This window comes from Lolium rigidum, chromosome 2 (genome assembly GCF_022539505.1).
Source record: "Lolium rigidum isolate FL_2022 chromosome 2, APGP_CSIRO_Lrig_0.1, whole genome shotgun sequence".
In the NCBI taxonomy this organism is placed as follows: domain Eukaryota; kingdom Viridiplantae; phylum Streptophyta; class Magnoliopsida; order Poales; family Poaceae; genus Lolium; species Lolium rigidum.
Window position 1 is genome coordinate 108,389,592 of NC_061509.1, and position 72,089 is coordinate 108,461,680.

General features: G+C 42.2%; 2 protein-coding genes and 1 long non-coding RNA gene across 5 annotated transcripts in view; 2 read left to right on the forward strand and 1 right to left on the reverse strand.

The window, feature by feature from the left end:
• Positions 1-7,974: 7,974 nt before the first annotated feature.
• LOC124690017 (phytepsin-like) lies at positions 7,975-34,764 on the forward strand. The gene is made up of 12 exons (XM_047223461.1): positions 7,975-8,347; positions 8,445-8,483; positions 31,341-31,435; positions 31,531-31,643; positions 31,848-32,016; positions 32,105-32,144; positions 32,248-32,312; positions 32,835-32,948; positions 33,856-33,906; positions 33,991-34,110; positions 34,358-34,446; positions 34,680-34,764. The coding sequence occupies exons 1-12, from the start codon at positions 7,975-7,977 to the stop codon at positions 34,762-34,764; spliced, it is 1,353 nt and encodes a 450-aa protein (XP_047079417.1).
• LOC124692216 (probable LRR receptor-like serine/threonine-protein kinase At2g24230) lies at positions 9,678-18,417 on the forward strand. Of its 3 annotated transcripts, none has more exons than XR_006999410.1 (2): positions 9,678-10,258; positions 12,598-18,417. XR_006999410.1 is itself a non-coding variant. In XM_047225533.1 (2 exons), exon 2 carries the CDS (start codon positions 11,278-11,280, stop codon positions 11,749-11,751), a length of 474 nt encoding a protein of 157 aa, XP_047081489.1. In that variant the 5' UTR covers positions 9,678-10,258; positions 11,044-11,277; the 3' UTR covers positions 11,752-12,025. The 3 variants fall into 3 exon arrangements, 1 of the variants encoding a protein (XP_047081489.1); XR_006999409.1 differs by lacking the exon at positions 12,598-18,417 and adding an exon at positions 11,044-12,025 and having other exon boundaries at positions 9,678-10,953; XM_047225533.1 differs by lacking the exon at positions 12,598-18,417 and adding an exon at positions 11,044-12,025.
• Positions 34,765-71,104: 36,340 nt separating the features above from the next.
• The window catches only part of LOC124687076, a 2,804-nt gene continuing 1,819 nt past the window's right edge, over positions 71,105-72,089 (reverse strand). The window contains exon 4 of the long non-coding RNA XR_006998074.1: positions 71,105-71,162. This is a non-coding gene — a long non-coding RNA (uncharacterized LOC124687076). The remainder of the gene's footprint in view (positions 71,163-72,089) is intronic.

The window sequence follows — 72,089 nt, forward strand, 5'->3', positions numbered from 1 at the left end:
TGAGTAAATGAGTAATTGATTAGTTGATGATATCTTCGAATTAGAGCGAGATGAAGATGCCAATACGAAATTGATTGAAACTACCTCCGGAGGATGGCAGCCATGTCCGCCCATTCCGCATATTCTTTACGTTTCGAGTCCATGACGTTTACGACTCCAAGTTGAAGATCAATGATTAGGAGAATAAAGTGGAAACCGCACAACCATAGCTCAATGATTACGAGAATAAAGTGGAAGGTGCACAAGCATAATGTATGTTATATATAACACTCACTTGAAGTTGTAGGGAAAGAATATATCCTCTTTGTCTCGCTTGCTTCTCTAAAAACATTACGATGTTGTCCTCTGTGTCCTTGGGGTACTCGTCGAACCGTAACTTCATGAACTCGTGTTTGGGTCTATGAACCCCAGCGGTAGGAGCTTGCCTCTTTTGTATTCCAGCTTCTTCATTCTGCATAATTAAATGTATAGCGTACACAAAGGATAATTGTTAGTGCAAATGAATGAGCTACAAACTTAATTACACAAATAAATCACTTACAGGCAGTAGCAACCGATAACAGACTTTGTCGAGGGCGTCTTGATTGAATAACCGAAACAGTTCTTCTATCTCAAGGTGTATCTCGTCTTCCCCTGGAAGTAATGCTCATCTCTAAGATACACCGTGAGGTAGCTTTCACTTCTTCGACAGGCTTTCAGGTACCATTCATGCAACCTTCGCATCTGAGTCCCTAGACGCGCGAGCTCGCCAGGTTTGACGAGATCTTTTCCGTATCTATACGTGTTTACCACTTGAGCCGTTGGATAGTAATCTTCGTACTCATAAACCTGCTAGGGACCACAGCTGTAGAAGTTCTTCGACTAATGGCTTCAGGTACACATCAATGTCGTTCCCGGGTTGCTTCGGGCCTTGTATGAGCACTGGCATCATAATGAACTTCCGCTTCATGCACAACCAAGGAGGAAGGTTATATATACAAAGAGTCACGAAGCCAGGTGCTATGGCTGCAGCTCTGCTCTCCAAAAGGATTCATGCCATCCGTACTTAGACCAAACCTTAAGTTCCTTGCATCCTGTGCAAAGTTTGGGAACTCTCTATCGATTTTTCTCCATTGGGATCCATCAGCAGGTGCCTCAACATCACGTCTTTCTTACGGTCTTCTTTGTGCCATCGCAACAACCTAGCGTGCTCTTTATTCCTGAACAAGCGTTTCAGCCGTGGTATTATAGGAGCATACCACATAACCTTGGCAGGAACCCTCTTCTTGGGGCGCTCGCCCTCAACATCACCAGGGTCATCTCGTCTGATCTTATACCGCAATGCAGTGCACACCGGACATGCATCCAAATTCTCGTACTCACCGTGGTAGAGGATGCAGTCATTAATGCATGCATGTATCTTTTGCACATCTAATCCTAGAGGGCAGACAATCTTCTTCGCTTCGTACGTACTGGCGGGCAATTCGTTACCCCTTGGAAGCTTCCTCTTAATTATTGTCAGCAACTTTCCAAATCCTGAGTCAGTGACACCGTTCTCTGCCTTCCATTGCAACAATTCCAGAGTGCTGCCTAGCTTTTTATGGCCATCTTCGCAAGTTGGGTATAACAATTTGTTGTGATCTTCTATCATCTTGTCGAAGGCCAACCTTTCCTTTTCAGTTTCACATTCTCTCCTTGCATCAGCAATGGCCCGGCCAAGATCATCATCAGCGGGCTCATCTGGTGCCTCTTGATCTTCTACTTCATTGTCTTCATTGCCTTCTGCAGTATCATCGTATTCAGGGAAATTGGGATAACCGTCATCATCCTCTTCCTCTTCTTCATTGTCTTCCATCATAACCCCTCTTTCTCCGTGCTTGGTCCAACAATAGTAACTCGGGCATGAAACCGGATCGCAGAAGGTGGCTGTGAATGAGACTCGAGTGAGCGTAATTTACGATATTCTTGCAGTCCACACATGGACAATACATGAAGCCACCATGTTTGTTTGCCTCCGCCACGGCCATAAAATTATCCAGGCCCGCGAGTGAACTCGTCAAACCGTCGGTCAATGTACATCCATTGCCGATTCATCCGCATGATATAATTAGGCTGATCAAAACCATTACGGAACATCACGATGTATATATACACATGCATTTTATCAATTGCAGATGAAAAGGATAAAGTCGTTAACCTCGATGAAGAAGAAAAAAGCAAGTTAAGTGTGGCTTGATTTGTGTAAACTCAAGTGGCAAATCCTCTTAAGCATTTCATCGAACACCTCTTGTGCATGTGAAGAAGAGATGAAAGCAATACACCCCTCTTGTGAAGATAGTGAAAAAATGGCTAAGTGTGGCTCACACTTGGGCAGGGGCAAGGTTATATAGCCGAGAGGGGGCCTTTGGACCCGGTTTGTCATACAAACCGGGACTAAAGGGTTCCCCGGGCCGACACGGCCTGCCGCGCCCTGCGGGTGGACCCTTTGGACCCGGTTTGTATGACAAACCGGGTCCAAAGGCCGCTACGAGACAGGCGCCAGCGGGTGGGGTCGTCCTGGGCAGAAACGAACCGGGTCCAATGGGGGCATTGGACCCGGTTTGGTTCAGCAGTGGGACATTTGCTTGGGACCAAAGGCCTCTTCTCCACTAGTGGCTTGCGCATTTCCTGAATTTCGGGAAACATGAAAATGATTTTCAAAGAAGAGCAGTAACTAGGAGTTCTTCTCAGCTCAGATTTGTGCGGATGACGTTTCAGACTGGACTGGACTTCACAGCCTCAACCATGTACATTCCTACAGAGCTGCGACTAAACTAAACTGACATACGACTAGAGCTAAACTGACAAACTGGAACCAAGATGACCATGTACAGACCAAGGCTAGAACAGCTCTAAAGTTCAAACTATGTATTACTGTATTTTTAGACATTCATACTCAAATCAAAACTTATCTAAACCTCACTCAAATATATGGCACTAGCAAATCGTATTGACATGAACAACTGCTCACAGCAAACGAGTGTGTAGCTAGCATGAATTTCTACAAAACCTATACTAGATGTCATGACCACTTTTAACCTGATACGCATTTGCATAACAGGATCTTTTTCTACCTCTAACCAAACCAACAAACTGGAGCACGTGTGCTTCCAAACTGAAGGTTGTATGCATCTAGGCTTAAACACAAGCAGTAATGAACCTATTTGTTTCTGAACTGAGATAAGTATCAGTACAGCGGCAGATAAGCAACGAAACTCTTCCATACAAAAATGGATTGAAACATGGTTTAGTCACCACCAGTTTCACCTCAGCGAGGAAGTGCCTTGCTCAGGTCTTTGATGGGGTTTCGCCTCCTAAACTCTCCAGGTACACTGATCGATTCGAGCGACCGGACGCGGACACCGGCAACTGCTCCGACGAGACTGCACGATCTTCTCCTCCACGGATCCTCTTCCCCCGCCAACTTCTCAGGTCTCTCACCTAATTCCTCTCTAACTCTAGGTCACAGCAAAGGGGCAGCCGCGCATGTGCTTAGGTTTTCAAGCAGCGGCAACACTCTGATGGATATGGGCTGGAGTTTTTGTATGCCACGATGGGGAGTAGTAGTACTAGTTGCTCACGTCTCAACAGGTCAAAAGTGGTTCTGTCCCAGGATATTTTAGATGGGGTCTGTAGCTAGTAGATAACACCAATACAAAGACAGCTAGCTGTTTAAAATTTATACTGCAGCTTGTCTCTTTGATACGACTAAAGGATGAGTTCAAATATTTACCTCTTTGCAGATAAAATCTTGGCAAATAGAGGCAAGTAGTTAATTAAAAAAAGTAAAGTTAATATTTGTATCAGTTATCTCTCTTGTCTACAAATACAACATTTCTGTTTGAAGACTTATTGAGGCCAACTCATGAAAGGAGTGTTGAAAAACAGCTCTTGAGCTAACAAACATGAAACACATTAAGGTAACGGAGGAGACGAAAGAAGTTTCAATTTTTTTAGTATGCAATTTCTCCACGCTTAGCAGGAATACAAAGGAGAAGGTAGCGAAGAGTTAAATTGCCTTTGATACCATAAGGAGGAACTCTAAGAGAGGGTGACTCGTAGAAACACAAAAGATTACCAACCAGAGCAACTTTGGAATTTAAAATCATAGTCACTCTTCGGGTAAGAATACATGAAACGATTGTTGTCTACTCAAAAGGTTGGGGCCTAGATGACTGACGAATTCACACAACGTGTAAATTGATTGGAACTTCATGTACAAACAACAGGAAGGGGAGGAGCACTAGCTAGTGAAGTGACAAGGATCAGTGGGGAGTGAAATTTCTCCGAACGAAGTTGTTGTCACCAGAGAAGTGATTTCGCGAGATTAACCAAGAGATATTTAGCAACTCTACTTATAATGTTCTCCTTGATGTTATATACACCAATTTTTATGCTATTGACGAGCCTTCAAGAGGTCATCGAGTCAAGGTCGGACTTCGGAATTGAAAATCATTATAAGGGCAACTCCTAGAATGAGTCACATAAGATCCTTATATAGAGTGGTTCTTCTTGATGATTCAAGAGATTATGACATTAGACCTTCCGACTAATTGTGTTAACCAGGACATCAATCTTGCCGGATGTACAAAGAGACCTATGTCAAAAATCCTTGAGAAACACTAACCATCATTGCCGCTTGAGATTCAGCTTAGGTTAGGTGTAAAGGTATTTCAGACTCCGCATGTCCAATTAGAAAATTTTCAATAGTTACCACCAAGGTAAAGTCGATAGATTCTCAAGATATGGGCCACAATGTCAAGCTCAAAAGATTGAGCTAGATTGCGTAATCCATGTGGTTGCGACTACCAAAGGCAATTGCGTGCATATGAATTTGCAATGTAACACAAGTGAGTCCTGATAAGGACATCAAAGAAGATTTTGAAGTTCTTAAGCTTCTTCTATTTCTTGAACAAACCAATCAGTGGCTTAGGGTGCATAAAGAAACATTTCAAGGAATGGAGGTAACAACCTTCCATTTCAAGAATACTTTGCACATGCCTGACCGACTTGCGATGATTCCCGAGGAAAACAAAAGGAAACTCGACTCAGATCCGTGGTGACATCTTTCAGCAAATGCACGTGAACCAGAGGAGGTCACTTCCAACATCCAGAACACATACTTCATGATAACACAAATATGGTTCTCAAAAGTTTCCAATATTAGTGCCAACTGTTCAATATGATTCTCTTTAAACATGGAGGAAATAAGAATGTCATAGATGGGCTCAATAACAAAATTATCAAAATACTCCAATGAGGAACTCATATTCTACATGAACGAGGAAAACGTATTGGTCAGATCAATGGACATGAAGGTATACTCAGACGAGACACCATTTGTATAAACATCATCAATATAGTCCTTGGGACAGACTTTGATTTGGCGATAGCCCACACTCAAATCAAATATGGGGAAAATATCATATCCAGAGGGAAGATACTAAGATACTATCTGACTTCAGCACGAACAAAACTAGATATCCCTTTATGAAGGAACAAATTCGGATAGAGCTTTTGTCTTTCAACTCTCCAAGTTGTTGATTAAGCTCAACCAACTAGTCCAGGGTTATACAACACAGTTCTTGGAGAAGGAGTAGTTCAACGAACCAACGTACTCATGAACTTGATACACGGTCATGTGGCAACATGGCGATACTTCTAGAAAGATAACTATAATATCATATACTAAACTGGCAAACTGGGCCGAATATAATTCAGTCTTGAACATATAAATCTTTCATCTCATAAAGGGCCGTGTCATATTTTTAACTGGGACGAACTAGAAATCCAGCCCAGCTATAAGCAGGCCTCATGTTGCGGGCTTTGAACGGGCCTATTTTTAACTTGGCCGAACTAGAAATCCGGCCCAGCTATAAGCAGGCCTCGCGTTGCGGGCTTCGAACACGTGGATATTTCTTATTCGCCCACCTGGTAGAAAGCGCAATGTCAGTACTAACACGTGTCAGTCACGAGGATGTCCACGTGCCATTGGAAATAAAATATGTCATTCTAATAATTGACACGTGTCGAAATGCTATTGGTACTCTTGCCCTATTACCATTTGTCCACAAATTGAGATGCTATTGGATAACGTGTCCTTATTCCATTTGTCCACGTGGCATGCTTCAATTGGTAAGCATGTCATCATTAGACTGGCACGTGTTGGCTTCGTAATGCGCCACGTTACCCATGCCACGGCGATGCTAATGTCATGCTAGACGACAAAGCTTAATTAGAGTCGACTGAACTGAAAGCTTAATGATTGGTCTAACAAGTAAATCTTTGTGTCGAGATGGTAACCATTGGCCTGACACACCTGACACGGTGGTCGCCGATGACGGGAACCGGCGCATGACGGTTATTTGCGTCACAACGACTTGGGTCGGGCGCGCTCTGGGCCAGCACAAATCTGTCATGGATCTGTGACAGCCAAATCTAACTGTCAGCCTAGCCATCTGTGACGTGAGGTTCGCCACGGCCTTCCAAACTGTCAGTATGAGGTCTCCGTGATGGTTTTGGCACATTCGCTGACGAACTAAAATTATTATGGACTTGCGAGTTGTTTTTAGTGCGTGCATGTGGCAATATCCACACAGCTGACCAGAACGAGGGTGCCCCCGGCCACGGAAAGGCCGACCTCCACGACCAGGTGGCGTGGGCAAGAGCGGAGGAGCCCCGAAGGGAGTTGGCACTGGTGCAGTAGGACCTCGAGTAGCAAGGACAGAGGGGACCCCAAGCAGACCAGCACCACGCAAACGAGTCTCCTTAGCCCAGAGCCCAGAGCCCATTCCTTTTATCTCTTGCCTTGTTTGTCTTTTCTCTAAATTTATCCTTGTATGATGTGGTACACGAATGGCTAGTTTTACGAAACAACCATATAGAGCGGTTGGCTCATTTCATTTTATTTCTTGCCTTCTTTGTATTCTCTTTATGTCTTTCTTTGTATTGTGTAGTACGTTTCACCTAACAACCATATAGAGCGTTGGATCCATTTTTTATCGCTTGCCTGTTTGTCTTCTTTTTAAATCTTTCCTTCTGTGGTGTAGTACAACAATGGATGGTTTGACCTAACAAACATATAGAGCGGCTGGCTCCTTTTCTTTTATCTCTTGCCTTGTTTGTATTCTCTCTAAGTATTTCCTTGTATGTGTTTCACATGGTGCTTTTTTTACCTCATATTTAATATGCAACCGAGATAAGTTAGAGATCATCGTTTCCGCCTACAGCTGGATGTTTCCTCTTTTGCAACCATGCATGAGCACAAAAAACTGGCTTGTTATAATGGTGTCATCTTCCGTTTCTTCTCATGCTTCGTGATTAAAAAGCCGTGTTGCACACTAGTTATTCACCACCGATAAGCAATCTATTTTTGCCTCTTCAGGCAATCGTACATGACCACCGGAGACACTAGCTTGCAACAACTTTGCGATCCCGCAGTGAACCCAACAAAATCCACCACGTGACATGATCACCCCATCCTAATCTGACGGCTCACAGAAGGGCCTTGGATGATCCAACGGTGGAATGATCATGTAGCTTTGCAATGTCCACCGGCCAAAGTTTATAAATTGACCCAAGATGCTGCAGTGCTACACACTTCGCAAGTTCACCGGGCACTCTTCTCCTTCCCTACCACTGTTGTTCGGTGAGGTCTCTCTCTCTCTCTTCCCCGGGTAGAATACTTTGGGAAAACTTATCATCTATGAACTGCAATCTAGCACATCTCTTGTTTGTGTGTTCTCTGAACCTCGGATAAGTTTCGACCGGTTTTCGATTTAACGGTGATCAGATCGAGCCAATGTTTTCTTTTGATTTTGGTCTACTTCCATGGCTCACCGATTTAATCATGTTTCATCTTATTATTAGTACTCTGTGATCTGTTTTTTTTCAAATCTTTTTCATGTAATTGCGATGGGGAATTTCTCTCCTAAATTTGCAGCTCATAGCGTAGCCATGGGAACCGGCCACGTCACCCTCCAACACCTACTCATCCTTTCTGCCGTGCTCCTCCTCGGCACGCCCGTGGAGGGCCTGGTCCGCATCGAGCTGAAGAAGCTACCGGTCGGCCAGAACCGCCTCGTCGCTGGAGAGGACGCTCAGACCTTCCTCGTGCAGCACCATGACCTCGTCCATAACGAGGAGCCGCAACCACTGCCAAAGAGAGATATCGTAATACTGAAGAAGTACCAGAACGCTCAGTACTACGGTGAGGTCGGCATCGGAATGCCACCCCAGAACTTCACCGTCATCTTCGACACAGGCAGCTCCAACCTCTGGGTGCCCTCCTCCGAGTGCTACTCTTCGGTATGTGCCCTCATCTCGTCAAGTCTTCAACAGTTTGGTTATTATTTATGATAGCACTAATATGGGGTGTATGTTTTGGGAACTTTTGCTGTGCGGATCGCATACCACTTGCACAAGAGTTACAAAGCCAGCTCGGTCGAGCACGTACACGAAGAAAGGTTTGTTAATCTAACATATTATCCATGCACATGTAGTAAATAGCGTATAGGGAAGAAAATGCTGCATTAGTCTATAAATCTATATCTACACTATTTAAAAAGGAGGAACATGTTCCTTATTCTGCCTACGTATCAATACGGCAAACTTTTGGTCGTCCTTCGTCGCTACCCTTGCGCTCGCCCTGCACGCGCAGCTAAAACTGGGCCAAGCCCAACTAAAGACAACTCTCATCGTAGAACCCTATTCGCACCCCTGACCCCCAACACCGTCTTCACTGTCTCCCTCTGGATCCCCGTCTCCACCGGCGTACCCTTTATCCCCAACACCATTGCCGCCCCTTTGATCTCCGTCTCCACCGCCGCCCCACAACACCATCGCCTTCCCCTGCCCGCCCTCTGGTTCCCCGTCTCCACCGGCGCCCCCTTTATCCCCAACACCACGGCCGTCCCTTTGATCTCCGTCTCCACCGCCGCCCCACAACACCATCGCCTCCACCTGCCCTAGGGACCGCACACAGACCCTATTTGAAGGCTGGAATCGAGTTTGCCTGCCTGGGTTCTTCGGAGGCCGGTGGGGTAGTGACGAGGTCGTCATTGATCTGCACCTGATGGGAGGTGGGAGACAAGGACGGCGCCGCGGCCTCCACTGGCTTGCACGGAGTCGCCAGCACGTGTGTTTTCGCGGCCCTGGAGGCATCCCCTTTTGAAGATGACGGTGCAGCTTTGGACATGTTTGGCCAAGCCGTTCCCAACCTGGATCTGATTTCCAGCCATGCTTGGTCCGCATCCATGCCCAGGGATTCTAGGTAATTAAACCTGTAAAGTGGATTATTACCTGTATACGGATGGGATTAGGGCTGAATTTAATTATTGTTACTATGATTTTTTATACATTTTCTCTGTTCTGTAAGAGATAGTGCTAGCGAAGTTTTTCCTAATACATCCATTGTGGTTACCATATTGATTCTCCCTATAAATTTATTAAGCCCCGGTGGTCCATTTACTAAAATTTTCATGTCCTGTGCTTGTATCTTGCTAAATAGATATCTTTAAAGAGCTCTAAGCTCCCTGTATTGCGCGCTCTTGTGGTTGATCTGGACGTCGCTCTCACTGGGCCTACACCGCTTAGGCGGTGGTTCCTTTGGCTATAGGCCCAAGTCGGTTCCTCAGTCTGTCTACGCATACCAAGTCTGCTCTCAGCCTCTATTGCTATCACACGACTCTCCTATTCCCCTTCCTCTTCTCTGTTCCGCGGAAAAGTCTCCTCTGATTCAGCTTACCTCCGCCACCTCCGGCGTTGCTGCACACCGGCGCGAGTTCGTCTCCCTCCTAGAGTTCCCCGCTGATTACCCGCCGTGGATTACCCGCTGCGGATGCGTTTTGCCATCGCACGAACCCCGTGGCAAACCCTAGACGTCCGCGTCGGTGATATGGCGCGGGCTAACCATGGGCAGCGGCTGGGCCCGCCTGCGCTGCACCACGACGACCTGCTCCTATGGACACCCGCGCTATCTCAGTATCCCTCTCTCGGCTGGCCTCTAGCATCGCTGCTGGATTTATCCAGTGATGTTGCTCAGCAACATCTTCATTGACTCCAGCGTCGATGGGACAGCGGTGTTGTGGCCTCAATTGACAGTTATAGCGAAAACTCCGTCCACCTCCGCGGCTCTGTTTTTACTGTTGAGGCGCCTATGGCGCCGCCATCGAGAGATTCGTTGGAAAAGGTTGGAACAGCTCCGGCCTCTTCCCACCCTTGCAGCAAGACTCCCATCCAGGTTCGTATCTGTCAGACTTCCTTCTGTTTTTACTGCGACAACTCCAGTTCTTGATTCCTGGGTGATGCTGGGCTGGGTGATGCTGGGCGATAACTCCACCATGAGGATGTCCTCTGAAGTCTGTAATCAGCAAAGTGGGTTGGATGGGGTGGTTGAGTCCACCAAATTTTTATCGCCCAGTCGTTGTTCAACGTTAGTGCGGGCTGGGTGATTTAAGTTTTTGCAGTACAACCTATAAGGAGCGGGATCAGATTTAAAAAAAAAAAAAATGTGTATAGCACCCAACAAGGTAGCAAGAGAACTAATATCATTCATTTTCATTGGGAAGTAGCAGTCGTTACACTAACGAAGCCAATTAAAGTACATCAGGAAAAAACCCTAGCTGTTCTAGAAGTTGCAAAGAATTTAGAGTATGCCTATTAAGCATGTCCAACCATGCCATGTAGCAACATGAACAATGCAACAAATGTGTCCTTCAAAGATGAAAAAGAAGTTAAACACCGAAAGGTTCTTTCCTACAAAATCGAGTAAAACAGAGCATTACTCACTTTGTGCACATAACGATTCCCTGCGACTAACTATTCCTGGTTACTTTGGTTCCTTAACACTTCTTGCCAGCTGAAAGTGTAATTCAACAAATCATCCCCAACGGTAAAAAAAAGAAATACATGCAAGAGGACAACCGTGCAAATTAGGTACATCGTGATTTTGGTAAAACAAAACGTGCAGTTCATATGATCACTATTATACTATACTAATATAATATACATTCTGCAATCTTAAAGGCACCCTGATTCTGTCATATTTTTCGAGAATTGCAAACAAAGACATGTTGTCCATGGTTCGGTAATGTCAGATCAAGATTCCGTGAGAGAACTTGAGCAGCTGTGACGTTAAACATCCTAATCTTGTTCTCCTGACTGATTACTGCTTAGTAGGAGTCGGAAGAATCTCCATCTATGAGTACATGGAGAACATCAATTTACATAACCTGCTGTGTGTTTTTTCGCTAAGCGTTCATGCCAATGAAGATTGGAGCACCGACACATGCGAGGAAAATAATGTTGGTTAGGCCACTGAGACATCACATCAGAGGGCACTGTGACATTGAGGTTCTGGCACAATTTGCATTTGGCCCTGCAAGGGCACTGGCATTCCGCCACCATGGTTGCATTCCACAGATCGTCCACCGGGATCTGAAGGCAAGCAACATCTACTTCAACTTTTACATGGAGCCTAGATTGTCTGATTTTGGGTCATCAAAGATCGATGGGACTAGCACACACGAGGATCTGCTGCACCATTCTCCTGGCTATGCTCCGGCAGAATTCTCAAATTCAAAGAACGCTAAGTCTGATGGCATCATGCTGTTTGAGCTGATCACCGGCAACGAGCCACTGGGTGATGAGTCCCCTTACCGGAAGGAGGCGAACCTGGTAAACTGGGTGGGGCCAATGGTTAAGGAAAACCAAGGTCGAGCATCATCGATGTGAAGCTGTGTGACACGGGGCTGGAGATAAGTGAAGGATTGCCTACCTCTGCACCGCTGGGCTGCCATCCAAGAGGCCACTTAGCAGATCGTTGGCCTGCTGAAGGACACTGGACCTAAAGTAGTAGAGCAGAACTGAGATGATTTATTAGTACTAAATTTTGTGTGTAAGCAGTGAGCTCCTAACTGTTTCGCCTTTTGGAGCTCACCATGCCATGTCCTGCTCTTCTTCCGAGACAGTGTATTTCTTCTTCTTGATTAATCGTTCCTCTTGTTAAGATGTTGCAATATAGCTTGCCACAATGTTACCATGAGTTATTATATATGAAAGCTATCATCAATGTGCATGTTTGGCAATAGAAAGACCATCCTGGATTTTTTGCTCACTGCCAGTGGACAGCAAAAACCTCAGACTCCATTCACCTGCAATCATTTGGTGTGAGAGCCTTAATTTTTGTGCAAAGGTTTACTTTAAGTATTTTTAGTTGATGCTTCTGTATCAAGCATGCAACGATGCATTGTATGACTAGAGGATTCAGCCCTTAGGAAGTTAGTGGCTACACTCTGGGTAAGTAGTTTCATTGGCACCCAATTTTGTCACTCTGTAATGTAATAGTATACTAAATTAATCTTACACTGAGTTTGTTGTTAAGGAATTCAGGGGAATATTATTACTAGAGCAAGCTAGGTTACCTCAGCCACAGGGTAGGTGCAATCTTTATTTTTTCAATAATTGATTTTATGCTAGGCGAATGCGGAGAGAGATTTACCTGGTTTTCAAAATCATTGTAAACAGCTTATAACTTCTATAGTATGCATTCTTCACTTGTTCCGTCATAATTTGTGGCAGGTGTACCAGAATTCGTTTTGGTCATGTTGTTGGCCATATAGGTGGTCCTGTGCGATGTGCTCACCAACGAAGCTATGGATATGAACAAATCTTCAATTCTCGGCTTGACGCTGTAACAAACCAACGAGTAATACAATTATTTCTTCTTTTTCCTGCTATGATATCTGAATTAATGTGCACTGTCGATATAGAATTATGCAACCTCGATTCATCTTATTTTCAGTACTCCCTCAATCCCTTTAGTCTTTCTACTTTGCTAATATCTGATGCTAAACCATGGTTTATTGCATATGGAATTATGGATCAGGTATCCCTTATGCATGTCTTCTTAGAGTTTTTTCATTCTGTAGGTTATAGGAAAATAAGTTGACCTGCTAATGACTTGAGATAAACAAGTGCAGCTGATACGAAAACAAGCCTAATTTGTTCTCCACAATTTTCAAGTTTCCTGATTGTTTGTATGCTAGAAGTCTCATAGTTCCCCTTTTTTTTGTACCAATATTGAGGTGGTGTGCTTAATTTTGTGTGTCCACATAAAGTTGGAACCACTCCTAAATTTCCCATCTAATCATGTTTGATCGTAGATATAAGGAGGTTAGGTACAATCAGATATTATGCTCATGCTCTTATGTCTTCTATATTTAAAGGTCCAGTTATTACAGATCTTTGCATATCAATCTTATATTTATAATTTTGCATAGTAAGCATAGAAACTACAGATCTGTGGATACAAATCTTGTGTTTGTAATTTTGCAAAATAGGTTAGAAGCTTCGTCATATGTTTTGGCTATTATATTTATTTTCTCTTCAAATATGGGAATCCAATTACTGATTTTGCATCTCCTGTCTTTATAACTTAGCAAACAACATCATACTAATATATAAAGAACAGCCACAAGATCTACAAAAATGGGAAGGTCATAGGTAAGAGGAGCCAAGAGACGATGACATCAGTAACCAAATTCAAGCAATGATGAATATGATAAGCTGATGTTTCTACATCCATATTGATGTCACTTACACAATTGTTACCCCCTAATTTTGCTATTATGTCATGCATTGTGTCAGTTATTTGTTCAGCGGGTTCTGCCTATTTATATATACTTCGAAGTAATGTCAAGCCAAAAAACATGCATAATGCATCTTCGGGGTGTGTGGCCTGCATAGTTTTGGCTATGGAGTTCTGTTACTTGGCTCACCCTCGGTCTAGTGTGTTTCCATACCTTGCCATTTTATTGCTTCAGCCATAAGGATTGACCTTTCTTACCACAATTTAATATTGGAGCCCCTAGAAGTATGAATTTGTATCCAATACATCATGGAGTATTCGTTCTAATATTTGTAGATAAATTATTGTTTTCTTTCATCTGTGCATGGATCAATCCCACAAAGAGAAATATATGTGTACTCATTATCATTTTTTCTGCCATTTGATTTTCTCAGGATATTTGCAAGAGAAGTCGACCTACCCCGCTTGTGAATGATGCTATCATGAAAAGTAAAACTAAAATTTAGTGTTACTATAAACTTTTGAATTTGAACATGATCGATAAGTTTTTGTTGATTCCTTCCAACAAACGAACGTGGCACCTAATCATAAAAATGTGGTTATTTATTTTAACTAGAGGCAAAGGTGTGAGGTCTCTGCAGCATTTGGTAACAAGTTCAGTATCAAGCTAGGGCACCACAAACGCAAACAAAAAAAATGCAGCTATACAAAACGGGCGCAGCAACGCGTGTAGGGTCCATCTAGTATCTTTGAACAAGTAAAGTTCTAGAAAGACTGGATGCCTCATATCGCAGGTAAGCGCTGAAGCCTCTCCACATGTAGTATACTTAGCAGTATCTCATGCAGTAACAAATGCATAATACATCAGTCTGGATTGTTTTACAGCCTTGCTTTTTTCAGCCTCAACCTACATTTTTTTTACATGAGCCTCAACCTACTTGCTTCACCTATGATGGTACAGTCCTCTTTCTTTTTAACAATGATAATTGACCTGGCATCTACTGCCATAACAAAATATTTTAATTATGTCAGATACCGTAAGCCGAATGATTTTGCACTACTGGAAGCTTAATTATGTTTGGAACATCAGTCATACATCCGTTGTATGCTCAGATTATATTGCTGTTGTTTGTCCAACCTCTTTCACTCAATCTCTTTGAATTACATGCTTCATACCATGTACAGTAAAACAGGCTCCTCATTGATGGAATGACAAATTTTCATCTATACTTTTCCTGCAATTCTAATTCTGGATCCCATAGTGATTTCTTTTATCAAATTATTAATGTGATTTCCTTTCTCTCATAATTTTTTGTTGTCACATATTTTAGTTAGAACTATATTTCCAATGAAGACAAGCAACACTTTTTTTATTTTCCAAATAAGGCATTTGAAGCTTGGCCCATCTTTCTTTTTTCTCCGAAGATGAACACTCATGTGGTTCTATCATCTTGTTCATTTAACAGTTTGGTGATTGGATGCAAAGTTGGGCACAGGTAAGAAAGACACACCATTTCTGGCCTTTGTATTGCACTGCACCTTTGCAAAGGATGATTGAAAGAATAGATGCATTTTTGGTTAAATCATTACAATAGCCAAACTGTTAAAGAATCGTGCTATTTATTGAAAATAACCCAATTGTTAAAAATCTGTTATCTGTTTAAGAACCTGGACCAACTAAATGATTATGGGAACCTGAACTAAAATCATTTTATGTGCATGGACCCAACCTGTCGTTTACTTATTTTTACTATTTATTTTGTCATCCTGTGCAGAGCAATATGGTTGCTATTTATTTTGTCATCTTTGGCATCATAGTTGCTATTTATTTTGTGGCACCAAAATTCATGCTATTCTGTAGCTTTTGATGGCTAGCTCACGTCTCTTCCATCTAAAGGGATTCCGTGCTCCAGTGGTTGCTGGATAACGTAAGTTGGTTTCCTTTGACCTCAAGAGTAAGGATTATGGATCTGAACTCATTTTGCTTGAACGGGTAGAGCCTTGTACAGATGGTTACTGAAGTTTGATGTTAAGTGCCTTTTAGCGACCTCACTGCTTTTTATTTAGTACTAGATGGTTACTAAATTTGACGGTGGTCCTGGCTACAATCTTTGTGCAGTGGTTCTATTCCAAAGTTCTTCTTAGGTTAAGTTGCTTTTCGGTTGCAGCTTATAGCAAGAAATTAGCTTAATTCAAGGTAGACTTTTCTTCAAGTTATATAATGGAACTTGGTTACCACTTAGCAGTTAAGCACTTGCTAATAGCATCATTGGTCGTCTTATCCGAACCGTGAACATTTTGTGTTATCTGCTCATATATATAAAAATGTACATAGTTTTCTATTTTCATACTTATGCTTCCGGATGAATGCAAAATTTGATAGTGGACATGAATATAAATGTGTTTGTAGTACTTATGGTCATCAGAAGTTTTTCCCACGATGTCTTTTCTGATCATATTCTAGCAAGGGTTTCATATAGTTTATCTAGGAGTGTTAGCTTCTATTTTTAGTACATATTTCAACACAATTAGCGTGTTATGGAACCATTCATTCAATAAATATTTCTTGTTCATCTCTAAATTAAATCACATACTGCTTTCATTAGTATTGCTTAGCGCTCTTGCACATCATTTGGGTCAATAGTTCAGTCAGTGTAATGTATTTTCCCTGTACACATTAACAAAAAATACTATACATTGTTTACTGTAGGGAGAGTGGCGGATGAAGTAGGGTTCCCTGGACCATCCCTACGGGTGTCGATCCAAACAAACTAATTGGTAAACTTCTTGAGCTTGTAGTTAAAAGGAATTTATTTATTTTGGTTTCACAAGTAGTAAATGAAACCATGGTTTAATAACTTCTTGCTAAATTTTGTTTTGAGAAATACAGACATTGTTCTGAAGTATAATAAGTATTTTAAGTATACACATAAACCACTCTTGACATTTACTGTACCATTTGAAGGGCAATCAAATTATATTATGTTCTAGAACATATGGTTATGCAAGAATTGTGTTGCAGACCCTATGGTCACTGATTATAGTACCAATTTAGTGAAAATTCATGTTTAATGGAGAAATTCATTTTAGTGGAATTGTTCATGCTTAATCAATTTTGTACTTGGGTGGAGATAAGCGATGACTTACAAAGTTTATGAACTCATGTTCTCACTGGAGACTCATCAAGCATTTGTATATCTTTTCGAAGTTGTCAAGCCATCTTCATCGGTAAATGACCTTGCCTTTTAGCCAGATGAGCTTGTGCTTTGGATTATTTTATAGTGGTTTAGCATGACAATATTGGAACTCTGCTAAAGTTGTGGTCATTCAATTGGCTAACCTGAGTGCCTGACAGACATGACTGAGGCAAAACATAACAGACCTAACAAAGGTAGGTGAGTTCAGAAAAATAAGGTAGGCGATATTTTGTACTCCCTCCATCCCATGAAAGTTGTCTTAGATTTGTCTAAATTTAAATGTTTCTACATGCTAGATAGTGTCTATATGTATTCAAGTTTAGACAAATAATCTAAGACAAGTTTCATGAGACGGAGGGAGTACATCGCAAGGTAATTTCCTCCACACGAACTAGAATTTTGGGCCAAATTTTGGAGAGTATAGAGTGGGCTTGCAGAGTAATTCATTCAACCAGAACACCATTTTTTCAAAAGGGTAGTAACTCAAATCTTAGTGCAAGTGTAGCTAACTGAAGTAGTGACACATCAGCAGCCACTGCAGGCTGGATGAAACACTTGCTCTCTACACCCTTATTCACATGTAGGTCCACACGCGCTTATACTCTCCCTTGCAAGCTAAATCTAGCGGTTGTTGCCTTTACTTGAAAGATTGCATCCCTCTTCTGACGACTCATTGAGCAAAAAATACAATCTTGCTCTTTCAAAATCGTGGTGCATTTGCTCTGCTTGTGTTTGACAAAATGATCGTGCAATTACTTTAGATCTTTTCTGAATAATTTTTTCCTTAGACTCTCAGTTTAGTGTTCATATTTTGCCGGAGCTTCAGTGCTTGATGACCTAACATTCAGTTGTTTCACTTATATCCCAAAAATACTTTGTTGTCTCTGGACTTGACTACTATTGACTGTTAGATAACTTCAAATTATTTTGGTTGGTATTCTGGCTCAACATTTAATTTATTTCCAGGGTGCAATACTGCAGTTTTTAATCGATTACCAACAAGTGATGGTGTAATGTACTCTTCAGCTATTCAGAACTTTCTGAACTTGAGTGAGATTCTGCAAAAAATAAAATATTTAAGGAGACAATGCTCATTATCTATTTCAATCTAGATTATCAAAAAGATGAGTGTGTTTGTCATCAAGTGAAAAACTCTTGCGATTTATTTCATTGTCAATTGATATTGAAGGATCCATGTTTGTGGTGGACACATTAAATTTTTGCTCTTTTCTTATGGCGGCATCCCATTATAAAAGGATAATTAGGTGTGTTATGTCCATTACCATGACCTCCATTGATAATAGTACGAGCTCTCTTTTTCAGTTTTACTATTGTAAATCAAATTCTACTCACAAAACCGCAAGGAAGGTGCAGTGCTGGACTTGCAAGACGAGTAGCACAGATGGAGGAACGAGTGGAAACCGAGGCAAAGACAACATATTGTTTTGAATTTGGAATACTGCTGGAGCAAGTGGGGTTGGGTGATGTTGAGCTAGAAGTTGTATGGCAGAGACATTCATGTTAATATATTTCTAGACCAAAATCTGCATAACTGCACTGAACATGACACTCAAATATATTTGGTGACACCGACATCTGTTAGAATTATGAATTTCTTTGGTTCATTAAATTTGCACTCGTTTATATGGAATTATGATTAACATCGGTCCCAATTATGAATTCCTTTGGTTCATTAAATTTGCACTGGTTTATATGGAATTATGTTTGTTCACGGTGGTTGTGGATCTGTTCCCAATTTGGTCCGCTGATGTTGCCACATTTAATGGATGGATGCTATTCCAATTATATATTGGATGTTTTTCGGCTGCAGTTTTTGTTCCTTATCCCACTGAGGAGACGTTTGTACTACATGAAAGGATCAATATTTTTTAGTACCGACAAAGACTAGAAATCAAAGTTGACATAGTAGAGAAGGGAGAAACAACCTGAGGTGCCATTTCTTGTGATGTTATAAAATAATTTGCTTTTGTATGTTTTATTTGTTTTCCCGTAGCAACGCACGGGCATTTTTACTAGTACCTAATAATAAAAGCAAAAAGGTTTCTCCCTTGGTCGTCATCCAACTTAGAACTACCCTAAAAGTTGCAAGAAATTACCCACCACTACCACCCATAAGTCAAAAGAATAAAAAGACGTTTCAAGGTTTAGTTTCCTTTGTATCCTGCCTAACTAGATCGGGTCAGCGTTTTGTGTCCCGACAAACCGGATCGGAGAGTGTTTTTTGTCCTGATCGTAATCTTCTTTACTATGCGGCGATCGGTGGTGTCCGCCCGTGAAAAACCTTCTTATGTCAAAAAGATCACGCAGTATGTTCCCTCGTTCCTTTCTTTCACGCACAAAAAAACCGTATCATAAACAAGAATCGATCTCGCAGCAAGCCAAGAAAACTGGCAGCCAGATTACCCACGCGCACGATACCTTACCGATTCCTTTGTCCGACCGTCCCTCCCGTCCCACATTAAAAAACAAAGGAAGGAGGAAAACCGGCAGCCGATCTCCACGTTTCACACGTCCCCAGGTTCTGCTGCCGGGGCGGGGATTTCGTCGTCTTCCGCCGGAGCGTCGCGCCGCCGGGGCTGCCGAGCAGCGGACGCAGCAGGTGATCTCAACGAGGCCTGACACACTCCTGTTGAGCAAATGATTACCATACGCGTCTACGAGAACTGCTGTTTTGCTATCCTCTATGTCGCTGGCTTCAAAACGTAAGAGATCAGATGGCATCAGTGCATCCAACGGCGTGACCGCCGGGCCGAAAATTGCCTCCGGTCATTGCTCTAGCGGGGGACGACGCAAAGTGACGGTGGCCATCCACGGGAGATACAAACCTAACTTAAATATGCGTCTTGGATGTGTCTCTGCGAACGCTGCGCGGACGCGCAAAGTTTTCATTCATGTCTGGCGGACGTTTTGTCGGCCCCGCATGGCAGCGACCCTGCGTCGATGCGTCTTCTCAGGCGCACCAGCGACTGGTACCGAGGCGTCGCTTCGGCAGTCTGCGCTACGTTAATGGCGATACCTCGCCTGCCGAGCGGCCGCCGTCCACCTTCACCAGAGCAGTAATGACGATGTCACACGTCCCGCGGCCGTCGCCTGCCTCCGGCTTATTTAAAGAGGGCGCGCGCTCTTCTTCCTCATCCACTCGTCCACACAAACTGTAGCCTCCATAAGCTACACCGTAGTGCCGTCTAGCTCTTCCTGCGAGTCAGGCCCATGAGGAAGTCCATGATGGGTCCTGGTGGCCGGCGAGGCGGTCGAGGCGATTTACAATATTATGAGTACACAAATTTCCACATGAAACTTACATGTTCTTATGTCTGAGCAGGTTTAGAAGCATTTGATGTGCAGCAGATGAAGTTCTATTTAGGTTAACCGTAGCAACGCACGGGTATTTTTGCTAGTAGATATTAAAATTTATCAAAATTTAGATGTATCTAGATGTTATTTAGTGTGTAGATACATCTAGATTTACACAAACCTCAGAAATCTATTTATAGACGGCGAAAGTGCTAACGAGCTGATGCACCACTAAGATATACTGTCGCGGATCTTTGGGCCGAAATATTGTTAACGCCTTATATAGTGGTACACCGCTAATAAACAGGTTATTGGTGGCATACTAGCCAAATAGCACGTCACCAAATGTGGACATGTTCTCAACTAGCGGTGGTGGTGTGAGACAGTATCGCATGCTGCAAATACACCACGCGCTCGTTGCATGGGGATGCGTGTCACTCTGTTATCACCTGGGCTTGGGCAATTTTGCACGCTGCTATTACTTGCTGCCTTGAAGCCCACCGAAGCGTGACCTTAACCTTGCGAGTAAGCCCACTTCGGTGCCCTATGACCCCCTGATATTTTTTTCCTTCTACCTCCGGCCCTCCGCAAAAACTCCTCCCCTCTCATTCACATATCTCTTCTCTCTCCCCTTGGCTCATCTCTCTCCCTTGTCCCACACATCACCATGACACCATAGTGCGCAACGCCACCTAGTCCCGACCACCGAAGCCCCCACAAGCCAAACGCACCGCACCACTAACCCCGGACCACCTCCCTCCTCATGCTATGCTCCTACAACAAAGGGTGGACCTAGCATCTGCCCGGGCTTCCGGCCAGCCGGCATGCTTATTTTTCCCCTACTTTATATCAATTTGATACAAAATTAGCACACTAAGCCTATTTTGGCCAGACTTCAAAATTTTCCTGGGTCCGTTATGCCTACGACCTACAACCTGTCTCCATGCCTGCCGCTCGAATCTGCCATCGCCGGTGAAGGAGTCCACATCTCTAAGGTCCTCGATAGCCTATTTTCCTACTGGTCATGTATGCACTATGAGATGATGATATCCTAACACATTGCCTGATACGTCTCAAACGTATCTATAATTTCTGGTGTTCCATGCTAGTTTTATGACAATACCTACATGTTTTGTTCACACTTTATGATGATTTTATGCGTTTTCCGGAACTAACCTATTGACGAGATGCCGAAGTGCCAGTTCCTGTTTTCTGCTGTTTTTGGTTTCAGTAATCCTAGTAAGGAAATATTCTCGGAATTGGACGAAATCAACGCCCAGCATCTTATTTTTCCCGGAAGGTTCCAGAGCATCGAAGAAGTACCGGAGAGGAGCCAGGGGGGCCACACGCCAGGGCGGCGCGGCCAAGGGGTGGGGCGCGCCCCCCTACTGTGTGGGCCCACCAGGGCCCCTCCGAGGCTGCCCTTCCGCCTACTTAAGGACTCCGTCGCGAAACCCTATACGAATAAGCCACGATACGAGAAAAGTTCCAGAGCCGCCGCCATCGCGAAGCCAAGATCCGGGGGACGAAGTCTCCGTTCCGGCACGCCGCCGGGACGGGGAAGTGCCCCGGAAGGCATCTCCATCGACACCACCGCCATCTCCATCGACGCTCGTTGTCTCCCATGAGGAGGGAGTAGTTCTCCATCGAGGCTAAGGGCTGTACCGGTAGCTATGTGGTTAATCTCTCTCTCCCATGTACTTCAATACAATGATCTCATGAGCTGCATTACATGATTGAGATCCATATGATGAGCTTGTAATCTAGATGTCGTTATGCTATTCAAGTGGATTTTACTTATGTGATCTCCGGAGACTCTTTGTCCCACGTGTGTAAAGGTGACAGTGTGTGCACCGTGTGGGTCTCTTAGGCTATATTTCACAGAATACTTATTCACTGAGTTATGATTTGAGTTGGATGTCTCTATGAAATTTGTGTTAGTACCTCCTATGAATGCTCACAGTGACAACGTGGGGTGTTTATTAGTACTTGGGAATACATCTTTAAGGTTTGCCTACATGATGAATTAGTGTTCGTTATCTTGCCAAAGAGTAATTCAGAATAGCATAGTGAAGTGCTTATTTATATTCCTTTATGATTGCAATGTGTTTTATATCACTATTAATCTATATGCTACTATAGTGATGTTATTAAAGTACTCTATTCCTCCTCCATGATGTAATGGTGACAGTGTGTGCATCATGTAGTACTTGGCGTAGTTTATGATTGTGATCTCTTGTAGATTATGAAGTTAACTATTACTATGATAGTATTGATGTGATCTATTCCCCCTTTCATAGCTTGATGGTGACAGTATGCATGCTATGTTAGTACTCGGTATACTTGCGTTGGTCTATCATGCACTCTAAGGTTATTTAAATATGAACATCGAATGTTGTGGAGCTTGTTAACTCCGGCATTGAGGTGCTCTTGTAGCCCTACACAATTAGTGGTGTTCATCATCCAACAAGAGAGTGTAGAGTGGTTTTATTATGTGATCAATGTTGAGAGTGTCCACTAGTGAAAGTATGATCCCTAGGCCTTGTTTCCAAATACTGCAATCATCGCTTATTTACTTGTTTTATCGCATCTTTACTTCCTGCAATATTACTACCATCAATCGCACGCCAGACAAGCTATTTTCACGCGCCATTACTACTTGCTCATATTCATTCATACCACTTGTATTTCACTATCTCTTCGCCGAACTAGTGCACCTATATATCCGACAAGTGTATTAGGTGTGTTGGGGACACAAGAGACTTCTTGTATCGTGATTGCAGGGTTGCTTGAGAGGGATATCTTTGACCTCTTCCTCCCTGAGTTCGATAAACCTTGGGTGATCCACTTAAGGGAAAACTTATTGTTGTTCTACAAACCTCTGCTCTTGGAGGCCCAACACTGTCTACGGGAAAAGAAGCATGAGTAGACATCAAGCTATTTTCTGGCGCCGTTGTCGGGGAGGTAAGGTAAAAGGTATTCACATCCTCCAACTACTAAGCTATTTCCTAGCACTATTGCCGGTGTGTGAGTGCTCGAAGCTATTTCCTTTAGATCCGGCAATTGCATCTTTTTGTTTCTTGTTTACACTAGTAAGGCATAATGGAAAACAACAAAAATATGAGAGATCTTTATGAACTTTACCTTGAATTAGGACATGATGTGTTTGAAGAGAAAATTAAAAAACCTATGGAACTTTATATGCATGATAATGCCAATGTTATTAGTATGAATGCTTTGAACACCATTGTTGCTAACGCTATGGAAGAATTTAAGCTTGGGGAAGCTGGTTTTGATGAGCATGATATTTTTAATCCCCCAAGCATTGAGGAGAAAACTTTCTTTGATGATACTTTGCCTCCTATTTATGATGATTATAATGATAGTGGTCTTGTGCCGCCTACTATGGAGGATAAAGTTTATTATGATTATACTATGCCTCCTATATTTTATGATGAGAATAATAATGATAGCTACTTTGTTGGATTTGCTCCCACTACAATTAATAAGAATGACTATGCTTATGTTGGGAGTAGTAATAATTTTATGCATGAGACTCATGATAAGAATGTTTCATTTGATAGTTATATTGTTGAGTTTGTTCATGATGCTACTGAAAATCATTATGGGAGAGGAAAATATGGTTGTAGAAGTTTTCATGTTACTAAAACACCTCTCTATATTCTGAAAATCTTGAAGTTGCGCTTGTCTAGTTTTCCTATGCTTGTTGCATTATGCCTACATGACTTGTTTATTTACAAGATTCCTTTTCATAGGAAGTGGGTTAGGATTAAATTTTTTTTGAATTTGCTTCTTGATGCTCTCTTTTGCTTCAACGCTTATTTCTTGCGAGTGCATCATTAAAATTACTGAGCCCATCTTAATGGCTATAAAGAAAGCACTTCTTGGGAGATAACCCATGTTTTTATTTTACTACAGCAATTTTGTTTTATATTTGAGTCTTGGAAGTTGTTACTACTGTAGCAACCTCTCCTTATCTTTATTTTATTGCATTGTTGTGCCAAGTAAAGTCTTTGATAGTAAAGTCAATACTAGATTTGGATTACTGCGCAGAAACAGATTTCTTGCTGTCACGAATTTGAGTAGGATTCTCTGTAGGTAACTCAGAAAAATCTGTCAATTTACGTGCGTGATCATCAGATATGTACGCAACTTTCATTCAATTTGAGCATTTTCATCTGAGCAAGTTAAGTGCCCCTGAAAAATTCGTCCTTACGGACTGTTCTGTTTTGATAGATTCTGCCTTTTATTGCGCATTGCCTGTTTCGCTATGTTTGATGGATTTTTTTGTTCCATTAACTTTCAGTAGCTTTGGGCAATGTCCAGAAGTGTTAAGAATGATTGTGTCACCTCTGAACATGTGAATTTTTGATTATGCACTAACCCTCTAATGAGTTTGTTTTGAGTTTGGTGTGGAGGAAGTTTTCAAGGGTCAAGAGAGGAGGATGATATATGATCAAGAAGAGTGAAAAGTCTAAGCTTGGGGATGCCCTCGTGGTTCATCCCTGCATATTTCAAGAAGACTCAAGCGTCTAAGCTTGGGGATGCCCAAGGCATCCCCTTCTTCATCAACTTATCAGGTTTCTTCTATTGAAACTATATTTTTATTCGGTCACATCTTATGTGATTTACTTGGAGCGTCTGTGTGCTTTTATTTTTGTTTTGTTATCTTCATTCTCTGAATAAATTCATGCTTGTGTGGGAGAGAGACACGCTCCGCTGTTTCGTATGAACACATATGTTCTTAGCTTTATTCTTAATGTTCATTGCGAAGGTTGAACTACTTCGTTCATTGTTATATGGTTGGAAACAGAAAATGTTGCATGTGGTAATTGGTATAATGTCTTGAATAATTTGATACTTGGCAATTGTTGTGCTCATATAGATCATGTTTAAGCTCTCTTGCATCATGTACTTTGCACCCATTAATGAAGAACTACATAGAGCTTGTTAAAATTTGGATTGCATGATTGGTCTCTAGAGTCTAGATATTTTCTGGTTAAGGTGTTTGAACAACAAGGAGACATTGTAAAGTCTTATAATACTTACAATATGTTCATATGTGAGTCTTGCTTCACCGTTTTGTACTTGAGTTTCCTTCAAACAACCTTGCTAGCCTAGCCTTGTATTGAGAGGAATTGTTCTCGTGCATCCAAATCCTTGAGCCAAAAACTATGCCATTTGTGTCCACCATACCTACCTACTACATGGTATTTCTCTGCCATTCCAAAGTAAATTACTTGAGTGCTACCTTTAAAATTCTATCCTTTGTCTTTGCAATATATAGCTCATGGAAAAAATATCCTTAAAAACTATTATGGTGAAGAATATGTACTTATGTGTCTTATTTCTTAATAAGTTGCTTGTTGAGCGGTAACCATGTTTCTGGGGACGCCATCAACTTTTAACTTTGTTGAATATCATGTGAGTTGCTATGCATGTTCGTCTTGTTTGAAGTAAGAGTGATTTTCATGATCAAATGGTTTGAGTATGCATATTGTTAGAGAAGAACATTGGGCCGCTAACTAAAGCCATGATCCATGGTGGAAGTTTCAGTTTGGACAATTAATCCTCAATCTCTTATGATAATTTTAACTGTTGTTGAATGCTTATGCATTAAAGAGGAGTCCATTATCTGTTGTCTATGTTGTCCCGGTATGGATGTCTAAGTTGAGAATAATCAAAAGCGAGAAATCCAATGCGAACTTTCTCCTTAGACCTTTGTACAAGGCGGCATAGAGGTACCCCTTTGTGACACTTGGTTGAAACATATGCTATGCAATGATAATCCATGTTAATCCAAGCTAATTAGGACAAGGTGCGAGCACTATTGGTATACTATGCATGAGGCTTGCAACTTATAAGATATCTTATACATATATAACACATATGATTTATTACTACCGTTGACAAAATTGTTTCTTGTTTTCAAAATAAAAAGCTCTAGCACAAATATAGTAATCCATGCTTCCCTCTGCGAAGGGCCATTCTTCTACTTTATTGTTGAGTCAGTTTACCTATTCTTTCTATCTTAGAAGCAAACACTTGTATCAACTATGTGCATTGATTCCTACATGTTTACCTATTGCACTTGCTATATTACTTTGTGTTGACAATTATCCATGAGATAAATATGTTGAAGTTGAATGCAATCGCTGAAACTTATATCTTCCTTTGTGTTGCTTCAATGTCTCTACTTTGAATCTATTGCTTTATGAGTAACTCTTATGCAAGTCTTATTGATGCTTGTCTTGAAAGTACTATTCATGAAAAGACTTTGCTATATGGTTCAGTTGTTTACTCATTGTCTTTACCATTGCTTTGAATCGCTGTATTCATCTCATATGCTTTACAATAGTATTGATCAAGATTATGATAGCATGTCACTTCAGAAATTATCCTTGTTATCGTTTACCTACTCGAGGGCGAGTAGGAACTAAGCTTAGGGATGCTTGATACGTCTCAAACGTATCTATAATTTCTGATGTTCCATGCTAGTTTTATGACAATACCTACATGTTTTGTTCACACTTTATGATGATTTTATGCGTTTTCCGGAACTAACCTATTGACGAGATGCCGAAGTGCTAGTTCCTGTTTTCTGCTGTTTTTGGTTTCAGAAATCCTAGTAAGGAAATATTCTCGGAATTGGACGAAATCAACGCCCAACATCTTATTTTTCCCGGAAGGTTCCAGAGCATCGAAGAAGTACCGGAGAGGAGCCAGGGGGCCCCACACGCCAGGGCGGCGCGGCCAAGGGGTGGGGCGCGCCCCCTACTGTGTGGGCCCACCAGGGCCCCTCCGAGGCTGCCCTTCCGCCTACTTAAGGACTCCGTCGCGAAAACCCTATACGAATAAGCCACGATACGAGAAAAGTTCCAGAGCCGCCGCCATCGCGAAGCCAAGATTTGGGGGACAGAAGTCTCTGTTCCGGCACGCCGCCGGGACGGGGAAGTGCCCCCGGAAGGCATCTCCATCGACACCACCGCCATCTCCATCGACGCTGGTGTCTCCCATGAGGAGGGAGTAGTTCTCCATCGAGGCTAAGGGCTGTACCGGTAGCTATGTGGTTAATCTCTCTCTCCCATGTACTTCAATACAATGATCTCATGAGCTGCTTTACATGATTGAGATCCATATGATGAGCTTGTAATCTAGATGTCGTTATGCTATTCAAGTGGAGGAAGTTTTCAAGGGTCAAGAGAGGAGGATGATACAATATGATCAAGAAGAGTGAAAAGTCTAAGCTTGGGGATGCCCCCATGGTTCATCCCTGCATATTTCAAGAAGACTCAAGCATCTAAGCTTGGGGATGCCCAAGGCATCCCCTTCTTCATCGACAAATTATCAGGTTTCTTCTCTTGAAACTATATTTTTATTCGGTCACATCTTATGTACTTTACTTGGAGCGTCTGTGTGCTTTTATTTTCGTTTTGTTATTTTCATTCTCTGAATAAATACATGCTTTTGTGGGAGAGAGACACACTCCGCTGGTTCATATGAACACATGTGTTCTTCGCTTTATCTTTTAGTGTTTATGGCGAAGGTTGAAACTGCTTCGTTAATTGTTATATGGTTGGAAACGGGAAATGCTACATGTGGTAATTGGTTTAATGTCTTGAATAATGTGGTACTTGGAAATTGTTGTGCTCATATAGATCTTGTTTAAGCTCTTACATCATGTACCTTGTACTCATTAATGAAGAACTACATAGAGCTCGTTAAAATTTGGTTTGCATGATTAGTTTCTCTAGAGTCTAGATATTTTCTGGTTGAGGTGTTTGAACAACAAGGAGACAATATAAAGTCTTATAATAGTTACAATATGTTCATATGTGAGCTTTGCTGCACCTTTTATACTTGAGTTTGCTTCAAACAACCTTGCTAGCCTAGCCTTGTATTGAGAGGGAATACTTCTCGTGCATCCAAATCTTTGAGCCAAACACTATGCCATTTGTGTCCACCATATCTACCTACTACATGGTATTTCTCCGCCATTCCAAAGTAAATTGCTTGAGTGCTACCTTTAAATTTATATTCTTTATCTTTACAATATATAGCACATGGGACAAATAGCCTAAAAACTATTGTGGTATTGAATATGTACTTATGCAGTTTATCTCTTATTAAGTTGCTTGTTGTGCGATAACCATGTTTCTGGGGACGCCATCAACACTTTGTTGAATATCATGTGAGTTGCTATGCATGTTCGTCTTGTCTGAAGTAAGGGCGATTTTCATGATCAAATGGTTTGAGTATGCATACTGTTAGAGAAGAACATTGGGCCGCTAACTAAAGCCATGATTCATGGTGGAAGTTTCAGTGTGGACAACTAATCCTAAATCTCTTATGAGAATTTTAACTATTGTTGTATGCTTATGCATTAAAGAGGAGTCCATTATATGTTGTCTATGTTGTCCCGGTATGGATGTCTAAGTTGAGAATAATCAAAAGCGAGAAATCCAATGCGAGCTTTCTCCTTAGACCTTTGTACAGGCGGCATAGAGGTACCCCTTTGTGACACTTGGTTGAAACATATGCTATGCAATGATAATCCGTGTTAATCCAAGCTAATTAGGACAAGGTGCGAGCACTATTGGTATACTATGCATGAGGCTTGCAACTTGTAGGATATAATTTACATAATGCATATGCTTTATTACTACCGTTGACAAAATTGTTTCTTGTTTTCAAAACCAAACCTCTAGCACAAATATAGCAATCAATGCTTCCCTCTGCGAAGGGCCATTCTTGTACTTTTATGTTGAGTCAGTTTACCCATTTCTCTCTATCTTAGAAGCAAACACTTGTGTTAACTGTGCATTGATTCTTACATGTTTACCTATTGCACTTGTTATATTGCTTTGCATTGACAATTATGCATGAGATATACATGTTACAAGTTGAAATCAATTGCTGAAACTTAATCATCCTTTGTGTTGCTTCAATGCCTTTTACTAAGAATCTATTGCTTTATGAGTAACTCTTATGCAAGTCTTATTGATGCTTGTCTTGAAAGTACTATTCATGAAAAGTCTTTGCTATATGATTCAATTGTTTAGTCATTATCCTTACCATTGCTTTGAATCGCTGCATTCATCTCATATGCTTTACAATAGTATGATCAAGATTATGATGGCATGTCACTTAAGAAATTATCTTTGTTATCATTTACCTACTCGAGGGCGAGTAGGAACTAAGCTTGGGGATGCTTGATACGTCCCAAACGTATCTATAATTTCTTATGTTCCATGCTACTTTTATGATGATACTTACATGTTTTATACACACTTTACATCGTTTTGATGCGTTTTCCGGAACTAACCTATTGACGAGATGCCGAAGTGCCAGTTCCTGTTTTCTGCTGTTTTTGGTTTCAGAAATCCTAGAAAGGAAATATTCTCGGAATCGGACGAAATCAACGCCCAACATCCTATTTTTCCCGGAAGGTTCCAGAGCATCGAAGAAGTACCGGAGAGGAGCCAGGGGGCCCCACACGCCAGGGCAGCGCGGCCAAGGGGTGGGGCGCGCCCCCCTAGTGTGTGGGCCCACCAGGCCCCCTCCGAGGCCGCCCTTCCGCCTACTTAAGGTCTCCGTCGCGAAAACCCTACCACGTTCGACGAAACCAGAAAAAACCTTCCAGAGCCGCTGCCATCGCGAAGCCAAGATCTGGGGGACAGGAGTCTCTGTTCCGGCACGCCGCCGGGACGGGGAAGTGCCCCCGGAAGGCTCCTCCATCGAAACCACCGCCATCTCCATCAACGATGCTGTCTCCCATGAGGAGGGAATATTTCTCCATCGAGGCTCGGGGTTGTACCGGTAGCTATGTGGTTCATCTCTCTCCTATGTACTTCAATACAATAATCTCATGAGCTGCCTTACATGATTGAGATTCATATGATGATGCTTGTAATCTAGATGTCATTATGCTAGTCAAGTGGATTTTACTTATGTGATCTCCGGAGACTCCTTGTCCCACGTGTGTAAAGGTGACGAGTGTGTGCACCGTGTGGGTCTCTTAGGCTATATTTCACAGAATACTTATTCACTGAGTTATGATTTGAGTTGGATGTCTCTATGAAATTGTGGTGTGTTAGTACCTCCTATGAATGCTCACAGTGACAGCGTGGGGCGTTTATTAGTACTTGGGAATACATCTTTAAGGTTTGCCTACATGATGAATTAGTGTTCGTTATCTTGCCAAAGAGTAATTCAGAATAGCATAGTGAAGTGCTTATTTATATTCCTTTATGATTGCAATGTGCTTTATATCACTATTAATCTATATGCTACTCTAGTGATGTTATTAAAGTACTCTATTCCTCCTCCATGATGTAATGGTGACAGTGTGTGCATCATGTAGAACTTGGCGTAGTTTATGATTGTGATCTCTTGTAGATTATGAAGTTAACTATTACTATGATAATATTGATGTGATCTATTCCCCCTTTCATAGCTTGATGGTGACAGTATGCATGCTATGTTAGTACTCGGTATAATTGCGTTGGTCTATCATGCACTCTAAGGTTATTTAAATATGAACATCGAATGTTGTGGAGCTTGTTAACTCCGGCATTGAGGTGCTCTTGTAGCCCTACACAATTAGTGGTGTTCATCATCCAACAAGAGAGTGTAGAGTGGTTTTATTATGTGATCAATGTTGAGAGTGTCCACTAGTGAAAGTATGATCCCTAGGCCTTGTTTGCGAATACTGCAATCATCGCTTATTTACTGTTTTACTGCATCTTTACTTCCCGCAATATTACTACCATCAACTGCACGCCAGCAAGCTATTTTCTGGCGCCATTACTAATGCTCATATTCATTCATACCACTTGTATTTCACTATCTCTTCGCCGAACTAGTGCACCTATACATCTGACAAGTGTATTAGGTTTGTTGGGGACACAAGAGACTTCTTGTATCGTGATTGCAGGGTTGCTTGAGAGGGATATCTTTGACCTCTTCCTCCCTGAGTTCGATAAACCTTGGGTGATCCACTTAAGGGAAAACTTGCTGCTGTTCTACAAACCTCTGCTCTTGGAGACCCAACATTGTCTACAGGAAAAGAAGCGTGATTAGACATCATTGCCCACGTATTTTCTTCACCTAGGCATTAATCAGATGGTTTAGATTAAACTCTAGTAACCAGGAAAATGATGTTTTCCATGAATATAATATTTCATTTCCAATCTTGGCAGGAAAAAGGGTATCAATTCACTACAAAACTGGTGCAATTGCTGGTTATATTAGCAAAGACAATGTGCAAGTTGGTGGTCTAGTTGTGAAAAATCAGGTTTACGCGCTGCACCAGACGGACACATTTATATTATGCAATGTGATGTGCATCCTATTTAAGATTATACAAATTTTATTATGCTGCCCTATTAGGATTTTATTGAAGCTTCGTTGGAACCAAGTATTACTTTCTTGCTTGGAAAATTTGATGGCATTGTTGGTCTTGGGTTTAAAGAAATGTCATTCGGGGGTGCCGAACCTGTTTGGTGAGAAATGTTGCCTGACTGAATTTGTCTGTTTTTCCTATTTATTAACAATATCAACACTAGACATAACTATTTTAATTTATGTATTATATTAATATCTAAATGGTGCACTGTGGATTCCTCTAATTTACTGGCATATCGTATCACCAAATGTGTATCATATAATAAGATTTGTTATCCCTGACATCACAAGCGAAATTATAGGTATAACATGGTTAGCCAAGGTCTGGTTGGTAGCCCCGTTTTCTCATTCTGGTTCAATCGACATGCTGGTCAAGTGAAGGGAGGAGAAATAGTTTTTGGAGGAGTTGATCCTAATCATTACAAGGGAAGACATACGTATGTCCCTGTTACTAAGAAGGGATACTGGAAGGTGAAACCATTTCGTTTAGTTGAGTAATCTTGAAATTCAAGCTGGAATAACTAGTTTGTGCTCATAAATTTTTCGCCACTTGCTTCAGTTTGATATGGGTGACGTCTTGATTGGAGGAAACTCCACAGGTACTAACATGTCATTTTGTCATGATAAATCATACACAGTATATGCTCGTATATAAATACAAAATGTTTTTAATCATTTTCTTATACCCCTATTTTCTATTAGGATTATGTAAATCTGGTTGTGCAGCAATAGTAGACTCAGGAACTTCATTTCTTACTGGCCCCACGGTATGTGTTTGAGATCTATTCATGTTTATTCCCATAAGTAAGGAAAGGGGCTTTAGTTAATGCATCTAACTTTGATTTATCGATAAAACCTGACAATCAACATTTCTAGTAACCTAAACGAGACATTCCTTCGCTATTTAGGCCATAACCCATATGCTTTTGCCTTGAATTTTACCTTTTAGTGGAGGAAATGTCCATTGTGAAGATAAAGTGTATGGTTAGATCCATTGTAGATGTTTCTTTTGATTGAATTATGGTAGTTACAGTAGAAGGAAAAGCTCAATAGAAAACTTTAAATATATAATTTTTGCAATTACCATCTCCTTAGAAGCAGAACTAGTAATATTACATAATGTGAAGATCATCAAAATAAAACTTAATAGACCAGCATGACACGTTTTGAAGCATATTAGGTATAACATCTTTGTCGACAACTCATAGAGTCATCTCCGGTGGGTTCATTTTCCATTCTTTTCCTTTAGTCTCTATGTGTTTGCTGAATCAGTACTGAAATATGTACAGGCGATAATTACTGAAATAAATTGGACAATTGGTATACCTAGTAGAGTGAGCAAAGCGTGCAAGAACGTTGTTTCAAGGTTTGGGCGGCAAATCCTGGATTTGCTGCTAAAGCGGGTTTGCTCATTTCCAAAAGTTGCTTTCTAGCTTGATCAGTGATGCATAAGGCTTGTAAAATCTTCTTTTCCGGGACTATGATGCAGATATTGCCAAGATAGATATGTGACATACTTTGTTTATGTTTCTTTGTTGGACCTCGTGGTGTAAGGTAAGAGTTGAGTCTCGCTTGTACCTTTTGTAGTTATGGATGTTCTGCACAATGTATATGCTGTGAAATATGCATTAAAACATGAAACATAGATATTGTGCAAGTAAGAGGATAATTAGTGTGTGGGCAATTATAGTGTATATAATATGTATTCATTAATACATATTATTTGAATTCATTAATACATATGATTTATATGTCAGAATATTGCTCGCGCATTCTGTTTACAACACTTTGAAAATACCTTCATTTGTTATGTCTTTTATTTACACCCGCATACAGGGCGACGTATACAGACATACAGCGGAAGAGCCATGACAACAATCTTGTGTAGTCATTTCTAAGGCGTGTAGTTAAATATATGTATTTATACCCTGAGGATAATTTATGCAGTAGTGTTAATTGCCATATTTCGTAGTACCAACAAAAAAGTTCATTTATGCAGTAGTGTTAATTGCCATATGTCTCAACGTACCGAAATTCTTTGATTTGCTTGGAATAATTTTCTCTAGCTGGCACTGAAGGAATTTAGAATTCAATAGATGAAGAGTGGAAGTGCATGCAGAAGTAGGTTTGGTCTCCTTTTGAATATTCACATTGTTTTCCTTATGTCCCGATGGTTGACATTGTTACGTTCCTCCCTATGTACATAGTGACGACAACGTCGGTATTCAAAGTTTAGAAGATGAAGTTAGGACATCAAATGGTTTTATTTTGTGCAAAGCTTGTGAATGGATTGTTCAATGGGCGGTGAAGCAAGTTGCAGATAATCAGACTGAGGATTCTATATTGCATACCATTAACGAGGCATGTTTCCTACCTTGTAATACCAATGGAAGAATCACACTGTAACACAGTTGAACACAAAATCTAACTTATTCAACTTTGCAGATGTGTGACCATATTCCTATCCCTGCGGGAGAATCATTCGTGGACTGTGGAGAACCTAAATTCATGCCTGATGTCGCCTTCTCCATCGGGACCAAACAGTTTGTGCTCAAACCTGAACAAGTATTGCTTCTTGTCCCTGGTTATTACCTCTCATATTTTATACGTGTCCAGATTATCTATCAGTTTTAGCAAGTATCATTTTTTATTAAGATTCCATATGTTGTTCCCGTGGATTTTTTGAAGATTCGGTCCTTAGTATATCAGTTATCAATTATAAAATCTTACGTGCATATAAAATTGAAGAGCCACACAAGCTTTATTACCGGTTAGTGCTGATTTGGTTTGACTTGTGATTTCTGTTGTTCAGTACATAGTGAAGATTGGTGAGGGTGATGATACCCGGTGCATGAGTGGATTCTCAGCTATGGACGCCCCTCCTTCCGGTGGCCCTCTCTGGTAAAGTTATACACGTGTTATGATCTCACAGCTTTCTTGGAATCAATATAAAAGTTGTTTGTGATACCTCTTCTCCAAAAAAAAACGATGTTTGTTAGTTTCAGAGTTTTAGGAATTATTAGGCGTTAAAAAGAAAAGAAAAAAGAGAAAGATGTTTGCATCTTCAAAACTGAAAGCAAACACTCCATGAACTTCCTGTCCTCGGTTCTGACAATGAGAAATTGGTGTCGCAGGATCTTGGGTGATATATTCATGGAAGCCTATCACACGGTCTTTGACTATGGAAATATGAAGATTGGGTTCGTCGAGACAACATAGGTGTTGTTCATGAGCTCTTCCTGTCGGTCTGATATCCGATCGGCAAAAACGCATGAATGTGCATATTTGCGTGCTACTAATAATGCCAATGTGGTCCAAGATAATAAACCTGTACATTATCATATGTCCAAGGTATCGCTGCATTGCAAGCAGACTTTCATCATAAACTTTGCCACATGATAGCTATCTCGTGATTCAGAATCATCTCGAGGAGAGCTTAACTCACACATGTAAAACACACGCGCACATTCTTACTCTGTGATGGCGTGCTGATGATCACTTTAACGAATTGGCTAGTTGCCGCCATTGCTGCACGCTACTCGGGCCAATGCCTTGCCAAGCAGCTTGATCTTCCAGCTCTGCGACGTGACGATGACGGTGGTGGACGGCGGCGCCTCGGAGAAGATGACATCGTAGCCGTTCCCGTAGGATTCCATGTCGTCGGCCATAAGCTGCCAAAAGAGCCCCGCCCACGGCCAGCCCGCCCGTCCGCGTCGACTGGTATATCTTGGCATACACCGTGCCGAACTGGGCGTCCCGCTGCGCACTGGTGAACCCAGAGTCTCTGCGTGCGACTTGCCGAATTCGTGGATCAGCAGCGGCTTCCGCAGCGTGCACATCAATGTAACTCGGTCCAGGTATACTCGCTCCTCGTGTCTTCCGCCTGGGTGCGCTGTTCCGCAGACACGAAGGAATGGCCCGGCGTCGAAAGAAGGACGCTGTTATGTTAAGCATGCATCATCTAATCGAACCACACCTAATCGATCGATCAATCAGCCCTGCGTTCCAGTAGCAGGTCTACCATTTTGTTTCACCGCTCGATTGTTTTCCTGAGTCGCGACAGTCGTCCTCCATCTACATGCATGTGCACATACGCAAGATCGATCGATCCTTCTATTGTTCTCTCTTCAACTTAATTAGCTACTGCTGGTGAATATTACAACATCAGGTCCCAACGAGTTTATTCACCAAGGAGCACGTTACTAACTACTAGTATTACGGGAAATCAATCCCACGCCAGCTTGGTCGTCGGCTCGTCGCACACTTACGTCTCCACGCCACGAGCAAATTAAGGGAGGAGCTGGATCTTCTTCTTATCTCTCTCTTCTTCACGTATACGCGTCTTCCCTTTAGTTTCTGAGCGAACTCGTTCCAAAAATACAATCGATGAGCTAAATAATCAATGTAACCATCATTTCGGCACCACTAGAGACGAAGCAATTAGTGCTACATATGGTTTTACCGGGCTTCAACTGAATACCCGACATATTCACACATTGGTCAAAATTTATATTCCCAAAAACAAAGGAACAACCAAAACCGCATGGCCCAGATTCACCTGTTTCGGCCAATTCTTGGACATAATAATGGAACAACCAAAACTTTAATTCCAGAATGAAATTTGGATTTCTGGCTCAAAGTACTTTGACTCCTTCGTGGACCGTGATTTTTGACATCGGCCAACCTAGTAATGACTCGGCCGCCAAACTCGCCGCACGTCTCGGGGTTGTACCTCGCGATGATCATGTCGATCGCCGCCTCCAGCCCCAGCGGGATCGGCGCCACTGTTGACTTTGGTGGTATCCATCGCCGCCGATGACCCTTTGTGGCACACATCCGCGTCCATCTCTCCTCCATGCCAAACATATGCCGCGGGAGGACCGGTTACAAAACACATGGTAGCAAGCAGCAATCAAACACAAACGAATGGATTTGATCCGGCTACCAACTAGTACGCAACAACGGCGATGACGGAACTCGATCGTGGCCGGTGATGGGTTGGATGTCCCGATGCCGGCGGTGGCAAGATTAACAAGAGGTACAATAATAGTTGTAGTAGATGGAGGGAATGACCGGAGTGCAACAATCGTGTATGTCTCTAGGTACGGATTCGTGCCTTAGCTTTAAGCCGTTTGACCCTTACCTTGGTCTACACTTAGCTTATCGTCATGCCATATTCCAGCGTAGCCCGGTTATCCGGCATATTAATCTTATGCCGGCTAATTACACCCAATCTTAACCTACTAGGGGTTATCCCCTCTGACAACATTAAACTAATGTTCCTGTACACTACTAGGGAAAAGCCTATAGGTGGAGGCAAGTGGTGCCGGCGCACCACCCTATCCATGCGCCGGTGGAACGTGCTACCGGCGCACCAAATACCAGCCGCGCCGGCGATGCTTGCCCACTACCGGCGCACCAGTGCAATCGACGCGCCGGCGCTTTTTCCTGGCATGGCCTAGCCCAATTCGGGCCAGGCCCACAAAACATTGCCGGCGCACCAGCCTAGGAGCGCACCGGCGGTAATTTGCTATTGCCGGCGCGCTCCTGGGCTGGTGCGCCGGCAATGTTTCGTGGGCCTGGCCTGAAGCAGATATAGCCGGATGGCTTATATACTGCCGGCGCACCCAGGTCCTGGTGCGCCGGCAGTAACCTGGGAGTTATTTCATCCACCAACCAGCACTCACAAGCCACTACACTCACTCCTCCACACAACCCGACCCTTCTCCCAACCCACCTATTTTTTGCCCATTTCTACCCCAAATTTAGCCAATTTGACCAAACAAAATCATATTTTTTGAGCAAATCTTCCCTTCCTACATGCATCTCCCACATCCCTAAGTAGATCTAGATCTATCTATCGCTCATTGGCCGCTCAATCTAGATCTAGTTCTAGATCTAGAAAGTCGGCTTCCATACGACATTGTCGCGGCGCGTCGTCTCGATCTCGTCGACGAATATATCAAACAAATAGGTGATTAATGAACAAACTGAGGAATGAAATCGACGTATGTTGGAAATTTGAAGCAAAGCTCTCGTGTGTGGCATATATATATGTTGTGTTTGTGCTTGTGTGTGCTGGCGTTGAAAATGAGTTGCCAACGTTGCGCCGAAATGTTGATTCTTTAAGTTTCCGTTTCGGCACATTTCTGGCGCTCCTATGTCCTACCGTGTAGGAAGGTCATGCCGAAATTTTCCGTGAAAACTACCGACGGATGGATGGTTCTAATCAATTATATAATCTTACCGTGCAGGCGATAATGGTTATCGAGATGAGTGAAAGCGTCGTGATGAGATATCTGAAACACGCGATCATCGACATGTATGAAAATAACCGCACGGAGGTATTGTGTCCGTGCCGAAGATGCAAAAGTTTGAAATAGTTTGACCCCTATTCAGGCAAATTGCAGGGGCACCTGCTCACTAATGGTTTCATGCATGGACACACTCAATGGATGAGTGATGATGGCGGGGAGGTCAATGGGGCGACGGCAGCACGTGGTAATGGCCGGCAAGAAGGAGGGCATCATGATATTGATGACGATGAATAGTTTGTCGCACAGGACGATAACCTTGACGACGACAGTAAACTTGACGACGACAGTAACCTTGACGACGATGAAGAGGTGCCGCTAGCTTCAGTCGTGCGGGACCCTGATAACCCACAAGTATAGGGGATCGCGGCAGTCTTCGAGGGAAGTAAAACCCAAATTTATTGATTCGACACAAGGGGAGGTAAAGAATACTTATAAGCCTTAACAACTGAGTTGTCAATTCAGCTGCACCTGGAAAAGCACTAGCAACAGGGGTGATGTGAAAGTAGCAGTGATATGAGAGCAATAGTAACAGTAAAACAGCCGCAGTAATAGTAATACAGAGGCAATGGCACCAGAAAATAGTTGATACTACTTCCAATGACATGTATAACGAGTATATGATGATGAGAGATGGACAGGGGTTCCCAGCTATCTACACTAGTGGTAACTCTCCAATAACAAGTGTTGGGTGAACAAATTACAGTCGGGCAATTGATAGGATTGAAATAGCATTAAGACAGAACATCAAGATCATTAATCATGTAGGCATGTTTTCCATATTTAGTCATACATGCTCGCAATGAGAAACTTGTACAACATCTTTTGTCCTACCAGCCGGTGGCAGCCGGGCCTCTAGGGAATCTACTGGAAATTAAGGTACTCCTTTTAATAGAGCATCGGAGCAAAGCATTAACACTCCGTGAAAACATGTGATCCTCACATCTAAGCCTTTCCCTCCAATTGTCCCAATTTCTGTCACTTTGGGGCCTTTGGTTCCGGACATAGACATGTGCATGCAACTTGTAGATACAATCTAAGCAATAAGTATAGAGCTTAAATCTAAGATCATGCCACTCGGGCCCTAGTGACAAGCATTAAACACAACAAGATTGCAGCAACAATAACTTCATAAACTTTGTAGATAGACAATCATAACGTAACAATCCATCGGATCCCAACAAACACAACACCGATTACATCAGATGAATCTCAATCATGTAAGGCAGCTCATGAGATCATTGTATTGAAGTACATGGGAGAGATAATACCAACTAGTTACAGCTAGAACCCGTAGTCCATGGGGGAACTACTCACGGGGCATGATGGAGGCGATGGCGTTGATGGAGATGGCTTCCGGGGGCACTTCCCCGTCCCGGCAGGGTGCCGGAACAGAGACTTCGTCCCCGAAACGGAGTTTCGCGATGGTGGCGGCGCCCCTGGAGTCTTTCTGGAGTTTCGTCCAAAGGTACTGCGTTTTTAGGTCGAAAGGGCTTAAATAGGCGAAGAGGCGGCGCAGGAGGGGCGACAGGGTGGCCCCACACCAGGCCGGCGCGGCCAGGGTGTGGCCCGCGCGGCCCACCTGTGTGGTGGCCCCTGGCTCTCCTCCGACTCCCCTTCGGTGTTCTGGAGCCTCCCGGGAAAAATAAGATCTTTGGCGTTGATTTCGTCCAATTCCGAGAATATTGCCCGAACAGCCTTTCTGGAACCAAAAACAGCAGAAAACGAGAACCGGCACCGTGGCATCTTGTTAATAGGTTAGTTCCGGAAAATGCATAAAAACATTATAAAGTGCAAGCAAAACATGTAAGTATTGTCATAAAACAAGCATGGAACATCGAAATTATGGATACGTTGGAGACGTATCGGCATCCCCAAGCTTAGTTCCTACTCGTCCTCGAGTAGGTAAACGATAAAAAGAATAATTTCTGTAGTGACATGCTACTTACATAACCTTGATCATACTATTACAAAGCACATGAGATGAATGAAGTGACTCAAGGCAATAATCTATAGTTGTCAACAAATAGATAACATATAGCAAAACTTTTCATGAATAGTACTTTAGAGACAAGCATCAAAAGTCTCGCACAAGAGTTAACTCATAAAGCAATAAGTTCAAAGTAAAGGCATTGAAGCAACACAGAGGAAGATTCAAGTTTAAGCAGTTGCTTTCAACTTTCAACATGCATATCTCATGGATAATTGTCAACATAAAGTAATATGATGAATGCAAATAAGCAAGTATGTAAGAATCAATGCACAGTTGACACAAGTGTTTGCTTCTGAGATGGAAGGAAGTAGGTAAACTGACTCAACATAAAGTAAAAGAAAGGCCCTTCGCAGAGGGAAGCAGGTATTAAATCATGTGCTAGAGCTTTTTAAGTTTTGAAATCATATAGAGAGTATAAAAGTAAAGTTTTGAAAGGTGTTTGTTGTTGTCAACGAATGGTAGTGGGCACTCTAACCCACTTGCCAAACAGACTTTCAAAGAGCGGCTCCCATGAAGGACGTTATCTCTACCAGCAAGGTAGATCATCCCTCTTCTCTTTTGTTTACACATGTATTTTAGTTTTATTATGGTTGACACTCCTCCCAACCTTTTGCTTACACAAGCCATGGCTAACCGAATCCTCGGGTGCCTTCCAACATTCACATACCATGAAGGAGTGTCTATTTGCAAAATTAAGTTGCTTACTGATGAATCAGGGCAAAACACGTGAAGAGAATTATTAATGAAAGTTGATTAATTGGGGCTGGGAACCCCGCTGCCAGCTCTTTTTGCAAAACTATTGGATAAGCGGATGAAGCCACTAGTCCATTGGTGAAAGCTGCCCAACAAGATTGAAAGATAAAACACCACATACTTCCTCATGAGCTATAAAACATTGACACAAATAAGAGATAGTAAAGTTTTGAATTGTTTAAAGGTAGCACATGAAGTATTTACTTGGAATGGCAGAAAATACCACATAGTAGGTAGGTATGGTGGACACACATGGCATAAGTTTTGGCTCAAGGTTTTGGATGCACGAGAAGCATTTCCTCTCAGTACAAGGCTTTGGCTAGCAAGGTTGTTTGAAGCAAACACAAGTATGAACCTGTACAGCAAAACTTACATAAGAACATATTGCAAGCATTATAATACTCTACACTGTCTTCCTTGTTGCTCAAACACTTTTACCAGAAAATATCTAGACCTTAAGAGAGACCAATCATGCAAACCAATTTCAACAAGCTCTACAGTAGTTCTCCACTAATAGGTTTAAACTACATGAAAAAACTTAATCATGATCTACTTGAGAGCTCAAAACAATTGCCAAGTGTCAAATTATTCAAGACAATATGAGGCATTTTCTGTTTCCATCCAAATAACCATAAGTGATGTAGCTTCCAACTTTTATCATTGAACATTAAAAGTAAAACGAAGAACAAGTGTTCATATGAAAAAGCGGAGCATGTCTCTCTCCCAAACAAGGATTGCTAGGATCCAATCTTATTCAAACATATAAAAAAACACACAGACGCTCCAAGTGAAGAACATAAGATGTGACCGAATAAAAATATAGTTTCAATAGAAGAAACCTGATAAGTTGATGAAGAAGGGGATGCCTTGGGCATCCCCAAGCTTAGACGCTTGAGTCTTCTTCAAATATGCAGGGATGAACCACGGGGGCATCCCCAAGCTTAGACTTTTCACTCTTCTTGAGCATATATCATCCTCCTCTCTTGATCCTTGAAAACTTCCTTCACACCAAACTTCTCATAAACTTCATTAGAGGGGTTAGTACTCAAAAAACATGAATTCACATTGGTCCTGTAGTGACACATTGCAAGAACTCAATAAAACATTAGCTACAGCTCTCCACGTCTAGAAAGTCTTGCTTAAAGTCCGCAAGAGACGATGCAGAAAAAATAGAGACAAAATCTGCCAAAACAGAACAGCCAGTAAAGATGAATTTTAAAGAGGTACTTCCGTTGCTCAAATCAGAAAACTCAAAACTAATAAAAGTTGCGTACATATCTGATGAACACGCACGTAAATTGGCATAATTTTCTGAGTTACCTACAGAGAAAACAGCCCAGATTCGTGACAGATAGAAATCTGTTTCTGCGCAGAAATCCAAATCTAGTATCAACCTTCGATTAGAGGCTTCACTTGGCACAACATTGCAATAAAATAAAGATAAGGAGAGGTTGCTACAGTAGTAACAACTTCCAAGACACAACAAAACAGTAGCAAAATAAACACATGGGTTATCTCCCAAGAAGTTCTTTCTTTATAGCCATTAAGATGGGCTCAGCAGTTTTAATGATGCACTCGCAAGGAATAAGAGTTGAAGCAAAAGAGAGCATCAAAAAGCAAATTCAAAACAAATTTAAGTCTATCCCATTTCCTATGCATAGGAATCTTGTACACAAATAAATTCATGAAGAACAAAGTGACAAGTATTGGAAGATAAAATAAGAGTAACTTCAAAATTTTAAGCATATAGAGAGGTGTTTTAGTACCATGCAAATTTCTACAACCATATTTTCCTCTCTCATAATAATTTTTAGTAGCTTCATGAACAAACTCAATAATATAACTATCACATACAGCATGCTTTTCATGATTCACAAACACATAATTTTTATCAAGCTCAAAAATAGTGCGATTAAAACTTTCAAACACACTTTTATCAATAATATAACAAGATGGTTGATCAATCTCAAGAGATATGGGACTCATAGATAATGTCAAGACCTCTCCAATCCCATTTTCAATAGTAGTACAATTAATATTATCAAGTAACATAGGACCATCATCAAGAGCTTTATCATAAACATTTGCTACGCAAAATTCTTTAGTACCATGCATTTCGACATCAGGCACAAACAAAGCATTATCATAAGATTTATCAAAGTAGCATGGATTATCATAAATAACAGTAGCATAATTATTCTCACAAGTTTTACTCATAGGGAATATTTCAAGAGAATCCACAGGAACATAACATTCAACCTCTTTCGGTAAGCATGGAGGACAATCAAATAATGTAAGAGATAAAGAGTTACTCTCATTAGAAGGTTAGCATGGGTAGCTAATCCATTCTTCCTCCTTTTGTTCATCACTCTCCTCTTCTTTTTCATCCAATGAGCTTTCAGGTTCATCAATTTCCTCCTCTTTTTCATCCAATGAGCTTTCAGGTTCATCAATTTCTTCTTCCACAGGTCCCTGCAAATTGTGAGTGCATTCTTGTGCATTAATGAGTCTCTCTTTATAATCAATGATATAAGAATTATCAGTGTAACTTTCATTGCAAAAATTAAGGATAGAAGAGACATAATCTTTAAGGTCCTTACAAACAACACAAGTTTCATAATTTTTAACCATGAAGGATTCTATCTCGGAGGCTCCCATAAATATGACAAATTGTTCTACCTCTTCAAACCCAAAATGAATATAGCTATTCCGATTATAGTTCTTAATTAAAAATTCCTCACTAAAGCCACATTGAAATTTAAGATGTTTAGTGTCCTGTTGAGAGCAATAGTTTATATCATGGCGTTTAAGCAAGATTTTAGCAATTGTATTCAATTTTTCTATCACAACACTCATCACTTTTCCCGCTCTTGATTCTCTATAATTATTATAATATTCTATAAGCTCCAAGTAGGTTATAGGTTCTCCCATAATAGCAGTTTTTAATTTTTTGGTTTTTCAAATTTTTATAGATTTTTGGGTATATGAGGAAAGTAAAACAAAACAAAAAGAAACTAGACGAAAATAAACTAATTAAGCAAAACAAAATAAAATAAAACAAAAACAGAGAGAGAGGTAAAGTGTACTCCCCAGGTGAACTTATGAGTAGAGCTATGCCTCCCCGGCAACGGCGCCAGAAAACAGTCTTGATAACCCACAAGTACAGGGGATCGCGGCAGTCTTCGAGGGAAGTAAAACCCAAATTTATTGATTCGACACAAGGGGAGGTAAAGAATACTTATAAGCCTTAACAACTGAGTTGTCAATTCAGCTGCACCTGGAAAAGCACTAGCAACAGGGGTGATGTAAAAGTAGCAGTGATATGAGAGCAATAGTAACAGTAACACAGCCGCAGTTATAGTAACACAGAGGCAATGGCACCAGAAAATAGTTGATACTACTTCCAATGACATGTATAACGAGTATATGATGATGAGAGATGGACCGGGGTTCCCAGCTATCTACACTAGTGGTAACTCTCCAATAACAAGTGTTGGGTGAACAAATTACAGTCGGGCAATTGATAGGATTGAAATAGCATTAAGACAGAACATCAAGATCATTAATCATGTAGGCATGTTTTCCATATTTAGTCATACGTGCTCGCAATGAGAAACTTGTACAACATCTTTTGTCCTACCAGCCGGTGGCAGCCGGGCCTCTAGGGAATCTACTGGAAACTAAGGTACTCCTTTTAATAGAGCACCGGAGCAAAGCATTAACACTCCGTGAAAACATGTGATCCTCACATCTAAGCCTTTCCCTCCAGTTGTCCCAATTTCTGTCACTTTGGGGCCTTTGGTTCCGGACGTAGACATGTGCATACAACTTGTAGATACAATCTAAGCAATAAGTATAGAGCTTAAATCTAAGATCATGCCACTCGGGCCCTAGTGACAAGCATTAAACACAACAAGATTGCAGCAACAATAACGTCATAAACTTTGTAGATAGACAATCATAACGTAACAATCCATCGGATCCCAACAAACACAACACCGATTACATCAGATGAATCTCAATCATGTAAGGCAGCTCATGAGATCATTGTATTGAAGTACATGGGAGAGATAATACCAACTAGCTACAGCTAGAACCCGTAGTCCATGGGGGAACTACTCATGGGGCATGATGGAGGTGATGGCGTTGATGGAGATGGCTTCCGGGGGCACTTCCCCGTCCCGGTAGGGTGCCGGAACAGAGACTTCTGTCCCCCAAAACGGAGTTTCGCGATGGTAGCGGCGCCCCTGGAGTCTTTCTGGAGTTTCGTCCAAAGGTAATGCGTTTTTAGGTCGAAAGGGCTTAAATAGGCGAAGAGGTGGCGCAGGAGGGGCGACAGGGTGGCCCCACACCAGGCCGGCGCGGCCAGGGTGTGGCCCGCGCGGCCCACCTGTGTGGTGGCCCCTGGCTCTCCTCCGACTCCCCTTCGGTGTTCGGAGCCTTCCGGGAAAAATAAGGTCTTTGGCGTTGATTTCGTCCAATTCCGAGAATATTGCCCGAACAGCCTTTCTGGAACCAAAAACAGCAGAAAACAAGAACTGGCACTGTGGCATCTTGTTAATAGGTTAGTTCCGGAAAATGCATAAAAACATTATAAAGTGCAAGCAAAACATGTAAGTATTGTCATAAAACAAGCATGGAACATCAGAAATTATGGATACGTTGGAGACGTATCAGACCCTCATCTTCAAGATCTGCTTCTCGAAAAGACAAAAGGCGCCAAGCGGAAATCAAAGCTTGAGCAACTGGAGATAGACTCGAATACTCCGTTGTACGACTCAGGTTGCGGGTTGGGGGAGTCCCGCTTGAGAGTAGCGCTCGATGTGCTGCAGATGAAGGCGAAACACGGATGGACGGACACAAGCGTCGACGACATTCTGGAATACGTGAAAGATCTCCTTCATGCCCGGAACACGTGTCCTGGTAGTCTAGCTGAGGCCAAGAGAATCGTGTGCCCTCTCGACTTACCCCACGAAAAGTATCACGCCTGCATCAACGACTGTATCATGTATCGCAAGGAGCACGTGGAAAAGACCAAATGTCCTGTGTGTGATGCTGAACGGTACAAGAAAGGGAAGAAGAAAGCTCCTCGGAAAGTTGTGTGGTACTTCTCGCTCGCCCCCCGGCTTCAACGGTTCTACGTGGACCGCAAGGAAGCAAAGCTCATGCGCTGGCACGCTGAAAGAAAGGAGGAAGTGTTGAATGATGAAGAGCGGATTGAGCACCCAGTGCTGACGCACCCTTCGGATGCAAGCTAGTGGAAAGCATTAGACAATGAATTCGGAAGTTTTGGGGCAGATCCCAGAAACATCAGGTTGGGTGCGAGCACGGACGGATTCAATCCGTTCGGAAACCAGAGCAGCACACATAGCACATGGCCCGTGTTTGTATGGATCTACAACCTCCCGCCCTTGCTGTGCATGAAGAGGAAGTACATACAGATGAGTATGCTAATTCAAGGGCCGACACAGCCAGGAAACGATATCAACATGTATCTCGAATTATTAAAGGAGGAGCTTGAAACATTGTGGCAGAGGAAGGGGTAGATACATGGGACGCCGTCTCTGAAGAATATTTCCCTTTGAGAGCTGCGTTGATCACGACGGTGCAGGACTACCTCGGATACGGTTATATTTCGTGTCAGGTGTGCCATGGACACAAGGCATGTGTCAGGTGCATGGAAGAGACGATGTTTTTGCAGCTTGGTAAGGACCCCGGCTCTTCGAAAATAGTTTACATGGGGGATCGAAGGTGGCTACACAAGACTGACCCATGGAGAAAGCGTGGAGATCTGTTCGATGGTACAAATGAACCCCGAGGACCTCCACGTAAGAAGAGCGGCGAAGAGATCAATACATTACTGAAAGGTTGGAAGGAGTGCCCTGCGCCGGGAAAGATTCGTCAAAAGCCTGGAGAGAAGAAGAAAAAGGAAACGACGCCGCTCATTGGTGTATGGAAAAGGAGGTCCGTGTTTTGGGACTTGTCGTACTGGAAAATTCTCGATACACCTCACTGCCTTGATGTCATGCATATTACAAAGAACGTGTGCGAGAGCTTTCTTGGCACTCTTCTCAACATGCCGGACCGGACCAAAGATGGGCCAAAATCAAGACACGACCTGAAAGTTTTGGGCACCAGGGAAGAGCTTCAGATCCCGGCGGCCCAAGTCGGAGGAGGAGGCGGACGGCGGTCAGAAGCGCAAAAGGATTAAGAAGCCAGACTATTACTGTCCCCCCTCCTGCTTCACTTTTAGTCCGGCTGAGGTCGATCAATTTTTCAATTGCCTTCTAGGAGTCAAAGTGCCCGGTTACTCCGGGATAATAAGCAGATACATGGACCCCAAGAAACGAAACTTCAGCGTCATGAAGTCTCATGACTGTCACGTGATGATGACGCAGATTCTTCCGGTTGCAATCCGAGGTATAATGGATGACCATGTCCGTGCAACGCTGACTGGGCTCTGTAACTTCTTCGACGTCATAACTCGGAAGTCGATAAGCGTGAAGAAACTCGCAAGGCTCTAGGAAGAGATCGTGGTGATCCTATGTGAGCTTGAGATGTACTTCCCGCCTGCATTCTTTGACGTGATGGTCCATCTGTTGGTCCATATCATGGATGATATCATCAGTCTAGGGCCGGCATTCTTACACAACATGATGCCGTTTGAAAGAATGAATGGGGTCATTAAAGGATACGTTCGTAACAGGTCACATCCGGATGGAAGCATCGTCCAGGGCTGGCTCACCGAAGAGTGCATCTCTTTCTGAACGAATTATCTAGACATCGAGGACCCTGTTGGTTTGCCTCAAAACAAGCACCTCCGCAGGTTCGAGGGAGTAGGCCACAAAAATGGAAGGAAGGAACTGCACGTGCACATGTCTGGTCGGACTTCCGACTTTGACAGGGCCAACTTAGTAGCGCTACAACACATTGACTTGATCGATCCTTGGTTGAAAGAGCACAAAACCATGATAGAGAACAGTGGCAAGCCGATGATGACGGAAGCGAAATATACAGAGAGCACAACTCCTCTTTCGCGCGCTGGTTCAAAGACCACATTGATGCTAATCCCCCACCAATGGATTCTGACAAGGATAAACTAGTATTGGCCTTGTCACATGGCCCCGCGCCCAGCATCATGACTTACCAAGCGTACGATATCAACGGGTACACATTCTACACGGAAGAAAAAGACAAGAACAGTGTTTACCAGAACTCAGGGGTAACGATGGATTCCTGGACGGGTGACGTAAAGACTAGATACTACGGAAGAATCGAGGATATCTGGGAGCTTAGCTACGCTGGGGAGAAAGTTCCGATGTTCCGTATCAGATGGGCTAAGAGCGTCACAAAAGAAGACCGGTATTTCACCACCATGTTTCTACCCGAAGCCAACAAATCAAAGTCCACGAACGCCACCGCGCAGAATGTGCCATGGGTACTGGCAGAACACGTGCACCAATGCTTCTTCATAACCGACCCATCCAGGCCTAGCCGTGTTATCGTGAGGAGAGGCAAGAGGACCATCGTCGGAATGGATGGAGTCGCCAACGAGGAAGACTTCGAAGGACAAGTCGGAGACCCAATGATGGAAGAATCCGAGGACGAAGACACAACATACACCACAAGAAGAAGCAGGACCACGCTATCGAGGTCAGGTCGACCCTTCAAAAGAAGAAGTCACGACACGGGGCTAAATTATTCAACGACTAGCAAGAAAAGCAAGAAGAAAGCGAAACACTCTTCTCAATCGATGATGTAAAACTTTATTTGCAATCTATAACTCATATTTTGTGTAATTCATAACTACTCATATGGTCATGGCCAATATTTTATGTATGACTAATTAATATTGTGTTGGTCAATATTTTGTGTATGTATAACTTTTTTTTGCATACTCATGCATATATATATTGCTTTGCTATTATCTTGAAAAGATAAGAAAAATAAAATAGTATAGCATTTGGAGTAAAAAAAAGAAACATAAAATAAAGAGAAAATAAATAAATAAATAAATAAACATGTCCCACATCCTTATTGCATACTGTTAAACACATGTCCTAGGTTACAGCTGTGCCAGGCTTATTGCCGGCGCACCTCATCCTTGATTCGCCGGGGGTAGGACTTAACCGTTTTCGCCATTCCTTCTCCCCACAACCACATCCCAATCGACCCCCTCTCTGCCTATCGAGCGCCGCCGGCCAGAGTTCGAGCGCCGCCCCAACTCCCCCTCTCGAGCGCCGCCGTTCTGCCCCGCCACTGTCCTCCACCATCCCTCCACTAGCCCCCACCACCTACCCCGTACGCCGCCGCAGAAGACCCTTGGAGAAGGAGGAGCTACGCGCCGTTGGAGAAGAAGTTGGCCCGCACGCGTACTAGGGGACGTCGGCACCGCCGTTGGAGAAGAAGTCGCCAACCACGGTGAGCTTCCCTCACCCCTTCCCTCTTCCCTTCCCTCTCCCCTTCCCTCCCCCTTCCCTCTCCCCTCCTGCTAGGGTTCTTCCTCGTATCCGGTTAATTGCTAGGGTTTGAGCCTATCATTGTTAAAGAATGGCATCAGTATATCATGGATGATTATCTTTGGCCAGAAAATTTAATGATTTTAGTTCATTATTGCTAGCTAGTTGACTTAGTTGCAGGCTGCAGTAGGAAAAAGTAAATGATTTTAGTTCATTATTCCTAGCTAGTTGATTTAGCTGCAGGTTGCAATAGGAAAAAAGTAAATGAATAGAGGTTTGGGAAAAAAGAAAATGAAAATGCAGTAGCAAGGTTAAATGAAATGATGAAATGATGTTAGCAATTCTCTGGTTCGTTTAGCTAAATTAGTTTTGTTGCAGTAGCTAAAAAGGTTTAGTTGCACTAGCTAAAATGAAAATTGGTTTACTTGCAGTAGCTAAAATGAAAATTGATTTAGTTGCAGTAGCTAAACTGGTTTTGCTATATAAACTTGCAGTAGCTAGGTTCATTTAGTTCATAAAAAGAATAAGTGTTCTCTGGTTTGAAAAAATAAAAGAAAATGAATTTGTTATCTTGTTTGAAATTTAGTTCATTTTTCACTTGTCAGCTTTCCTTGTGCATGCTACTGATCCAGGGATTTACTTAATTTGTTAATTTGCTAGCAGTAGGTTTACTAGCAGTAGCTAATATGCAAGGTTCTCAGTAGGTGCCAGGGATTTAAAGTGTTAAGTTGCAAATATTTCATTTGTTTATGTAAATAAGCAGTAATGCTAAGTTGCTAGCTACTGCTATGCTAGCAGTAATGCTAAGTTGCTAGCTACTGCTATGCTATGAAAAAGATAGCATTAATGCTAAGTTGGAAAGGTTTAGTTCATGAAATAGTTCATTTGAATGCTAAAATTGGTTCTCTGGTTTAGTTGATAAAGTGGTTTAATTTTTTGAATGCTAAAATGAAAAATGCTAGCAGTAATGCTAAGTTGTTGCTGGTTATATTTGATGTGTTGTTGCAAATTTCTCTGGTTATATTTGTCTCTGGTTGGAAATGTTGTCTCTGGTTGCAAATGTTGCAAATAAAATGAAAATAGTTGTCTCTGGTTATATATGATGCATGTGCCATTGCAAATGTTGTCTTTGGTTAAGTTCATTGCTGAAATATTTGAAGTGCAGTGCTACTACTACTAATTTCTGAAATATTTGAAGTGTAGTGCTACTGCTATTGCTAGGTAATTAATGCTATGCTACTGCTAGCTCATATTCATTAGGTATTTAATTCATTAGGTGGAGTTCATTGCTGGTTAGTATTTAGGGTTTCAATTTATATTTACTAAATGGGGTTGGTGGTGTTTATGTTTCACTAGGCAGTACACTAAAATGAATTTGTTATGCTACTTCTAGTTAGTGCTAGGTAATGCTATGGTACTGCTATATTGGCAGAGACTAAAGTGGTCAAGTTCTATTGTCTCTGGTTATATTTGTGTTGTTTTATTGCTAAGTTGTTGCAAATGAAAATGAAAAGTTCTTGTCTCTGGTTATATTTGTAAAATGCTACTGCTGGTATTTAGTTCATTAGGTGGAGTTCTCTGGTTATATTTGTAAAATGATACCGGTGAAATGAAGTTGTTATATATATGGTGATGGTTGAGATCTTGATGGTTATGGTGTAAGCATCGGGACAAGTGGATGTAGATGTGATGTTGGAAATGCTATATATGGTTGAATTGTATATATATGTTTGCAGGGATTGAGTTGCTATTGAGTGCCGGAATGTCGATTCATTTCCGTTCCGGCAATTCTAGCACTCGGCATGACCAATTTTTAGCAAAGGTCATGCCGAATTTTTCCGTGAATTCTAACTCTTTTTCATCTTCTATTAGTGCAAGCCACCATGGCGTCTCAAGAACAGTTAGAGGACCACTACAATAGGCACTTCTTTAGGACGGAGGAGGATGCCGAGGCCGCTGGTGTTGGCGGCGACAAGGACCATGAGATGGAGGATGCCACTAGGGGTAGTGTCGACGAGCCAAGCGGCAAGGAGGCAAGCGGCGCCGCCGGGGGTAGTACCTACGAGCCTAGCGGCGATGAGGCAATCGGCGCCGCCGGGGGTGGCGGCGAGACAAGCGGCGACGATCCTAGCGGCGCCGCCGGGAGTACTGGCACCGGGACAAGTGGTTCCAAGAGGCCGCGGAAGGCAAGGCGCCAAAACACGGTCGCCACCGGCAGAGACACAATCAAAGAGTTGGACCCCGCCAGTGGTTTGCCGGTGGAGCCTAAGGATGTTGCCAAGGGGTACGACAACCAACTGGCATGTATCCTCCGAGAGGTCATCAATCTCAACGAGACGGATCTTCGAGCTGAGAACAAAGCGCATTTGCGAGCCTAGCTCATTGCGAGGTTGCACTCACGATACAAGTTCCTAGGCGACTACGCCTCCACTCATGATACCAAGAACATTGTGAACTCACAAGCCCTCCTGAAGTTCACCAAACACCTCAGCAGCTATAAGTACATGGTGCGGAAGCTGATTGCTAACGGCAAAGGTTTCGAAGAGGTCCACTCTGCCTTTCCGCATGTCTCCCAGGCGGACTTTGATGCTTTTGTGGCCAATGAAGATCTACAAGCGACGAAGAATCGCAAGTTGTGGGGGAAGGAAATGCGGGAGCTTAACATCGGCAACCACAACCTTGGGAGCCGTGGGTACGAGGGAAAGGAGCCCTATTGGGCGAAGGAGGACGAGGCGTATATAAATGCCGGCATTGAGAACCCCTGGCTCAAGTACAAGGACCCGCTTGAAAGAAGATTCATCAGGTCCCGGTACCATAAGAAGAAACTAACCGGGGAACTTGTCACGGACCCCAAGGTCGTAACCGACATAATTTGGTTCACGAACAACCAAAAGGTCCTGTCATTGGAGAAAAAACTGGTAAGCAATTTACCGGTTTAATTAGATCAAGTATCGTTCATATAATAGTAGCAACATTTCTAAATGGTTCATGTTTCTTCCGCAGGAAGAAGAAAGACAAAGACTTTCTCAAGGTGACGAAGGCTCCTCGTCCCAGGCGTCGACGGGCAGGGTAGCATGGGACAAGCCTCTCGTACGGGCGCTAAACATCGTCAATGAGCATTAACCTACGAGAAGGCCGCATAGAGGCCGTGTGGCTGGCGCCGGTACAAGCTACAAGCATGGTCACTACGGCTTGTCGTCTGCGGCCGATAAAAATGCGCGCAATGAGAGGAAGCAGCGGGAGGCGGAGGAAATGAGGGAGTCAATCCTAGCCCAAGTCCAAGCTGGTTTGGTACCGCAACTGGTACCGCAACTCAAAGCTACACTCGTACTTGAAGTCAAAGCTGAAGTCGCCGCTTCAGTCCAAGCAGATTTCAACGCTCTACACGCGTGGTATGAGGGTGGCAAACAAGGCCACTCCCCGGAAATGCAAGTGGTTAGCTTTGACGCTAGCAACTCGATGGCGCCGCCGTCCGCCGGCAATGACAATGTTATAATGGAGACTCCTCCGGCCGCCGGCAATGTCGCTGGTGCTAGGGATTCACCGTCCATGCCGGGTAGCAGCCCCTCCGTCACTTGCACGCCCGCCGCCGCATGTGCCAGCCCGTCGACATTAGCCGAGCTCAACGCCCTCACGGTAATTAACTAATGTGTACATCAAGTTAATATATTAGTTTCGTCATCCTTGCCCTCTCTCTAACGCCATACACATGTTCTCGCAGGCGCTCTCAACGCCATGCACCTTCCTGGTGAGAGTAAACGACGAACTCAAAGACGTCGCGAGGGGGTCCATCCTTCGGCCCCTGGATAAGAAGTGGCACACACGAGATATGGAGGATGACGTTTACCGGGTTGAAGTGGATCGGGCGTTACCGGGCTATGAGGATTTGTTTCCTCCTAATCAACCGCATGGTGCCGATGACGATAGCCCGTTGAATATGGCCTCACTGAATGGTTGGGTACTGCTATGGCCGAAGACCCTAATTCGGATCAACACCTACTCGGGGTCGACGACAAGCAAAGACAAGCACCTTGCGGCGCCACAGGTCAGCGTCCCTCCACGACAGCCAGCGGCGCCGGTGGTCATCGCCCCACCAGAACGGCCAGCTGCGCCAGAGGTCAGTGCCCCACCACAACGGCCAGCTGCGCCAGAGGCCGAGGAATACGAACGTGGGAACTTCCAATGGGATATTCCTACGTCTTCACAAGTTGTCCATGAGGATGCGCCGGCCTCCAAATATGTGTGCTCCAAGAAGCTGTTCGATTCTCAAGAAACGGCCGAGGAGGAAAATCCTGAGGAGGTCGCCACCGCCGCCGTCAAAAATATGCTGAGCCCAAACACACTCCGTGCTACGGCCAATACGGCGATGGAGGGTCCAGTAGTACAACCCAAGAAGAGGAAGAGGCCAAATAAGAAGGACGCCCAAGACAAGGCGGCGGCCAAATCGAAGGACAAGATCCCACTCCTTGACAAGTTGCCAAACAATTGGCGACCTCTGCATCACTTGGGTGAACCGATGCTGCCGGAGCATGTCGTCAACAAACTCACCCCGGATATGAGGAGCTTGCATGAGAGTGTCAGGCATCTGGAGAAGCAACTTCTCAAATCAAAAAATCCTAGTTACCCTCTCTTCGTGGCGAAGGTGCCAACTGGCATGAACTTCGTCGAGAAGTACCCCGCGGACTTGTGCTTCATCCGGTTCAATGACATCTTCAGCATCTATCGCATGCAAGCGCTCCACTTTAGTGTGGTTCGCCTAGTTTCTCTTAGCTTGTCTTCCCAGATTGTTAAGGAGGGGACGCCGACCATCGCGATAATGGACCCCTTCTATATGCGGGAGAGCATCATCTGCAATGCTGGGGCTCGGGCGATTGCCACCCAGCAGGTCGAGGATTTCATGCTGGCGAACATTAAAAAGGGCGCCATTCTCATCCCTTACTTCCCCGAGTAAGTAATCACTCGCTAGTCCCCCATTACCATTCTATCCTATATCTCCATTTGCATTTCCAAAGGTTAATCCGTGTGTTTTCCGCAGAGACAAGTTCCGCACCCTCATCGTCGTGCACCCGCAACACTCGCGTGCGATCTATCTCCACTCGGGTAGGGACCACAAGAAAGACTACACCCACATCAAGGCCCTTCTCAATGATGCTCTCACCGGCTTCGCCAACAAGGCAGGCCCCCTCAAAGTAGAGAGGAAATCCCGAGGAGGCTTGGTCTTAACCCACACAACCAACTTCCCCTGCCTCAGGCAATCGATGCAAGACAATGGGATGGACGCGTGGTACGCCATCCTTCGGATGCAGGAGTACATAAAGTACGCGAGATGACATGTTGCTGCCGGAGAATATCGAAACAGGTTTGCAAACATGGCGGATGCCCACGATAGAGAGATTAGAAAGAACTGGGGTCGCATCCGGCAGTTCATTTGCACGATAATCCTGCAGGATGTCAACGGTAGGTCTGGCGAGTTCTTCTACGGCTACGGTCTACCACCTAATGACGAGATAGAACTCCGCTTGGAGATGTCGCGTGATGAGAGGCCGTTCAACTCGCTTGAGGGCTGCCGTCCATTCCCCCCTAGGCGTACAACCTGATCCTACGATGGGAACACTTGCTAAAGCTTGAACGATATGTCCTTGAACTTCCGTATTGTAATAATTGCTATATATTCCCATAGAATCGACTTGTTGCTTTTATTTAGTTGTATGGAAGTGCATGTGAACATGTGTCTATAGTTTCATTTACTTTGCTATATATTTCAAGATTATGGCGTAGATAGCTTAATAATTATTTGCATTTACTCGACCACTACTTGCCTCATATTTGGAGTTCGCCGATGATTAGAATGTTCGGTCACTCGTACACTCGGGGGTGGAGCCAGTGAGCCTTGGTGCGACGGCCACAAGTATCAATCTATTGTGCATCCTACCTAGCCTCACTGACTCCATCCCTGGATGTTAATATTTGTTTCGACCGACAAAGTATGAGGCACGCTATTTAATTCGTACTACTTGTCTTTTATTTGAGTTCGCACTTCTTAATTGCATTGGCCGATGATTAAAATGTTTGGTCACTTGTACACTCCGGGGTGGGGCCAGTGAGGCTTGGTGTGATGGCCACAAATATCAATCTATTGTGCATCCTACCTAGCCTCGCTGACCCCATCCATGTATCTTATTATTTATTTCGACCAACAAAGTATGAGGCACATGCTATTTAGTTGATGACCCACAAGTATAGGGGGTGTATCGTAGTATCTTCGATAAGTAAGAATGTCGATCCCAACGAGGAGCAGAAGGTGTTGACAAGCAGTTTTGATGAAGGATTCACTGTAATGCTCACAGACAAGTATTCGGGGGTTTTGATGTAACGAGATGAATAAAGTACGAGTAAGTAAAATGCGAGAGAAATAATTGCAGCGAGTGGCCCAATCCTTTTTAGCACAAAGGACAAGCCGGTTTGTTTACTTATAATGACCAAACGTTCTCGAGGACACACGGGATTTTAGTCTAGTGCTTTCGCTACATACAGCTGATTAATCTTCATTGTTTTGATAAGTGTTGTGTGGGTGAACCTATGCTAATGTACCGCCCTTCCTAGGACTAATACATACTTGTGATTATACCCCTTGCAAGCATCCGCAACTACAAGAAAGTAATTAAGATAAATCTAACCACAACCTTAAACTCTGAGATCCTGCGATCCCTCCAGCATCGATATACCAACGGGGGTTTAGGTTTCTGTCACTCCGGCAACCCCGCAATTGGCAAACGAGTACAAGATGCATTCCCCTAGGCCCATAAATGGTGAAGTGTCGTGTAGTCGACGTTCACACGACACTACTAGAAGAATAACACCACAACTTAAATATCATAACATTGAATATTACTCAACCATAGTTCACTACTAACAATTAGACTTCACCCATGTCCTCAAGAACTAAACGAACTACTCACGAGACATCATATGGAACATGATCAGAGGTGATATGATGATGAATGACAATCTGAACATAGACCTTGGTTCAATGGTTCCACTCAATAGCATAAACAACAAGTAGAAATCAGTACCGGGAGAGTTTCCCCTATCAAACAATCAAGATCAAACCCAAATTGCTACAGTGGTGACGATGTCCAGCGGTGGAGATGGCGGTGATGATGGTGGAGATGGTGATGATGGTGATGGAGATGATGTCCAGCTCGATAGCGGTGACGATGGCGTCGATTTCCCCCTCCGGGAGGGAATTTCCCGGCGGATTCCTGCCCGCCGGAGAGCTCTTTTCTCTCTGGTGTTCTCCGCCCCGCGAGGCGGCTGTAACCCTTCGTGAGGATTCCTCCGTGGCTTAGGTCTTCGGGACGAAGGGTTTCGCGAAGAAAAGGAGGCGAAAGAGGCCGAGGGGGCCCCACACCACATGGTGGCGCGGCCAGGCCATGGGCCGCGCCACCGTATGGTGTGGGCCCACCATGGGTCCAGCTGGCTCCCCCTTCTGGCTTTCTCCGTCATCTAGAAAAATAGGAGTTTCTGTAAAACTTCCTTCCACAGTTGATCTTCCGAAATATTGCATCCTGACGGTGCTTTTTCCAGCAGAATCCTGGCTCCGGTGCTCGATCTCCAAATAATCATGAAACATGCAAAATAGATGAAATAACATAAGTATTGTGTCCCAATATGAAATATATCAATGAATAACAGTAAATTATGATATAAAATAGTGATGCAATTTGGACGTATCAACTCCCCCCAAGCTTAGACTTCGCTTGTCCCCAAGCGAAACTGAACTCTGTAAACAGGTCCACATGTTTATGGAGTGAAGAGTCGATAAATAAAATACGGGCAAGAAGCATCATATTCATTCACACAAGACATTATAGTAAACAACTTCCTCATATAACTCAACTTGAAACAAGTATAAGGTAATCACAAATAAAGGTGCATAAGGAATCATAATTGGTGATGGCAAACTTTGTTCTTGGTCAGAGAACATTTAACAGATTATATTCATCTATTGAGCAGCGCTCTCTTATTAAAGCTTATGGTAAACTTGCATACTCAATCATATTAATCATTGATGACCTTCAAAGCTATATTCATTCAAGGTAAAACTTGTACTAAACAAGAAAGAGTAAAGACATGATGAAGCAAATCACAATATAATAGTTTGATCACAACAACTCAAATGCTTGCCTGAGATGGAGGGAAATAGGTTTACTGACTCAGCATAAAGTAAAAGACAGGCCCTTCGCAGAGGGAAGCAGGGATTAAATCATGTGCTAGAGTTTTTTCAATTTTGAAATCATATAAAGAGAATAAAAGTAAAGTTTTGAGAGGTGTTTGTTGTTGTCAACGACTGGTAGCGGGTACTCTAACCCCCTTGCCAAACAAACCCCCAAAGAGCGGCTCCCATGAAGGACGTTATCTCTACCAGCAAGGTAGATCATCCCTCTTCTCTTTTGTTTACACATGTATTTTAGTTTATTTAAGGATGACACTCCCCCCAACCTTTGCTTACACAAGCCATGGCTAACCGAATCCTCGGGTGCCTTCCAACAATCTCATACCATGGAGGAGTGTCTATTGCAAAATTAAGTTGCTTACTGATGAATCGGGGCAAAACATGTGAAGAGAATTATTAATGAAAGTTGATTAATTGGGGCTGGGAACCCCGTTGCCAGCTCTTATTGCAAAATTATAGGATAAGTGGATGAAGCCACTAGTCCTTTAGTGGAGGCTGCCTAACAAGACTGAAAGATAAAACACCACATACTTCCTCATGAGCTATAAAACATTGACACAAATAAGAAGTAATAAGTTTTGAATTGTTTAAAGGTAGCACATGAAGTATTTACTTGGAATGGTAGAAAGTACCATGTAGTAGGTAGATATGGTGGACACAAATGGCATAGGTTTGGGTTCAGGTTTGGATGCACGAGAAGTATTCCCTCTCAGTACAGGTCTTTGGCTAGCAAGGTTAAATAGCAAGCATAGGAGTTGAGGGAAACAAACAAATATACATGTGATAGAAACAATCATGCATCTTACTTGTAAGCACAAACAGTTTTAACTTCAGAATACTAAGCTAAGGACCGATAAGAAAGATAATAACATCTTCTACATTTGTTTCCTCTATTCTTCTAAAACTCAAAGTGTTGTTGCTATTGACCATTGCTAAGTTTGCCAAAACCAAATAGATTTACTCAATGCTCCCAAAGTGGTACCAATACTAAAATCAAGATCAATCATATAGTAGAAATTGCAAACTAAAATAAGGTGTGCAATATGTAAATGATAAGACTTCTCATTAATATTCCATAACGATAACTCACACCAAGGGATACATAGACAAACTAAAGGAGAGATACTTCCACACTGCAACCCATCTCATACGATAACTTCCCTACTCATGATATGACACTACTTGATAGTAAAAAGTAAAAGGTAATGATAATGTGATACCGCGGCACTCCCCCAAGCTTGGAATAAACCAAGGGGATGCCAATACCGAAGATGGATTACTCCTTTGGTGATGGTGGTGATGAATCCCTCATGCGCTTCTTACAGATCTCCTTCAGCTTCAGCTTCTCAGCTTGGCAAATCTGCACTAAGTCTCGAAGAGATTCATTGTTATCCGTAGTCGGCGATGGCGAACCTGTGACGGGCATCAAGTAATATCCCAGCATTCTACGGAGTCGGTAATTCTCCTCCCTGAGTATCTCCACTTCTCTTCTTAGGGCCCGGTATTGACCACAAAACTCATCGGTAGTCCGCAGAGCTTCTTCCAACACAGGGAAGGAGTCGAGGCTAAGAGCGGGTGGTAAAGGTCCCTGCAAGTTATGAGAAAAAGAACGTCGAGTGTCAACAGATCCCACCAAGATTTGCTTGCTCCCAACGGCTTGCTGCTCTTGTCTTGATGGCACCCTCTTCACTTCTTCCTCCGAAAGCCCCTTGCCCTTGTTGTTGTTGGAGGCCATGGTGCCTCTAAACTGAAAACAGATCCTGAAAGAAACAGCTCGAAACAAAACACGTCGAGAGAACGATATACGGACCTCCAGGGGTCCGGGGGATTTTATAATAAAAATTTTCAGATCAAACGGAAAGTACCAGGTCGAACCAGAGTCGGAAAGGAGCGACGAGGCGGTGCCACCATAGGTCGGCGCGGCCAGGCTGGGGCCCGCGCCGGCCTGTGGTGTCACGCCCTCGTGCGTCTTTTCCACTCCGTTTCGATCTCGTAATTTTTCATATTTTCCAAAAACAACAAAAATAATGTTCGGAAAGTAAATCGCGAACTTTTCATTACCAGTACTGTTACCTATTCAAAGTTGAGTTCTGGCGGATTGTCAATTTGTCCCTTGATGAAAGCCTCCGGTGTTTCCACTCGAATAATATCAACATCAACATTATAAGAATCACCTGAGATATAATGCTTGAGTCTTTGTCCATTCACCACTTGCGTAGCATTGCCTTGGAGAGAGCTAATTTTAATTGCTCCTGAACGATACACCTCCTCAACAACATATGGTCCTTCCCATTTCGAGAGTAATTTCCCCGCAAAGAATCTGAGACGAGACCGATACAATAGGACTTTATCCCCAATATTAAACTCTCTTTTGATGATCCTTCTATCATGCCATTTTTTTACTTTTTCTTTAAAGAGTTTAGCATTTTCATAAGCTTCACTTCTCCATTCATCTAGAGAACTTAATTGTAGCAACCTCTTATCACCGGCAAGTTTAGGATCTTTATTTAATTCTCTAACAGCCCGATAAGCTTTGTGTTCTAGTTCTAAAGGTAAATGACAAGCTTTTCCGTAAACCATTTTATAAGGTGACATTCCCATGGGGTTTTTATAAGCAGTTCTATAAGCCCATAGTGCGTCTTTCAATTTACTAGCCCAATTCTTTCTAGATTTATTAACGGTTTTTTGCAAGATAGATTTAATTTCTCTATTTGATAATTCTACTTGACCACTACTTTGAGGGTGATAAGCGAAGCAATTCTATGATTAATACCATACTTAGCAAGAGTTTTTCTAAAACCTCCATGAATAAAATGAGAACCTCCATCAGTCATAATATATCTAGGTACTCCAAATCTAGGAAAAATAATATCTAAAAGCATTTTTAAAGAGGTCTCACCATCAGCACTTTTTGTAGGTATGGCTTCCACCCATTTAGTAACATAATCAAGAGCAACAAGTATATGAGTGTTACCTTTTGAAGAGGGAAAAGGTCCCATGAAGTCAAATCCCCAACAATCAAACGGTTCAATAACAAGAGTATAATTCATAGGCATTTCATTGCGTCTGGAGATATTACCAACCCTTTGACATTCATCACAAGATAAAATAAACTTCCTTGCATCTTTGAAGAGAGTTGGCCAATAAAAACCTGATTGTAGAACCTTTTGCGCGGTTCTATCTCCGGCGTGATGTCCTCCATAAGCACTGCCATGACATTTACTCAATATCTCTTGTTGTTCATATTCGGGAACACACCTTCGCATAATACCATCCACCCCTTCTTTATATAAGTGTGGGTCATCCCAGAAATAATGCCTCAAGTCATAAAAGAATTTCCTCCTCTGCTGAGCTGAAAAGGTTGGAGGCAAGTACTTGGAAACAATAAAGTTAGCATAATCAGCATACCAAGGACTGTCTCGCGAACTCACCTTTATTACAGCCAATTGTTCATTTGGAAAACTATCATTAACAAGAACAGGATCATAAGCAATATTTTCCAATCTAGACAAATTATCAGCAACAGGATTATCAGCACCTTTCCTATCTACAATATGTAAATCAAATTCTTGCAAAAGAAGTACCCATCTAATAAGCCTCGGCTTAGCATCTTTCTTCGTCATAAGGTATCTAATTGCAGCATGATCAGTATGAATTGTAACTTTTGAATCAACAATATAAGATCTAAATTTATCACAAGCAAAGACTACAGCTAACAATTCTTTTTCAGTAGTAGCATAATTTCTTTGAGCAGCATCAAGAGTTTTACTAGCATAATGAATAACATTTAATTTTTTATCTACTCGCTGTCCAAGAACAGCGCCTACAGCAAAATCACTAGCATCACACATAATTTCAAAAGGTAAATTCCAATCAGGAGGTTCAACTATAGGAGCAGTTGTTAAGGCTTTCTTTAGAGTTTCAAAAGCTTCCTTACAATCATCATCAAAAACAAAAGGTACATCTTTTTGAAGAAGATTAGTAAGAGGCTTTGAAATCTTGGAGAAATCTTTAATAAATCTTCTATAAAACCCAAGCATGACCAAGAACACTACGAATACCTTTAACATCCCTTGGATAGGGCATCTTCTCAATAGCTTCAACTTTAGCTCTATCAACTTCAATACCTCTCTCAGAAATTTTATGTCCCAATACAATTCCTTCATTAACCATAAAGTGGCATTTCTCCCAATTAAGAACAAGGTTAGTTTCTTCACATCTCTCGCAAAACTTTATCAAGGTTTCGCAAGCAACTATCAAAAGAATTCCCGTAGACAGAAAAATCATCCATGAATACTTCCACAATACTCTCACAAAAGCCATGAAAAATAGCAGACATGCATCTTTGAAAAGTAGCAGGAGCATTACATAAACCAAAAGGCATACGCCTATAAGCATAAGTTCCATAGGGACAAGTAAAAGTGGTTTTCTCTTGATCTTTAGCTTTAACAAGCAATTTGTGAAAACCCGAATAACCATCAAGAAAACAAAAATGAGTATTTTTAGATAACCTTTCTAGCATTTGATCAATAAATGGTAAAGGGTAATGATCTTTCTTAGTAACTTTATTAACTTTTCGATAATCAATGCACATTCTATACCCTACAACTACTCTTTGAGGTATGAGCTCATCATTATCATTAGGCACAACAGTCATTCCTCCTTTCTTAGGAACGCAATGTACAGGACTAACCCATCTACTATCAGCAATAGGATATATAATACCAGCTTCAAGAAGTCGTAATACCTCATTTCTTACCACATCCTTCATCTTAGGAATTAGACGACGCTGAGGTTCAACAACTGGCTTCGCATCATCTTCCATATTAATGGCATGTTGGCAAATAGAGGGAGAAATCCCCTTCAAGTCATCAAGAGTATAGCCAATAGCACCTCGGTGTTTCTTCAATATTTGCAATAATCTTTCTTCTTCAAACTCGTAAGTTTAGAACTAATAATAACAGGATATATTTTCTTATCATCAATATGAGCATATTTAAGATTATCGGGCAAAGGCTTTAAATCAAAAACAGGATCTTCCTTTGGTGGCGGTGTTGTACCCAAGTCTTCCACCGGTAAATCATGCTTGAGAATAGGTTGGCGAAGAAAAATCTCCTCAAGCTCATCTCTTTCTTTCCTAAAAACTTCACTCTCGCTATCCTCTAAATGTTGCTGCAAAGGATTATTAGGAACAAGAACAATAGATGCACACTGCTCCATTTTAAAATCATTACTAGGCAAATCAGCTTTATAAGGAGTTTTAGTAAATTTAGAGAAGTTAAACTCATAGGATTCGCCAGCAAATTTGGTCAAAATTTTCTCTTTCTTGCAATCTATAATAGCTCCACAAGTATTTAGAAAAGGTCTACCAAAAATGATAGGACAATAATCACTAGCAGCAGAACCAAGTACCAAAAAGTCAGCAGGATATTTAATCTTACCACATAGAACTTCCACATCTCGAACAAAACCAATTGGTGAAATAGTTTCTCTATTAGCCAGCTGAATAACCACATCAATATCTTCAAGTTCACAAGAATCAATTTCGTGCATAATCTCCGTGTATAGCTCATAAGGTATAGCACTAACACTTGCACCAATATCACATAAACCATAATAGCAATGATCACCAATTTTAACGAGATAGCATAGGAACACTAGCTTGTTTGGGTTTATTAGGATGTGAAACAATATTAGAAGCATCTTCACAGAAAATAATATGACCATCCTCTACATTTTCGAGTCACAAGATCTTTAACTATGGCAACAACGAGGTTCAACTTTTATTTGTTCTTCGGGTTCTCTAGGTTTCTTTTCACTTTTATGAACCGCACTATTTATAACAGAGTACTCTTTCATTTTAGCAGGAAAAGGAGTTTTTTCAATATAAGCTTCGGGAATAACACGATCAGCAGTTTCAATTACAACACATTTATTAATAGATGAATCAATTTTATCTTTATACGGTTCATGATACTTATCAAAATTCTTCTTAGGCAATTCATAATGAGAGGCAAAAGCTTTATAAAGGTTTGCAGCAACTTGAGAATCAAGACCATATGTAGCACTCATATTACGAAATGTATCGAGTATCCATAAAAGCTTCAATGCATTTATAATCATAAATTATACCTGATTCTCTATCTTTGTCGTTCTCCCAACCTTCAGTATTTTCTTGGATCCGATCAAGAAGGTCCCTTTTAAACTCTTATTTATTGCGCGTAAATGATCCAGAACAAGAAGTATCCAGCAAGGTCTTGTCTTGAAAAGAAAGTCTTGCATAGAAATTATCAATAATAACATTACCAGGAAGCTCATGAATGGGGCATTTGAGCATTAAAGACTTCAATCTCCCTCAAGCTTGGGCAATACTCTCTCCATCATGAGGCCAGAAATTATATATGCGGTTCCGATCTTTGTGAATTTCACTTGGAGGATAAACTTTGGAATAAAATAAAGGCACAATGTCCTCCCAATCAAGAGAATCACCATTCTTCAGCAATTTATACCAATGCGCCGCTTTACCAGACAGCGATATAGAGAATAGCTTCTTCCTAACTTCATCCATAGCAATACCTGCACATTTGAATAACCCGCATAATTCATGCAAAAACAGTAAATGATCACCGGGATGGACAGTTCCATCCCCTTCATAGCGGTTATCCATAACATGTTCAATAATTTTCGTAGGTATTTTATATGGTATCACTTCCTCACCTGGCGCCTCATCCACTACCGTTGCAGTAGTAGTAGATTTCCCAAATAGAAATTGAAGAGAATATCTCTCCATAATGACTTATAGCAGCGAGTGCGAAATAAAATCAGCACAAACAAGTAAAGGTTTTCCTTACCAATTCCGCTTACCAATAGCGCTTCACTCCCCGGCAACGGCGCCGGAAAATAGTCTTGATGACCCACAAGTATAGGGGGTGTATCGTAGTATCTTCGATAAGTAAGAATGTCGATCCCAACGAGGAGCGAAGGTGTTGACAAGCAGTTTTGATGAAGGATTCACCGTAATGCTCACAGACAAGTATTCAGGGGGTTTTGATGTAACAGATGAATAAAGTACGAGTAAGTAAAATGCGAGAGAAATAATTGCAGCGAGTGGCCCAATCCTTTTTAGCACAAAGTACAAGCCGGTTTGTTTACTTATAATGACCAAACGTTCTCGAGGACACACGGGATTTTAGTCTAGTGCTTTCGCTACATACAGCTGATTAATCTTCATTGTTTTGATAAGTGTTGTGTGGGTGAACCTATGCTAATGTAACGCCCTTCCTAGGACAAATACATACTTGTGATTATACCCCTTGCAAGCATCCGCAACTACAAGAAAGTAATTAAGATAAATCTATCCACAGCCTTAAACTCTCAGATCCTGCGATCCCTCCTGCATCGATATACCAACGGGGGTTTAGGTTTCTGTCACTCCGGCAACCCCGCAATTGGCAAACGAGTACAAGATGCATTCCCCTAGGCCCATAAATGGTGAAGTGTCGTGTAGTCGACGTTCACACGACACTACTAGAAGAATAACACCACAACTTAAATATCATAACATTGAATATTACTCAACCATAGTTCACTACTAACAATTAGACTTCACCCATGTCCTCAAGAACTAAACGAACTACTCACGAGACATCATATGGAACATGATCAGAGGTGATATGATGATGAATGACAATCTGAACATAGACCTTGGTTCAATGGTTCCACTCAATAGCATAAACAACAAGTAGAAATCAGTACCGGGAGAGTTTCCCCTATCAAACAATCAAGATCAAACCCAAATTGCTACAGCGGTGACGATGTCCAGCGGTGGAGATGGCGGTGATGATGGTGGAGATGGTGATGATGGTGATGGAGATGATGTCCAGCTCGATAGCGGTGACGATGGTGTCGATTTCCCCCTCCGGGAGGGAATTTCCCCGGCGGATTCCTGCCCGCCGGAGAGCTCTTTTCTCTCTCGGTGTTCTCCGCCCCGCGAGGCGGCCGTAACCCTTCGTGAGGATTCCTCCGTGGCTTAGGTCTTCGGGACGAAGGGTTTCGCGAAGAAAAGGAGGCGAAAGAGGCCGAGGGGCCCCACACCACATGGTGGCGCGGCCGGAGCCATGGGCCGCGCCACCCTATGGTGTGGGCCCACCATGGGTCCAGCTGGCTCCCCTTCTGGCTTCCTCCGTCATCTGGAAAAATAGGAGTTTCTGTAAAACTTCCTTCCAGAGTTGATCTTCCGAAATATTGCATCCTGACGGTGCTTTTTCCAGCAGAATCCTGGCTCCGGTGCTCGATCTCCAAATAATCATGAAACATGCAAAATAGATGAAATAACATAAGTATTGTGTCCCAATATGAAATATATCAATGAATAACAGTAAATTATGATATAAAATAGTGATGCAATTTGGACGTATCATTAGTTCATACTACTTGTCTCTTATTTGAGTTGGCACTTGTTCATTGCATTGGTACTAACGTTTTACTTGTCTTGTGAATGGAGATGTCGACGACATATGTCGTGTACAAGGGGAGGGTTCCTGGAGTCTACGACGATCGGGAGGACTGTCGGAGACAGGTGCACCGTTTCAGCGGCAACAGCTACAAGGGATACCCCACTAGGGTGGAGGCGGAAGGAAGATACGCCTGTTATCTAGCGGGAGAGATGAGGGACATGAGGGGGAACCGGATGAAGACCATGGCCTTCGTGATGATGGTCATCATGACCATGTTGGTCATGTTCTATGTGATTGTAGTTTAGGTTAGGACCAACATTGTGAGGTGTATGACGATACTTGTGACGACTATGTACCGAGACTTCTAACTTTGTGAAACTTCTTCGTTCGGTGTTGCATATGCACATGTGTTGTATGAATCAACATTCCGAAACGAGACTTGCGTATTTGTGTATTGATACCGAAATGAAACTTGGCTCTCTATGTGCTTCTCATATTGCATGTAATGCTGTATAAATATCTATTGTATTTGATGGATTGTGAATGTATTGTAATATGCTGGAAAATGCTGTAAAATTTGAAATTACGGATTATACCGCCGGCGCACCTCTACTCCCTTCTGCCGGCGCACAGCGACGCGTGATACGTCCAAAACGTATCTACTTTCCCGAACACTTTTGCTATTGTTTTGCCTCTAATTTGTGTATTTTGGATGCAACTGACACGGACTAACGCTGTTTTCAGCAGAATTGCTCGGGTGTCTCGTTTTTGTGCAGAAATCCAACTTTCAGGAAAATCCTCGGAATTTATGCGAAAGGTCTTATTTTCCCAGAAGATTGACGGAGCCAGAAGGGCAATCCAGGTGGAGGCCCGAGGGCCCCACACACTAGGCCGGCGCGGCCCAGGAGGAGGGCGCGCGGCCCTAGCGTGTGGCCCCCTCGGCCGGCCTCCGACGCCCTCCTTCGGACTACTTAACGCCTTTGACCTAAAAACGCACGGGGGGTTAGAAGAAATCGCCAGAAACCATCCACTACGCCACCACCGTCGCGAAACTCCGTCTCCGGACTAGAAACTCCGTTCTGGCACTCCACCGGGACGGGGAATTGGAGGAGATCATCGCCATCATCACCACCGACGCCTCTCCATCGACCAGCCATGTTTCCCCCATCCATGTGTGAGTAATTCCCCCGCTGTAGGCTGAAGGGGATGGTAGGGATTGGATGAGATTGGTCATGTAATAACATAAGATTGTTAGGGCATAGTGCCTAGTGTCCGTAATTGATACTTTATGATATTGTTGCAACTTGTTATGCTTAATGCTTGTCACTAGGGCCCGAGTGCCATGATCTCAGATCTGAACATGTTATCAATTCATGATGATATTCATTGCTTTATGATCTTACCTGCAAGTTGTATACACGTATTGTTGTCCGGAACCCGAGGCCCCAAAGTGACAGAAATTGGGACAACCGAAGGGGAAGGCAGTGATATGAGGATCACATGTGTTCACGGAGTGTTAATGCTTTGCTCCGGTGCTCTATTAAAAGGAGTGCCTTAATTTCCAGTAGATTTCCTAGAGGCCCGGCTGCCACCGGCTGGTAGGACAAAAGATGTTGTGCAAGTTTCTCATTGCGAGCACGTACGACTAAATATGGAACACATGCCTATTGATTGATTAGTACTTGGATACCGTTTTATTATTATCTGCAAATGCCCTGCTTTGATTGTTACATGAGTTTCTCTCATCCATGCAACGCCCGTTCATCCATCCCTGTGCCTACAGTATTTTAATCCTGCTGTTTACTATAATCACTATTGCTGTCTTTGTTACTTTGCTGTTGTTATTTCACCACTGCTACTGCTATAAAACTGTTTCTACTGATAAACTCTTGCGAGCAAGTCTGTTTCCAGGTGCATCTGAATTGACAACTCCGCTGTTAAGGCTTTCAAGTATTCTTTGTCTCCCCTTGTGTCGAATCAATAAATTGGGTTTTACTTACCTCGAAGACTGTTGCGATCCCCTATACTTGTGGGTTATCAAGACTATTTTCTGGCGCCGTTGCCGGGGAGCATAGCTTTATTTGGAAGTTCACTTGGATTGATATTGTTCGCTGCAAATTCTCCATCATGGGTAAACCTCGCGATCCTAAAGTCGCCGTATTACCATCCACTACAAGAAAAGGTACAACTCTGAGTACCTCTGCTGCTCTTGATTCACCATCTATGATAGATAAACTTGTTTCACCACCACAAGCTTCACATGCTGATACTTCTGCTAGATCTGAAAATTCTTATAATATTGATGATGCTTCTGCTGTGCTTGGTGATAGTGGTTCATTGGGATCTTTTCTAGATGCTACAATTGCTAGGTCTAGACAAATTGAAAGTACTGAAACTCCTAATGAAAATGCTGCTACACCTGTTAATTCACCTGAGTCTGTTGAATACTCTAGTGATAATCTTGATGAGGATTATGTAGAACTTGATGATGATTTTATTGATAAATGCAATGCTACTACTGATGCAAGAAAAATTAAAAAGTTGCTTGCACAACATACTGTTAGATATAAATTGTCTCCTGATCCTAAATTTGCCACATCTCCTATAAACATTAAGGATAAGGATTATGATTTTTCTCTTGATTTGTCTCACATATCTATTGTTGAGAAAACACCTTTTTGTGGTACTGAAAAAGAAAGTGTTGTAGAACACATGATTGAGCTATCTACTCTGAGTAGCTTGTTTTCTGATGATGTTAAGAAGCGTACTTATTTCGTTGCTAAAATTTTCCCTTTCTCATTAAAGGATGATGCTAAAACTTGGTATAATGGTTTGCCACCTGATTCTATTAATAGTCCAAAAGAATTGCTTGATGTTTTCTTCCGGAAATACTTTCCTGCTAGTGCTCAACATATTGCTTTGCAGAGAATTTATAACTTTGACCAGGAAGATGGAGAGAAATTGCCTGAGGCTTGGGCAAGAATTTGCTCTCTTATTAGAGCTCGGCCTGAACGTGATTTGGAAAAGCATGATTTACTTGATATATTTTATAGTGGACTAACCATTGAGTCTAGGGCATACCTGGATAGTTGTGCTGGTTGTGTTTTCAGGAAAAGAACTCCAGACGACGCTGAAGAATTATTGGCGAGAATAGGCCGGAATCATGATGATTGGTCTACACCTGAACCAACCCCGACACCAATATTGAAGAAGAGGGGTATGATTAAATTAAACTAGATGACATGTTGCGCTATCGCGCAAACGATGGAATTAAATCAGAATTTAAACCATAAGTTTTGGCTTATTTTAAAGCTATGCTCTTCCCGCCATCGCTGCCACCGTAGTGGTAAAGGGAGGGCATTTGGTTGGGTGGCCATCCAAGATGTGTTATAATAGCATCCGACGTTGTGCGCTTGAGAAATGTCCTCGATGGCCCTTCCATCCTCCTTTGGCTACTCCCTTTTGCTCCGATGCAACAGCTCCTTCCGCCCCACCTACATCCTCCTCTTCCTCCTCCAACCCCTTGGACACACTCATCAGTAACGCTGCAACCATTCTCAGTCAAATTTTGGTTATTATACAACAATTTAAGACCTCTATCAATTGATGGTAACTATTATAAATATATTGTGACCATTATAAATATATTCCAGAATCTAAGTGGTGAAATTTGTATGAACATTTTGCAGATTTTAGCTAAGGTCCAATAACATCGTAGTACAACATTATGTACAAACTCAAGGGGCGCAAGTATGTGATCCAAAGTTGAATTTATTGCATGAAAGCTCCTATTTACATCGCAAGTTACTATCAAATGGTCACACGAGGCAGGAGGCATGTGGCAAAACCAGGTTGGAATTTCAACCAAATAAGTTTTATCCTCAATTTAGTACTCATACAAAGCTTAAATGTATTCATGTTTTTGCTCTTTTTGATAGGTTGACCGATGCCATGCTTGGGTAATAAAAATGTTTAAGATAATTGGCCATCCGGTAGAATTTAGTAGCATAATCAACACATTATCTTCTAAGGTCTTGAAGAAATAGAATATTTTTTTGAAAGGAATAGAACTGTTATATATAAAAATTTATTGTATAATGCAGAGAATCAAAGTAATAATAATTATTAATCCTAGAATCAATGATAAAAATATTGATGGCTACTATTTCTAATTTCTTCAGCATCAAATTAATTGCCATCTAAACATCCTAAAGCAAACTCAAATTAAAACACCGCATTAAACGAAGTGTATAATTGCAAAGCATAGATGCAAAGCACACCGTTGCGCCCCAGCACAAAGACAGCCATAATTAAAGCCATGTGTCCTTTGAGTAAGAAATAAAACACAAAGGCACTGACAGTAAATAGATAACTAATACATTGATTGCACACCAGGTTGATTAGAAAGTAATGAATTGCAATACACTGGCATACAACACAAGGGATAGAATTAAAAGGTAGCACCATAGTAAATAGCTCATATTACAATAATATGTTTCATTCTACTCTTTTTCTGAATATTACATGTATGCTGCATTGTTTGAGGAAGACAACTGGCAGTAGAAGCATTTAACAAATAACACTTGGACCATATTTAACAAATACTCTGATGGTGTCTAAGCTAAATAGCTAATATAACTGGGGAGCTAAAGTACATATAAATAAGGCAAATGGGTTAAATTTAAAAAAACAGGATTTTGGCATTCGAAATCCAAACCACCCAGGTCTCCGATAAGGTAGCCCCGTCCAAACCTGCTCTGTCACCAACTCCCAGCTGCTGCCATATTAGAGCGGAGCAGACGGGTTCAAGCCCTATGGCTTTGATAGAGAAGATGGAACACCAAAACTGCAAAAAGAAAAGGTAGAACTACACATTATTGGTTGTCAACATATTTGTATCGAGAAGGTAGCACCATTTTTTTTCATCTTAGCCGAAGGCTAACACAGTAATATTATTTCCTATATGATAGTATAATTCCAGATAGACCCACATTTATATTTTGTTTTGTCAGGTTTACCTAATTTTCAACTGTACCTTTAATTTAACTAATTTTATTCTTTTGAGACTTACTATTGAAGTATTCTAGAACACTCAAATTCAGAATATCGTTGGTTCTAGCAATGTCAAATTTCCCATTAGAATGGAGGACCTTGCACACTCTGCATGGTGCTTTCTGATGTGTCAATCTACAACTTCCACCTAGTAAACTTTTGTGGGCCTGCTATATCAAGTTTTCAACATAATATAGAGTGGTTCAAACACAATGGTAACTTCTAATCTCAAATGAGTTTCGGCAGTCGGGGGTCTCATGGAAACACAAACCTGATCCTTTAAAACGTATAAGCTTCAGTGTTCCTTCCTAGTCCTGGAACCCAACAATGAGCAGCAGCCTTTGCTCTTGTTACCTGAAACATAATACAATATCTTCAGACTTTTTATTGAAAGGATGGCAATCCATTGATTTTACGGTTGTATAGGTAGAATATCATGGATAGTGTCCTCTATAATTTTCCACAGAAAGTCAAATCTGAGATAGATGAATCCAGTGGATCCAGCTTCGATATTTTTCACGTAAAGGTGGACTTTATTTTCTTATCTGTCCTGTTTCACATGTCTTAATGAGGATATATATGTATGGCTAACAACAATCACTGTGATCAGAGAATATGTATACATCATAAATGCAACCCCAACCTCTGTTCCTTAATATAAGATGTTTTGGAATGCTAAATAAGCCTACCAAAACGTCTTATATTAGGAAACAGAGGACGGGTAAATTATTCTTGTAAATATTTTGAATTCTTATAAATAATGTGGTCTGAGTGGGGCAAACATCATTTTGAAGGCAATAATCATTTATTTGCTCTGAACATAAAAAAATGGAAGGTTGAGGAGCAAAGCATGGGGAAATGACAAGTTGTCCAAACAATGATAGTAAATCAAATAACCGAAACTACAGGCAGGTACCAGAAAAAAGAATAGCAATACATTAAAATCACACATATACGCAATTATTCAGAGCTAATTTCTAAAGCTGAAGCAAAGAAGCACACTGCTTACATCATACTGCTAACTAAGCTATCCATGAATCAAACGATCATAGTTTTCTTAAGAAAGTATCTAGAACTACCTGCTTGGAATTTTAAATAGACTTTCATATGTTTGAAACAATAATTAACATACAGATGGCTAGTAATATCTTTATTTTTATCATCACAAGTTAATTCACTTCTCACTTTAATCTATGGTTTTTCAAAGTTTTACCATCATTGGATAGAAGAAGTTTTAAACCCAAAAAAGTATTTAAGGAATAAAGAGAGGAGACGGTGGGT

Excerpts from the sequence above, each read along its gene's own strand:
- LOC124690017 (XM_047223461.1), top strand. The coding sequence starts at position 7,975 with ATGGGAACCGGCCACGTCACCCTCCAACACCTACTCATCCTTTCTGCC. Across the intron at positions 32,145-32,247 it reads GATTGGAGGAAACTCCACAG|GATTATGTAAATCTGGTTGT; the intron begins GTACTAACATGT and ends ATTTTCTATTAG. Across the intron at positions 32,313-32,834 it reads CATTTCTTACTGGCCCCACG|GCGATAATTACTGAAATAAA; the intron begins GTATGTGTTTGA and ends AAATATGTACAG.
- LOC124692216 (XM_047225533.1), top strand. The coding sequence starts at position 11,278 with ATGCCAATGAAGATTGGAGCACCGACACATGCGAGGAAAATAATGTTG.